The 72,089-nt window shown below is 40.1% G+C and overlaps 1 protein-coding gene and 1 long non-coding RNA gene across 2 annotated transcripts; both read right to left on the bottom strand.

The window, feature by feature from the left end:
- Positions 1-23,365: 23,365 nt before the first annotated feature.
- LOC126458054 (uncharacterized) lies at positions 23,366-29,397 on the bottom strand. Its single transcript, XR_007585567.1, has 2 exons — positions 28,979-29,397; positions 23,366-23,600 (listed from the first exon to the last, which is right to left on the bottom strand). It is a non-coding gene; the product is annotated as an uncharacterized LOC126458054 (long non-coding RNA).
- A 3,598-nt stretch (positions 29,398-32,995) lies between these two features.
- Positions 32,996-66,291, bottom strand: LOC126480856 (splicing factor 3B subunit 6). Its single transcript, XM_050104229.1, has 4 exons — positions 66,130-66,291; positions 40,570-40,688; positions 37,831-37,960; positions 32,996-33,530 (listed from the first exon to the last, which is right to left on the bottom strand). Exons 1-4 carry the CDS (start codon positions 66,163-66,165, stop codon positions 33,432-33,434), a joined length of 384 nt encoding a protein of 127 aa, XP_049960186.1. The 5' UTR covers positions 66,166-66,291; the 3' UTR covers positions 32,996-33,431.
- Between the last annotated feature and the right edge of the window lie 5,798 nt (positions 66,292-72,089).

The following is a 72,089-nucleotide window of genomic DNA, read 5'->3' as shown; positions in this document are numbered from 1 at the left end:
TGCTGCATATAGCCTTACGCAGAATAAAACAAGGAAAATATAGGTGTATCACATTTTGCGATACGTTTATCGGTTCGCTCGTAATTAAAGCGTAAATTCGAGTGTCCATAATAAAAATCCTATAGTAAGAGGAGTCGTCAGGAACCTAATCTAATCAGTTTAAACAAATAAAAATAAAATAAAAACAAATGATGTATACATAACATAATAATGTAATATACGTAGTGGTATTACTACGAAGAACAATATCCAGTAGAGACGAACTCCGATGCCGAGCCGCTGAGTCGAGCAGGTCGAGCCGCGAGCTGTATTACTGCGTGAGCCGAGACCGCAGAGACCAGAGTGACACCTGAGTCGCTTTGCTCAACGCTCTGGCTAGAGTCGAGACGGTGGGGTGAGCGTTGAGCGGGCGAGTTCCGAGGGTGGGGGGAGCGGTGAACTCACCCGCTCCGAGACAAATCGTCTGTTCTCTTGCGAGCAGGTTGTTGCAAGTAGTTCCTATGTTATCCGCTAGGTGGCTCTCTGTCCTGTTGCTCGCATCAACTGCCCAGAGGGCGATGCGAAGTCAAGCTGCGCCAGACACTGCGCGCGGCAGACGACGCACAGAGACGGCACGGCATATGTGAAACACTAAATCCAATGGGGCACTGCACAATGGAGGCAGCCAAGGTAGAAGCAGGGCAGAGGCCGGCGCTGGCTGTGTTGTGTGGCGTGCACTGTGCTGTGACCAGCAGAGGCGCCGCTGATATGCTCCGTCTCTCTCTCTCTCTCTCTCTCTCTGCCGTGGGAAACGTTTGGAGTTACCGTTCTTTTTTTCTGAATCACTGATTGTTCACTCCTTTGAAAGATTCAACTCTATGAATTAGTTCAAGAGTGCATCCCCCATCTCTAGTCTCTGGTAAGCGAAGTAGGGCAACGAAAACGAGAAAGCCAATGGTGGACAAAAGCGTTAGCTACAGTGTCGGCCATAATGTCCACGATGGGGATAGCCTCGGCCCAATGTGTGGTACGATCTATCATGGTCAGTAAGTAACGGAAATTGTTAGATATCGGTAACGGACCGACGATGTCCAAATGGACATGACGGAATCTACCTGAGGGCACAGTAAATTTGCCTAATGGGGGCTTAGTATGTTTGTGTATTTTGGCACTCTGGCAAGGTATGCATGCTCTCGCCCACAGGTTACAATCGCTTCTTACATTAGGTCAAACATATCTCTCTGTACTGAGGCGAGTAGTCGAGCAAATGCTCGGGTGAGCGAGATTGTGGATTGTGTCGAAAACGTCTTTCCTAAGAGCTTTAGGGACTATAGGACGAGGAGGACCTGTTTTAATGTCACAATACAAAGAGCAGTCATCATTAGGGAAGAGAAGTAGAGCAATTTGTAAGGAAGTATCAGAGTCAGAGAGAAGGTGCTGTATCTCTGGGTCAGATAGCTGGAGCTCATGTAAGCGGTGAGGATCAATAGCTGTCTTAGGGGGACAGACGTGACAGGTAGTCTGCTGCAACATTGTCATTACCCCTGATATATTGAAAGTTCGAAACATATTGTAATACCAAATCCATATGGCGGAACCTTCTGGGTAGTACATCTAATGCTGGTTTGCGGAGAGCCTCGACAAGGGGCTTGTGATCTGTGTAAACTGTCACAAGTCGGGCTTCAATATCTGTACGAAAGTACTTTACGGCCTCAAAAATGGCGTAAAGTTCACGATCAAATGCGCCCCCTTTCTTTGCGTTTCGGTGAGCTTTTTTGAAAAGAAACATAGGGGTGTAGTACCTGTTGGTAGGGTCTGTTGCAAAACTGCGCTAATGGTATTATCGCTAGCGTCTGTGGTTGTTGTCAGGGAGGCGTCAGGGTGAGGGTGAGACAGGGTAATAGCATTCAACCAAGGCGTACTTAAGCGAGTCGAAGGCTCACTGCATGGTCTGATCCCATTCTATGCGTCTGTCACCTGTGGTATTCTTTCCCTTTAAGGCCTCAGTGAGAGGGGCTTGAAGAGATGCCGCATGTGGAATGTGGAGTCTAAAAAAAGTTACCATTCCGAGGTATCTACGTAACTCTTTATAGGTTTGAGGGAGGGGAAGGTCAAGTATTTGTTGTACTCTATCTGAGTTGAGACGAATGCCCTCATTATTGACCAAATGTCCCAGGAAAATAACCTCTGGCTTCTCCAGTTGGGATTTGTCATGATTAATCTCAACTCCATGTCGTGTCAGTCTATCAAAAACCTGTTGGAGGTGTTGTTTGTGTTCCTCTGCAGTTGTGGAGAAAATAATAATGTCGTCTAGGTAGGCATAGCAAAAATTAAGGCCATGTAGAATGGTGTCAATGAATCTTTGCCAGGTCTGAGCGGCATTCTTCAATCCATAAGGCATAAACAAATATTCATATAGTCCAAACGGGGTGATGATAGCGGTTTTGGGGATATATTCTTGGTGCATGGGAATCTGATGGTATGCCTTTTTGCAGTCTAACACAGAGAAAAAATTGGCACCGAACATGGATTGTGAAAAATCGTGGAGGTGTGGGACAGGGTAGTTATCAAGTATTTTTCTGGCGTTCAGACGCCTAGAGTCTCCACAGTGTCGAAAGGAATTTTCCTCTTTGGGGACGACATGTATTGGGGAAGACCACGTACTGTCCGAGGGGCGGACTATACCCAAGCGTAAAAGTTCATTAATACATTCTTTGGCAGCGGTAAGTTGTTTTGCATTGAGGCGTCGGGGGTGAGAATGGGCAGGCGGTCCCTCAGTTGTGTTAAGCCTGTGACAGATGCCCGTAGTAATGGCCTTGATTTTGTGAATAGGTGTGGCCGAAATACGTGGAGGGACGCAGGAAGGAGCGACGTTATCGATGGTGCGCGGTGAGTATGAAAGGGAACTAACCTGGAACAGGTTATCATTGAACGGTAGTTAAGTGAAAGCTGCAGTGTTGTCCGCAGAGCTGCGCTGTGCGACAGCCGACGGTGTTCCATTGACTATGGTGTTGCTCCATGAAGGAATCGTTGCGCGCGCATGCATGGCGTCGCCTGTAAGGCTGGCCACAAGGTGAGACGCAGGTCCGTGAGGTGACACAAGGTGACTTTTTGCGAACCACACAACTGAATGGTCCTGCGCACGTTAGAGTGCAGTGTGATGTGACGCAGTTCCTGCGCTTGGTGACCCTGTGGACCGCAGTTTCCTGTACGCAGTTTACTGCGAGGCTCACGGTGGTTCTGGCTCTTGGTAGCTCGAAATGGAGGAAAAACTAATTGAAGCCGTACGTGTTCGCAAAGTTCTGTATGATACAAGCCATGAAGATTACTTAAAAACGAAGCTGAAAACTGAGAAGTGGGAGGAAGTGGCCAAGGAAACGGACATATGAAATGGTAAGTTGCATTGTAATTCGTCGTTCGAATATATATATATATATATATATATATATATATATATATATATATATATATATATATATATATAAAGACCTCACATGTTCTCAAATCTATGAAAACAATTAATAGTTACTTAAGACAGTTCGAGGAAGCGAGAAATATGCTTTTATACTTATATATTAAAAAATTAAGCCATTGTGTTCACATAAAGACTGTAATACCCTTGGTTACTTCATTTGGATATATGGTAACTCTAGTTCCAAGGCTTTGAAGTTTGGACACAATGTTGCACTGAACTCCTCGCATGTAAATGTTGACACAATGTTCTACTAGAATATGCACGCATATATATATATATATATATATATATAAAGGGTGTCACAAAAAGGTACAGCCAAACTTTCAGGAAACATTCCTCACACACAAGGAAAGAAAATATGTTATCTGGACATGTGTCCGGAAACGCTTACTTTCAATGTTAGAGCTCATTTTATTACTTCTCTTCTAATCACATTAATCATGGAATGGAAACACACAGCAACAGAATGTACCAGCGTGACTTCAAGCACTTTGTTACAGGAAATGTTCAAAATGTCCTCCGTTAGGGAGGATACATGCATCCACCCTCTGTCGCATGGAATCCCTGATGCGCTGATGCAGCCCTGGAGAATGGCGTATTGTGTCACAGCCGTCCACAATACGAGCATGAAAAGTCTCTACATTTGGTACCGGGGTTGCGTAGACAAGAGCTTTCAAATGCCCCATAAATGAAAGTCAAGAGGGTTGAGGTCAGCAGAGCGTGGAGGTCATGGAATTGGTCTGCCTCTAACAATCCATCGGTCACTGAATCTGTTGTTGAGAAGCGTACGAACACTTCGAGTGAAATGTGCAGGAGCTCCATCGTGCATGAACCACATGTTGTGTCGTACTTGTAAAGGCACATGTTCTAGCAGTTCAGGTAGAGTATCCCATATGAAATCATGATAACGTGCTCCATTGAGCGTAGGTGGAAGAACATGGGGCCCAATCAAGACATCGCCAACAATACCTGCCGAAACGTTGATTGCACAATTGCGTGCGGATTCTCGTCAGCCCACACATGTTGATTGTGAAAATTTACAATTTGATCACGTTGGAATGAAGCCTCATCCGTAGAGAGAACATCTGCACTGAAATGAGGGTTGACACATTGTTGGATGAACCATTTGCAGAAGTGTATCCGTGGAGGCCAATCAGCTGCTGATAGTGCCTGCACACACTGCACATCGTACGGAAACAACTGGTTCTCCCGTAGCACTCTCCATACAGTGACGTGGTCAACGTTACCTTGTACAGCAGCAACTTCTCTGACGCTGACATTAGGGTTATCGTCAACTGCACGAAGAATTGCCTCGTCCATTGCAGGTGTCCTCGTCGTTCTAGGTCTTCCCCAGTCACGAGTCATAGGCTGGAATGTTCCATGCTCCCTAAGACGCCAATCAATTGCTTCGAACATCTTCCTGTCGGGACACCTTCGTTCTGGAAATCTGTCTTGATACAAATGTACCGCGCCACGGCTATTGCCCCGTGCTAATACATACATCAGTGGGCATCTGCCAACTCTGCATTTGTAAATATTGCATTGACTGCAAAACCACGTTCATGATGAACACTAACCTGTTGATGCTACGTACTGATGTGCTTGATGCTAGTACTGTAGAGCAATGAGTCGCATGTCAACAGAAGCACTGAAGTCAACATTACCTTCCTTCAATCATTACCTTCCTTCAATTGGGCCAACTGGTGGTGAATCGTGAAAGTACAGTACATACTGACGAAACTAAAATGAGCTCTAACATGGAAATTAAGCGTTTCCGGAGACATGTCCACATAACATCTTTTCTTCATTTGTGTGTGAGGAATGTTTCCTGAAAGTTTGGCCATACCTTTTTGTAACGCCCTGTATATATTGCTGTAATATATGAATTTATACAAATTTTATAATGCGGAAACATTGTTACGAAAAATCGTGAAAAATTACATGTATATAGGTTATATATAATATAATAAAGAAATAGGTACCTAAAAGCCATCCTGCAATAGAATGCAATGTTGTGTCAAAATTTCAAAGCAATCGGTCCAGAGCTTTCGGAGGTTAGTGGCTATACACAAACCAACAGAACATTTTTTAAATGTATAGAGATATATGTTAATCATAATAGCTTACCTTAAAAACACAGCTAGTTTCTCCTTGGTTCCAATCGGCATTGTAGCGTTGCATCCCTGTCTGCCAATTTCATTCTTGATGAGATAGTATTGAAACTGCGTATTGAAACTACAATCCAACTTGTGATGATTGTCGCCGTGACTCACACTGCCGTGAGGAATTTGGCGTGAGCCCCCCTGCGCCACCTCACGTGCCTGCGCCTCATTTTGCGGCCTGCCTAACAGCTGTCGCCTCTGTGTTTTGATGAAAGGCGGACGGTGAAGCGCAGGGCGGGGGGTTGCTGGGCGGGTTGCCGTCTTCGCTGTCCGGGTCGTGGCAGGCGCTGCTGTGGCTGCGTATAAACAGCGGTGCAGTGTGCAGGTCCCGTGTAGTTTCGTGCGTGTTATTACTTTTAATCTTGACCTCCTCTCTAAACCTGCACAATTCATCAGTCAGGGCATCACAACGTTGAAGTAGCTTTGCGCTGTCTTCGGACAGTTGGTCGATTTCAAGGCGTTGCGAAACGAAGTTCACTACGGCAGCTTTGACCACCTCAGATAGAATAGAAACTGTCTCTTTGTCTTGTTGACAGGACGTATTCGGGCTGCATTCTGTCGGCGTGGATGGGGAAAATCTCACCGAAAATTTTTGTTTAAAATCCACTGAGCACAGGGCAGGTGTAATTAAGTCCAAAGAAAAGTTATGAGCAGTTAAGAAGTCCAATCCTAATACTGGCTCGTCGATTTCTACTACCGAAAATGTCCATTCATAATTATGTGTATCATCGAAGTAAATACGAAGTTGCGTTACACCATAAACCTTTAATGAGGAGTTGTTGGCTGCTCTGATTTGGTGAGGCGAATGCTTGATTGTACAAGTGACCATTAAATGTGGAGTGACGCTCACATCGGCACCAGTGTCCACTAAAAACCATTTCTGAGAAGCTATATCCTGGATATACAAACGTCCGAAAGAATAATTCGTAAGTACTAGCTTGTGATCTGTTAGGCGATTTGACGTCACAGTGCGGACCGGTGCGCCTATAGCGGCCCGCCGTGCCTGTTTGGGCGCATTGCACAGGGTGAGCGGCAATTCCTGCCTATATTACCGTAAACGGAGTGATACCAGCAGAGATCCTGTGTTCATCCAGTGTTGTTACCGGGTGAAGGACGTCATTTGAAGCTGTGGTATGGGATGGTGAAGGACGGTGTGGAATCTGGTGCTCAGCCAGTGTACCCTGTCTGTTGTTTTGGAAAGATCGGCCTCTGCCACGCGGGGGAGGCGTAATATCGAGGGGGCCACACGTAGATAACTTTCTTCTGTTGATTATCTTATATGCGGCGTCGGCCAGCAATAATTTCGCTTGTAGAGGTTCCTGGTCGTGTGATAGGAGCTGCAGTTGGATAGCTTGCGGCAGCTTTGCAACCCAGAAAGAAAGTAAAGCTTCATCTGGCATAGTTTTGCTATCGAAGACTGCTCTGATACGTCGTCACAGTTGTGAAGGAGTTGAGTCTTTGAGATGTACATCTTGCAGAATGTATAAAACAGACTCTTGTGTAGTCTTAGCTAGACGTTCGCACATCTGTTGTTTTGCCAGTGCGTAACGATTTGCGGGGGCCACCGACAGCACTAAGTCCTGTACCCACTCAGCATGGTCCTCTAGGGCATTAATAAGCACAATAAATTTAGCACTGTCTGAATCGATGTTTAGGGCGGTGAATATAGTCTCTGTCAAAATAAACCACGTATGCGGATTGTCCATCGTGAACCTTGGTAATTTAGGAATTTTCTCACTTTTGTGTTGTGGATGTAACAGATCTGATAGCACAGCGTACGGGAGTGGCGGAGTGTTTATGAAGCTGTCACTCGCGGCGGCTGGTTTAAACACGGCTGGCGCAGGAGGCGCGGCAGGCGCAGCCAGGGCTGTGGAAACAACTCTCCAACCAGTAATTGTTGTCACTGAAATTTGTACCCATCCGTTTTTGTAATGGGTGGGGAGAGAATGTGTCCAAAACCGATTTATCAGCAATATATGGGGACCTCCAAGAGATCTGTGGGCTCGAAAAGTCTGTGAGGTTCGTAGTGTAGGGGCACTGTTGCACACTACGAGGTGCATTCAAGTTCTAAGGCCTCCGAATTTTTTTCTCCGGACTGGAAAGAGATAGAAACGTGCGCATTGTTTTAAAATGAGGCAGCATTCATTGTCAATACGTCCCAGAGATGGCAGCACCGTATGGCAGATGGAATTTTACCGCCAGCGGCGAGAATGAGAACTGTTTTAAATACTTAAAATGGCGACGTTTTCCTTACTTGAACAGCGTGCAATCATTCGTTTTCTGAATTTGCGTGGTGTGAAACCAATTGAAATTCATCGACAGTTGAAGGAGACATGTGGTGATGGAGTTATGGATGTGTCGAAAGTGCGTTCATAGGTGCGACAGTTTAATGAAGGCAGAACATCGTGTGACAACAAACCGAAACAACCTCGGGCTCGCACAAGCCGGTCTGACGACATGATCGAGAAAGTGGAGAGAATTGTTTTGGGGGATCACCGAATGACTGTTGAACAGATCGCCTCCAGAGTTGGCATTTCTGTGGGTTCTGTGCACACAATCCTGCATGACGAGCTGAAAATGCGAAAAGTGTCATCCAGGTGGGTGCCACGAATGCTGACGGACGACCACATGGCTGCCCGTGTGGCATGTTGCCAAGCAATGTTGACGTGCAATGACAGCATGAATGGGACTTTCTTTTCATCGGTTGTGACAATGGATGAGACGTGGATGCCATTTTTCAATCCAGAAACAAAGCGCCAGTCAGCTCAATGGAAGCACACAGATTCACCGCCACCAAAAAAATTTCGGGTAACCGCCAGTGCTGAAAAAATGATGGTGTCCATGTTCTGGGACAGCGAGGGCGTAATTCTTACCCATTGCGTTCCAAAGGGCACTATGGTAACAGGTGCATCCTACGAAAATGTTCTGAAGAACAAATTCCTTCCTGCACTGCAACAAAAACGTCCGGGAAGGGCTGTGCCTGTGCTGCTTCACCAAGACAATGCACCCGCACATCGAGCTAACGTTACGCAACAGTTTCTTCGTGATAACAACTTTGAAGTGATGCCTCATGCTCCCTACTCACCTGACCTGGTTCCTAGTCAATTTTTCCAACAACGAGAGACACTCTCCGTGGCCGCACATTCACCAGCCGTGCTGCTATTGCCTCAGCGATTTTCCAGTGGTCAAAACCAACTCCTAAAGAAGCCTTCGCCGCTGCCCTGGAATCATGGCGTCAGCGTTGTAAAAAATGTGTACGTCTGCAGGGCGATTACGTCGAGAAGTAACGCCAGTTTCATCGATTTTGGGTGAGTAGTTAATTAGAAAAAAAGTCAGAGGCCTTAGAACTTGAATGCACCTCGTACATGTCACAGGAGGTTGTACTTACGACGCACTGTGAGTCACAAATTGAGGGACAGCACTCATGATTGGTTTGTTATAGACGAACGTAGAAAGAGATTTCATAGCATGTGACATCACTGACGATGTTGAAAGAGTCCACAACGGCATTGTTGATGATGGAGAAAACTCCACGGCGTTGTACTTATCTTCCAATTTTATCCCAGTTGTTGGCGTTGTGCATAGGAAACCGTGGAAAGGCTGTGTAGAGGCACCATTAGTATCGTGTTGTAGTCCAAAAGGAGCGGAAGGTGAGCGATGTGGAGATGTTGAGGTAAATGGCCACATTGTCGAATCGGACGTATGTTGCGCGTCGGAGGTCACCAGTATGGCGAGTGTTATACTTATAACACAGAAAACACCATTTACTTTCACTATGCAATATTTTTACTGGCACAAGATTGGCAAACACAAAGAAATACGTTTTCGACAATCACGGTAACAGTCACACCAACTAGTCAACAACCAAAGTAAGTAAAATGAAGTACTAAAAAGCAACGATATTAATATTTTCTGGCAGTTCTGCCACACTGTATTCTTCTATTATCCTAGCATAATGTTTAATTTATCACATTGGAATTTTTCAAACATAGGGTTAGTTAAAAGCAGTTGGGAGTCAGTCTGTGTGTCTACGGACAAAATGTAATAATCAGCTTAAGTAAAAGTTACAGTGTGGATTTGATCATTTAGTAATTATTGCACTACAAAGTTGTTCAGAAAGCCCTTATAAAGAATTTCTGAAAAACTCGTCACTTTACAGTAATGCGATAATGGCCATTTGACAAACTGAGGATTTAAAAGACGAGTATTGAAACTGTGTTGACTACACAGTTGGTGCATTTCAAACAGCACATTTAAAAGCTTCAATTCTCGCATTTTCTTAACTGCTTATCGTCCACATTTCATTTCCAGTGTTACTCTTCAGATAAATAATTTCATAAAATTCTTCCTAACACTTAGATTGATATTGAATGTCAACAAATCCCTCTTTTTCAGAATTTTTTTCTTGCTATTTCCAGTTTGCATTTTATACTCTCTCTACTTTGACCATCATCAATTATTTTGCTGCTCAATTCTCCCTGAACTTTAACTGCCTCCCAATTTTCTCTTTGCTTGCTCGATTTGCAGATTGAGTAACACCAGGAATAGGCTACAACCTTGTTTCACTCCTTTCTCAACTGCAGTTTCTCTTTGATGTCCTTCAATTCTTGTAACTGCTGCTGGTTTCTGTACAAGATCTAAATAACTGTTCACTTTTACCTCTGCTATCTTCAAAATTTTCCAAGAGTGTAGTCCAGTCAACATGTCAAATGCTGGTTTGCCCTTCTTCACCCTGTCTTCTTGCATAAGTCACAGGATCAATGTCATCTCCTGTGTTTCTGCATTTCCCTGGACTCAAACTGATCTTCCCCAAGGTCAGCACTGAAAAGTTTTCCCATTCTTCTGTAAATAATTTGGGTCAAGAGCTTGCTGTTTGGTGGTATTCACACCAGTCAGCACCTCCTCCTTTGTAATTAGAGTTATTACATTCTTCCTTAATTCTGAGAGTATTTCACCTATCTCATATCTCAAACAGTGATTTTGTCATGACTTGTATCTGCAAGGAACCATATAATTCCAAGGAAATATCAGCTACTCCAGGAACCTTGTTTCAACATCAGTCTTTTAGTGCTCTGTCAAACTCTTCTCATAATATCGTATCTCCCACTTTGTTTTCACTTATTTCCACTTCTCTTTCTGTAATATTCTCAAGTTTGAATCTCTTATGTATGCCCTCTGTATATTCTTTCCACATTTCATTTCTTTCTTTGCTTGGTACTGGCTTGCCATCTGAGCTCTTAATATTCGTACAGCTGTTTCTCTTTTCTCTAAAGGTCTCTTTAAGGTCCCTGTAGGCAACATCTATCTTCGTTTTATCCTTACCTGCTTACCTATTTTGCACCTTCTGACAATCTCATTTTTTAGATGTGTGTATTCCCATTCATATGCTTCATTTTTATACTTTCTTCTTTTGTCAATTAAATTAATTTATCTCAGGTGTTACGCAGAGACTTCTAATATGTCTCTGCTGCACATCTCCCTCCCCCCCCCCCCCCCCACCTTTATTTTGTCTCAAAAGGCTACTGATTCATCTTCGTTCCACATCCTTAGGTCTATGCAATGTATACAACATTTTTTACACTACATACGTACTCTGAAAGTTACTCTACAGAGTGTGGTGGAGGGTACCTGTACCACTGCCAGTCATTTCCTTTCCTGCTCTGCTTGCAAATAGAGTGAGGGGAAAAAAGGATTGTCCATATGCCTCCATATGAGCCCTAATTTTTGGTATCTTATCTTTGTGGTTCTTATGTGTAATGTATGTTGGCAGCAGTAGAATTGTCCTGCAGTCAGTTACAAATGCTGTTTCACTAAATTTTCTCAATAGTGTTCCTCAAAAAGAACATTGTCTTTCCTCAATGGATTCCCATTGGAGATCCCAAAGTACTCCAAAATAATTGCATGTTGTTCAAACCAACCAGTAACAAATCTGGCAGCCCACCTCAGAATTGCTTCAATGTCTTCTTTTAATCCAACCTGGTGGGGATCCCAAACAATATAGCAGTAACCAAGGATAGGTCACAATGGCTATTCTATGTGTGATATCCTTTACAGATGAAACACACTTTCCCAAAATTCTCCCAATAAACCAAAGTCAACCATTCACCTTCCCTACCACAATTCTCACATGCTCATTCCATTTCATATTACTTTGCAACATTATGCTCAGACATTTAAATAACATGACTGTGTCATGCAGGACACTACTAACACTGTATCTGACCATTATAGGTATGTTTTTGCTACTCATCCGAATTACTTCACATTTTTATACATTCAGAGCTAGCAGCCATTCATCACACCAACTATAAATTTTGTCTAATTCATCTTGTATCCTTCTACAGTAACTCAGCTTCAACACCTTCCCAAACCCCACAATATCATCAGCAAACAACTCCAGATTGCTGCCCACCCTGTCCACCAGACCATTTATGTGTATAAATAATAATAGGAGTCCTATCACACTTCACTGGGGCACTCCTGTGATACCCTTGTCTCTGATGAACCCTTGTAATCAAGGACAACATGTTGGGTTCTCTTACTTAAGATGTCTTTGAGCCACGCACATATCTGGGGACCTATTCCTTCCTTCATTATCAGTCCGGAGTGGGGTACCATGTCAAATGCTTTTCTGAAATCCAGAAAAACGGAATCTGCCTGTTGCCCTTCATCCGTACTTCACAGTGAATCATGTGAGGAAAGAGCAAGCTGAGCTTCACACAAGCAGTTTTCTAAACCTGTGTGGATTAGGGGACATAGGCTTATTGATCTCAAAGATGTTTATTATATTTGAACTGAGAATATGTGTAACAATTCTGCAGCAAACCAAGGTTATAGGTCTGTAATTTTGCAGGCCCATTCTTTTACCCTTCTTTCATACAGTAGTCTTATGCATTTTTTTCCAGTCACTTGAGACTTTGCACTGGGCAAGAGATTCGCGGTGAGTGCAAGCTCAGTAAGGGGCCATTGCCGTAGAGCTGCCTTTGTAAAACCAAATTGGAATTCCATCTGGACCTGGCAACTGAACTGTTTTCAACTTTTTCAGTTGTTTATCTACACCAATGATACTTATTACTATGTCATCCATAGGAGAATCTGTTCGATGGTCAAATGTAGGTATGTTTTTACGATTCTCCTTTGTGAACTATTTTTTAATCACAAACTTTAAAACTTTGGCTTTCATTTTGCTGCCTTCAACTTCCACTCCACGCTAGTCAATGAGTGACTGGATGGAAGCCTTAGACCAGCTTAGCAAGTTTACATAGGACCAAAATTTTCTTGAATTCTCAGCCAGACCTTTACCTAAGGTATGATTGTGGTAATTGAATGCTTCATGCACAGATCTTTTCACAATCACATGAATATTTACAAACATTTGCCTGTCACCATTTGCACCTTCTCTTTTGAGCCAAGAATGCAACAGCCTTTGCTTCCTCAGCATTTTCCCAAGTTCACTGTTAAAACATGGTAGGTCTTTCCTGTCATTAATCTGCTTACTACGGACATAGTTCTCTAGATTATAATTTACAGTCTGTTTAAACTTTGCCCATAATTCCTCTGTGTCCATCTTACTGGAAATAAGAAACATCAATTCATTCTCTAAGTGAGATGCTAACAACTGCTTATCTGATCTTTCTAGTAGAAACACTCTCCTAGCCTTCTTGACTGATTTATTAACTTTCGTAACCATACTTGCTATGATGACGTCATGATCACCAACCTGTATCCCTATACTGATGCTGTGGATATGGTCCAGCCTGTTTGTAGCTACAATGTCTCAGATATTTCCATTGGGTGTGGTCTGCTGAACTACCCCCCTGCCCAAACAGTTTTTGGGAAACTACGTTCAAAAGTAGATCACAAGAATGTGTCTGTCTCTACCACCTGCAATGGAATGACAAGGATTCCAAGAAGAATTTGAGTGTGAGAACTTTCCTAGAGAGCAGTAAATTTGGGAACTTTGCTATGAGTACTTCAACAATTTACTGATGAAATTTTGACAGTCAAAGTGTCTTTAATATGAACACGGTGTGGCAAGAATTCATCAGAGTACCTCAAACTACTGCCTAGCCTAAAAAAGCTCAATGTGGTGCACTCCACAAGTACTCTCCTACCCAAATGGTTGCTTTCTTTGTGTAGTGCACCCCTGACCTGTCAAGGAGAGTCTTACACTTCCCTATCTGATAATACAGGTCTGCAACCAAGACTATCACATGGTTGACAACACCTTTGGTTGAGACCTTCCACTTGGCTCCAACCAAAGGTCCCAATCCACTCTCAGAACAGTGCTGCAAATTAAGAGCTCTTCTTGCACCCTGCATTTGAGGCCAGCCACCTTCACCACTTCCACCAGCCGCCTGTATGGGCTGAGAATGGCTTCAGAATCCATGCAACATGTGTCACTTGGGCCAGAGGTAATCCAAAACTTGTAGATGACAGCACCCTGCACATTTGATAGTTTCACGCAAAGCCGCCTCCACATCTCAGATGAGGCCCCCCTGGCAGACGTATTGAGTGCACTGGCTTTCTTTCTGGCCCTGAATGATAGCTCTCTAAGGGGGTCCATAAAGCACCTAACGTTGGAACTCCCGATAATCAGCAAACCCCTGCCCATGTGTGCCTGCTCGGATCCTGCTGAAGGAGTGACTACCTGTCCACTCACAGGGTAAACAGGTAAGACCAGGCAGCCCTACATTAGCCCTTTGCCTCAAACGACATGAACACATTAACACCTGCTCTCACCCTGTTGTGAGGGCGGATCCACCATGTTGGGTACACTATCTGGCTGTTAAGAAGAAATGGAAACTGCACTACAGACTGCCTGAATTTAAACTTACAATGTAAAACATGAGATTAAAACACTTATATACTGTCTTTCCTAGAACAATAAAACATATATTGCAAAATTAGTTTATAAACTAGAGTACAAGACTATCATAAAAATATCTAAGGGGGACTTTATACAACTCATACTTTATACAATTCATGGAGGAAGGACAAGGAAGGTACTTCAGTGCAACAAACAAAACATCCAATAATGGTCTAGGACTCCGTTAAAATACTAATAAATAGAAATTTTTGGAGAGATAATGTTGTCATGTAATAACCACAATCAAGTCCAAACCTGAAAGAAGAGTTGTCACTGAAGTACAACATTTGGCATTGAAAGCATATTTCTTATTAACACAGTTGTACAGTCAGAATGGAACTGAACTCATGGATGGAGAGTGCTACTATTTACACACACATTGAGGGTTCCAGAACATACAGACATAACAAATTTTAAGAACCTTCCAGTAATAGTAAACATTAAATGAGAAATTACTACTGGCAGTTCGGTTTGAACTGGAGAGCCACAGCAAGCCAGACAGCAACACTAACTGCTATGCAACAATATATGCAGCACAGCTCACAGAATTATGTTTTGATTAGAGCCAATTAGAGCACCCTAAATCTTGCCAGTGGTCCTCAGTATGGCAGCACTGTCAGATCTTTAAATTCTAATCATGTTCTCACACCCTCTTCATAATCATGAGCATCAAAGGTAGCCCTCTTCTACTGAAGCTTCACAACTGTTGGGTGCTCTAATGAGAAGCTCTCCATCATTGACCTGCGCCTCAGAACTTCAGTAGGGTTCCATATGGAGCACATGGACTATTTTTTTCTCTACGTTTGATGAAAGATCATAATCCTTGCTTACATATGTTATGTTCCGAGAAGCAACAAAGGATATGGTAGAGTCCAATAATCTCACATTAACAGAATTGAACTCCTCATTGGAGAAAGCTGCTTTTTATACAAATAATGAATATGCCAAAATATGCAAACATAAGAAATTTCAAGAACCTTCCAGAAATGAAGACTACTATATAACAAATAATTGTTAGTGGTCAGGTTTGAAATGGTGACACGTGGCAGGCCAGCTAGCAATGTTAACTGCTACGGCACACTGCATGCATCACAGTGTTTGGCAACATCATACACCATGGCGTGAAAATAACAAGTGCAAAGTCCTGTTACATGTTGCACTACAGAAAAATTATTCCACTATACTCATGGAATAAAACAGCAGCAACACTACAGCCAAATAAATGTCAAGATTACCTTGCTGAACACTTGCACAGAATTGGTATGTATCCATCACCTAAATGTATAATTTGCAGTACAGAAAGACACTGATCTGAACTGTTATCATCTGCTAACTTTTGGAAAATTAGTGGAACATTATGCTGAGAAGTTCAAAAACAAATGGCTGTGTATCAATCCAAAAGCTATTAAAGGAAAATAAAACCTTTAATGATGCAAGATAACAACTCTACATGTAAGGGGCACTGGTGTGTGTAACTGTAGAGATGTTGTAGGCTCCCATTGTTGCTGAATTGTGTAGTCCATTCTCAAGTGCCTTGGTATCCAGCATAATATCACCCTTTTACCAGCCTCTATAGGTATAAAATGAAGTTCTAGATGGGCTGTAGTGGTTTCTTTGGTGTGTACAACCACCAGATAGCCTTTTAGTGCACCCAGAGTCTGTAGAGAGAAAATGTCCATTACATTAATACTTGTTCCATGGTTCATTGATATTAAATTTTGTAATATGTAGAACGAGCCAGTTTAGCGTATTTTCTTTACACAATATAATTTTTTTGCAGATACTACTTCATGTCTAAAAATTCATCTATTGAGTAGAAGTTGTCATTCAGAAACTCTTTTAATTTATTTTTAAATGTTGGTTGGCTATCTGTCACACTTTTAATGTAATTTGGAAAATGACCAAAGATTGATTAATTACCCCAAAATATGATGTCATATGAAAGCAGTGAATGAAAATGGGCACAGTATGCTGATTTACTGACATGTTTATCACCAAAATTTGCAATAACCCTAATAGCATAAGTAGTTGAACCTAACTGTTCCTGCAGATCATCCATGTGTTCTTCCAATTCAATTTCCTATCAATGCACACACACAGAAATCTTTAATACTTTGCTTCAGCAACAGACTTCTGTTCAGTCTATATTTATCAATGGTGATATGTTATTTACTGAACAGAACTGTATGTACTGTGTTTTCTCAAAATTTAGTGAGAGTCCATTTGTAGAGAACCACTTAATAATTTTCTGGAAGACATTATTTACAATTTCCTCAGCTAATTCTTGTTTGTTGGGTGTGATTACTATACTTGTATCATCAGCAAAAAGAACAAGATTTACATCTTCATTAATATAGAGTGGCAAGTCATTAACATATATTAAGAACAATAAGAGACCCAAGACTGAACCCTGTGGGACACCATTCTTGATGCCTACCCAGTTGGAAGACTCTGGTGATTTTTGCAGACTATCTGTACTGTTAATTTCAGCCTTCTACATTCTTCCATATAAATTTGAATTAAACCATTTGTGCACTGTCCCACTCATACCACAATACTTAAGCTTATCTAGAAGTAGTTCATGATTCACACAATCAAAAGCCGTTGACAGATCACAAAATATCCGAATGAGTGATGTTTGGTTATTCAGAGCATTTCATATTTGATTAGAGAAAGCATATATAGGATTTTCTGTTGAAAAGCCTTTCTGAAAACCAAACTGACATTTTGTTAGTACTTCATTTTTTCAAATATGTGATGCTACTCTTGAATACATTACTTTTTCAAGAGTTTTGGATAAAGCTGTCAGAAGTGTGATTGGACAATAGTTGTTAACTTAGACCTATCCCCTTTTTTATGTGGTGATTTAATAACAGCATATTTCAGTCTATTTGGAAAAATGCCCTACATATGTGGCTAAGAATCCTACTTATCTGCTGCGAACAAGCTTTTTAGCACTCTGTTGGAAATGCCGTGCAAGCTTTTACTTTCAAGTGAATTTATTATTTTCCTAATTTCAGTAGGAGAGGTGGGTTGAATTTCAGTTGCATCAGTTGCTTAGGTATTGTCTCTCCCATGTACTGCCTTGCATTTTCTAATGAATAGCTGGATCCTGTTTTCTTTACAACACTAAAAATATGATAATTAAAAATTTTTCTACTTCTGACTTTTTTTTAACAAACTTTTCAATGAGTTTGATAGAAATACAGTCTTCCTGTGCTCTCGGTTGCTCCGTTTCCCTTTTAAGAATATTCCAAATTGCTTTAATTTTATTATCAGAGGTGCTTATCTCAGACATAATGCATGTACTTCTGAACGTTTTAATAACTTTTCTTAATACAGCATCATAGTTTATATATCACTGTTTCTGGATCATTACTTGCTTTAGCTATTAGATACATATACCTTTTCAGTTTACAAGATTTTTTTATCCCTTTAGTAAGCCATGGCTTTTTAGATGGTTTCTTGCAATTATATTTCACTGTTTTCTTAGGGAAACTGTTTTCAAATATACTCACAAAGTGCCGGTATTATGAAATAGGTTAAATTTTAAATTAGCATCAGGTCCCCTGTACACCTCATCTTAGTCTAAAAGTTGCAAGCTCTCCTAAAAATTGCAATTATTAAATGATTAATTGAACACACTATTTTGGAGGACTGTTTTGCAATACAGTATGGAGCTATGTCATATATTTGACTAGCTGTGAATCATGATCAGAGAGACAATTCTTAACAGGAAAAGTTTTTATTTGATTAAATTTATTTTGGTCTGTAAAAACATTATCTATCAGTGCACTGCATTCCTGTACCACCAGAGTAGAAAAATCAATAACTGACAACAAACTGAAAGAGCCAAGTAATATGTCAGGCTCTCTCTCTCTCAGAAACTCTACACTGAAAATCCCACAAACAATAATTTGCTTCCCTCTGTCAGACAGATAGCACAACAAATAAGTCCCAGTCACAGCACAAATTTTAATCCATTTCTTCAGCTTCCATCATTATACTAGAGAAATGGCTTGAAGGTGGCCCAGCACTTAATTGTGAATTGCAGAGTAATCACGTAGATTAAGATGTAAAAAAAATAGCAAAATAGTTTTCTGTACCTACAATGACCTCTGGGCTTTGTTGCCCTGTCCTAGGAAGAAGCAGTTAGTAGAAAAATTGAGATGAAGCCCATTGTCCATAAGAAACTTATTAAATATTTAACTACAATGTTATCTAAATTACTTGGTTACATCATGCACCTTTCCATTTATTCCATATCCATTAACTGACAAAGTTCCACGATGGAGTTGGTTCAACGATTTCATGAATCGTTACAAACATGTTTGTCTATAATAATGAAGACAATCAATTTTTGACAATATAATGTACTTGTACACGTAAAAAACTACTTGCCAATTGACAGCAGGAGAAAACACACACACACACACACACACACACACACACACACACACACACACACACACACACACACAAGTTTAGAAAAAAGGGATAGTGTTCTGAAAAATCACTCAGAACCCTGGGTCAGGGGAGACTTACCAGATGGGGTGAAAAGAAAAGATTGATTGTTGAGGACTGCACCAGACAAGATTTGAAAACCTGAGAGTTTAAAGTGAAAGACAGGGTAATATGCGAGACAGAGATTACTGCTAAATCTTCATGTACAAGTTAATAAGAGTGAAAAGCTAAGTGCAACCCTTTTATTTTTTATGTATGTGCTCTCCTGCCAACTCTTGGTGAGTAGAATTTTTATCTATCCAGTTGCATTACATTTTCAAACACTAGTTATTTTCATTGTTACATTAGCCCATGCAGCCGTCGTTCCTTTTTATGTAACCCTCTTGTCAGTCTTTGTTGTTGCCCGCCTTGTTCAAACTGTCATCTGCTTTCTACCTTATGTGGTAGTCCATTCGTTTATCTATCTTTACCACCCAGATTAACCAACACTTTGTCCCTGCATCTTTTCTAGTACTGATTTCCATGCATGTAGATGGATCCATTGTTATTTACAAATTTGCATATAACAATTTTTTATGGTTCACTGCACTGCAAGGCCTTCTGCCGATCATCATCACCAATTTATTTGCAAATTTGACAGCTATTTTCTTTCCCACTCTCCACTTATCTTGTTTATACATAATTCTTTTGCTTTGTTGTGCTTTTGTTTTTCGCCAAACCAGTCTGATAGACTTTTTCTGCTCTCCCCTACATTACTTCATTTGCCAAACAAAGTAGTTTACATTTTCATTTATGAGTTTTTCTTTCTGTCTGCCCAGTTTTTAAAATTATGTCTCTTTTCACGACTTTCCCTATTGACTTTTCTTTTCCAATCATTTTTTTCATATCATATAGGCCAGTTTTCTAGTGAGAAATTCTCATTGTCTGTTATGATTTTTGTACCAATTTTTCTGATTTTTCCAAATTTTTTCCTCACTTTTCTACCATTTTTCTATCTTTTTCCACCCTCTGCTTCGTTTCTTTGCGTCTCCACCATTCCTAACACTACAAACTATCCTTACTTGCCATGATGAATCCCATCGCACATGTGAATTGGTTATTTTCGAAAACATGCTTTTGCACTATCAAAACTGAGATCCCATATTCTGTTTCTTGAAACTTGCTTGTAGCTTGAAGTTTCTTCCAAAGGTCTAACATTGAAACTCCCTGTTTCTGAATTTAATCTTACTCTACACCTGCCTCTTTTACAGATTCAAATACAGCAATCTCTTGCACGTACCCGGCTAATCTGTGACCTATATACCATAAATGCCAATTTCCACTCCACCAGACTTCTTTCCTTCTACAATAGCCTGCTGTTATCTACATTTCCTTGTATGGTATTGTCCGTCATGCCAACTTCAAGCTGCAACAACATGACAGACTTCACCTTAAAAAATTATCCCACCTTCTCCTGAATTACCTCAACAATGGTGTTTCCCTTCCTGTCCTCCTGCTGCTCCCTAAACAGCCACACCATCAACCACCATCCTCTCCTATAAAGCGAGCTTGGCCAACCTCCTCAACATCCCACAGCCTTTACCACTGCCACCCCCTCCCCCTCCCAGTCCAATAACAACTCATAATCACAAGAACCAGTCACAACAGTACAATGTTCTCAACCTCTTGTCTAAAGCATTCTCCCCTTCTGAATTACCTGTATTATCCATGGGCCCCACTTTCAGCCCTAAACCTGCATTTAATCATGCTGCTTTGGTGAAGGACCTGCTTTCCTTCACATGCAATGTCAACTGTAAATATCACTTTGCAACCCAATCCCAAAACCTTTCAAACAGCAAACCTGACATTGAACACTGCCTTGAACAATTTCAACCATGATCCCAACTTTATCCACCACCACTACTTCAAAATTATCCAATGCAAGCCTTCCCAGAATTCCTCACATCCGGCATTGCTTCACAACCCTACAACATGATCCTAACCTGTCCTCTGCAGAACTCCAGGCTCTGCATTCCCTAAAAGATGATGGCTCCATTATTATCCTTCTAGCAGACAAAGGACCTACCATTGCACTACTTGAGTGACAGGAGTATGTTAGTGATGGTGACTTGCCAGCTGTCTGACACCTCTACATACAGCATCTGCCATCAAGATCCCATCCGTGTGATTCAGACTGACCTGCAGTCCCTCCTTAAAACCTGAGGCCCCTCACAATGACTAATACCTCAATCCATAGACATTCTCACCCCACCCAAACCACTCACCCCCACCTTTTATTTCTTCCTAAGATCCACAAACCTTATTAACCTGGCCGTCCTATAGTTGGTGGCTTCAAAGCATCCACCGAACATATCTGCCTGAGTTGATCAGCACCCTGCAACCCACAGTACAAAGACTTCCCTCCTGTACTGAAGACACCAACGATTTCCTAGATCGTCTGAAACCCGCGACCATCCCACTCTTCCCATAATCTTTGCCACCAGTGATGCCACCTCCCTCTATACCAACATCCCCCATACACATGGTCTGTCTGTCTGCTGCTGAACATTTCCTCAGTCAATGTCCACCTGATTCCAAACCTATGGCGTCCTTGCTGCTCACCTTAATTAACTTTATAACTACTACTTCACTTCTGTGGAGCAGACATACAAGCAGATCAGGTGTACAGCCATGGAAACCTTGATGGCTCCTTCCTATGCCATCCTTTTCACAGGTGGCTTGGAGGGGGCTTTTCTGGGATCCATAAGCCTTCAGACCCTGGCTTGGTTTAGATACAGTGATGACATCTTTGCCATATGGACTCGAGGTGAGACTGACATGTTAAAATTCCTGGAACCTCTAAATACCTTTTCCCAGTTAAATTTCACATGGTCCTATTCCGAATCCCATCGTCATCGAAGGCCAGATACACACTTCTGTCCATGTTAAACCTACTAACAAAAAACGATACCTACATTCTGACAGTTGGCATCTTTTCCATGTCAAATGTTCCCTCCCATACAGTCTTGGCTTCTAGGCAAACATATTTGTTCAGATGCACACTCTTTCCAGCAACACACCACCATTCTCACCTCAGCCTTCACTGGATGTCATTACCCCCCTCCCCTCCCAGTATAGCTCAAAAGCACACTTTCCAGGCCATCACATCCAATCTTGGTAGTGCTATACCTCCAAAAAAATTACTTCAGAGCACAATACTTTCACTCACTATTATCTTGGTCTTGAATGTATTAATCAGCTACTTCAACAAGGCCATGACTTTCTAAAATATTGCCATGAAATGATACCCATTCTGTCTGAGATTTTGCCCAGCACAGCTAGAACAGCTTTTCGTCACCCTCCCAAACTCTGAATTATCCTTGTCAGACTTTATGCTCCTTCTGCACCCATCTCCCTACTCTATGGCTTCTACCCCTGTGACCATCCATGCTGCAAGACTTTCCATATGCACCCTCCTGCCACCACCTAGACCAGGAGAGCCACCTGTGAAATGACATGTCCTATACCAGCTGTTATGTAAACACTGTTCAGCCTTTTACATTGGCATGACTACCGAATTATTGGGCATAGGCAGGCAGAGGATGTACAAGGTCTGTTCAAAAAATTGCAGAACTTTGTCCGCAAAAACTTTCTATGCTTACTTATTGTGCATGGTCTCCTTCAAAATAGTTCCCACCACAATTAACACACTACTGCCAGCACCATTTCCACTTCCGGTAGTAGTCTTAGTATATTGAATTGCGCGAAGTGCCGTCTGCGAATATTCTTTTTTCTAATCTATCACTGCTAATCTTCATCATTTCAATAGAGGTTTTCAATTTTGGAAATACAAAAAAGCCAGTAAGGGCCAGGTCTGGAGAGTATGGACAATGAGGCAGCACAGTAATTTCGATTTTTGTGCAACTGTCATGAGCCAACGGGAATGAATGTGCAGGTGCACTATTGTGAAGCAAGAGCAAGGAATCCTCTCGCCACATTTCAGACCATTTTCTTCTCACATTTTCTCGCAGGCATCACAAACATCCTGATAGTACCATCAATTAATAGTTTGTCCCTGTGGCACAAATCCATTATGAACTAATCTTTCAAAGTCAAAGAAAACTATCAGCATGGCTTTGACAATTGGACCATTTATTTCAGAAACCAGTCAAGCACCAAGTTTGTCCATTTTGGGAAACACAAAAACTGTCTACTATCATACTACATGGTTCGTAGTGACTTCGGTATTTTTTTCTGAAAGTAGTACATATTGCAGATCATTGTATCAAAGAAAAAATATTCTGGATTATTTAACACTGCTGTCAATGGAACAAAAAAAATTTTACTCAACTGGTTTCTGCAGTAAACGAGTAGAGCAAACATAGTTTTATGGTATAATTCTCCATGTTTTTAGGATTTACAAATAAAACTCCTATATTTGGAAAAGGACAGAATTTTTAATGAACTTGAGACTACATTACTAATACACAGATGAAATAATCAACTACTTCAATCATCATGGTAGGAGCTACTCAATCCTCATAAACAAATTCCACAGCACATTCTGCCTCTGTAAAAGCCATTGTAAAATGCTGTCATAAAATGTTTCATACCCCACCAGGTAAGGTCTTAGGGCATGTAGGTCTTGCAGCTTCTGGATATTGATAGGAACCTACAACAATAATGAAAGAATTAGGGCTCACACCTAAACACAAATGGAGAATGGACAGAAAATATATTATTTCAGACTGCACTACAATATTTTAGGTAAACGTTTGAAAGAAAGAAAATAATTACACCTAACAGAAATTTTTGTGTAAGTTGCCTAATATATTATATTATTTATAAACTAACTTTTCCTGAAGGGCAGGCCAAACTGGGTAAGTCAGTAACAAGCTCTGTTTTCAGCAGTGTGAAAGTTGACTGAATGATTCCATCAATATGTGACTTTACTGCCACTTTTCCAGGTATATTGCTATTGTGACAAAATTGTTTGTGTGTGGATATCTTGAAATTCTCCTTTTGGTCTACCAGAAGTTTCGTCTGAGTCTGTAAGCTTTTTGTATTCATGATGCCACCATGTTTTGAAACTTCCGACATCTTGGAAGGAAATTTTGTGTACAGTAAAACTATTTGTTTTACTGGCTTTCTGTATAAGCTCCATGTATTGCTCTGGTGTATAAATTCGATCCCCTTTTTTCACGATATGCATTATAGCCCCAAAGTCTCTGTCACACGGTGAATATGAGTGATCACGAACACGGAAGTTGTGGGTGATACTGTCAAATCACCCTTTGTCACAGAGATTCATCATAAACCTAACAACTGTGTGGTTCTCGTTCTCTCCTGATGGACCATCACTAAAAAGAGTGAGTCTCTTTACTCTACTGGATATTTCAGTCTGTATGTAATTCAATAAAAAACTGCACACCTCATCTGAAGACTTGTTACCTACACCCTAATGATAAAGGTAGATTTGGACTTGTTGCTTTTCGAATCACCCATGTAGAGTTGCTAGTCTCCCATAGGGCACCTCCCCAGGTGGTGGATTGAGGAACGTTCACCAGATATGGTGGACACTGGGGAAATAAAATACCCAGGGTGGACCAAAACTAGCAAAACAACAATTGCTGCCTTGCAGTTGGGAGTTGGGTTTTCCAAATGCTAAGGGAAGAAAATCCTGATTAAAAGTCACCCGTCCCCTGGTAGGGGTTGGATGCAGGGTTGACAGCCCACTCTGTAAAAAACAATTGTTGCGAAACTTCTACAAAGTAAAGTCGGACGGATGAAGGAAGATGGACCTGGTATGGAAAAGGACAAAAAGGATGGAACACAAGTAAATGAAGGAGGGAAAATAAGGATGAAGAAAAATATAAAGCGTAGATCAGATCCATATATTAGTTCTTGGAATGTGAGATCCCTATATTGACCAGGAGCACTGAAAGTAATGCTGGACCAAATAATGAATCTGAAGCAAAGTATAATAGCACTACAAGAAATTAGATGGACAGGGAGTGGAGTTTTAAAAAAGAAAGAGGCAAATATATTCTATAGCTGCAGCGAAAGAAATCATGAGCTGGGGACAGGATTTGTTGTACACCATCAATTAAAGCCTTTGGTAATAGGGTTTACACCCATTAGTACAAGATTATCAACACTCAGGATAAAGGGGGAAATTCTTTAACTATTCCATAATTAATGTCCACGAACCAACAGAAGAATCCGAAGAAGAAGAGAAAGAAGTATTCTATGAATCTTTGGAAAGAGTATATGATGAGTGCCCAGGCCACAATATTAAAATAATAGCCGGAGACCTAAACGGTCAGGTGGGGAAAGAACAGATTTATAGACTGATAAGTGGCCCCCAAGCAAACATGCAACAAGTAATGAGAACGGAACAAAGCTTATACTGTTCGCAACATCTAGAAATATGGTAATAGGATCGAAACTGTTCCCACATACAGAAATACATAAGGGAACATGGAACTCACCCGATGGAAAGACAGTAAACCAGATCGACCATGTGTTGATAGATTTGAGACACAAATCAGAGCTATTGGACGTGAGAGTCTCGGGGGCCCAACCATAGATACAGATCATTTTCTGGTATGGGCACGGGTGGGGGCAAGGATATCCAACACAGTGAAAGGAGTCCGACCCAGGTCACAGAAATATAACAACTTTAGAATCAGTGGAAGTTAGAGAACAGTATCAAGCGAAGATAACTCGGATTCTGGAAAATGCTGGAGAATATAAGAATATGGAAGATCAGTGGGAAGCGATAAAAAAGACGGTGGAGACATCGGCAAGAGAGATACTTGGAATTGGGACAAGACAGGTAAGACCATTATGTTTTGATACTGAATGCAAAATAGTAACTGAAAAAAAGAACAAAGCATATAGAAGGACACTGCAATCACACTGTACGAGGAGGATAGTAGAAGAATACAAAGGAAAACGGAGGACTGAAAAGAGGACTCACCAAAGAAAAAAGAGGGAATGGATGAAAGCATGTGTCAAAGAAATGGAGCTCATGAGAAGCAAAAATGAAATAAGAAAATTCTATAGAGAGGTGAACGCGGCACAGAAGCCTTTTGGTTGTAAAACAGGCTTAAAAAAAGATGAGACAGGGAATATCATAAGTGAAGAGAAGGGAATATGCGAAAGATGGCGCAGGTAGTTTGATAGTATCCTCAACCCTAGAATAACTATACCACGGAATCCAACAGAAACGAATAGGGAAGAGGACCCAGACAACAACACTACTCCACCAAATATAGAAGAAGTGAAAACTGCCATAAAAAAACTTGAAAAACAACAAGGCGGCAGTGACAGATCGTTTCCAGCTGAACTGTTTAAGCAAGTAGGCAGAGAGCTGGAACGAAGCCTTCTGAAAATGGTCACCACAATATGGGAAGAGGAGAAAATGCCCCAACAATGGAAAGAGGGTATCATGTGTCCCATATATAAGAAAGGAGATAAGAGGGTGTGTGGCAATTACAGAGGGATACAAAATATTCTCTAATGTACTATTTGACAGAATACTCCCAATCATACAGAGGAATACGGGGCCGTACCAATGCGGATTCCTTCCCAGGAAGTCAACTATAGATCAGATAATCACCTTAAGACAAATCCTGGAAAAAACAAACGAATACGGAGTTGGCACGCATCACCTCTTTATAGATTTCAAAGCAGCTTATGATAGCATAAATAGAGAGCAGTTATATCAAGCTCTAGATGAACTGGGAATCTCGAGAAAGTTGGTAAGGCTAGTGAGAATGACAATGAGCGAAACACAAGGTAGTGTAAGAACAGGAGGAATGATGTCCAATACATTGAGTATTAAAAACAGAGTGCGACAAGGGGATGCATTGGCATGTCTTCTCTTTAATGCCACCCTGGATAAGGTGATGAGAAATGCAAACCTTCTGAATAGGTGAATGATATTCTATAAAGCAGTGCACATACTGGCCTACACGGATGACACAGATATAATAGTAAGAACCCAAAAAGCAAGGGAAGAGACATTTACAGCTCTTGAACAGGCTAGTAGGAAGATGGGGTTAATTATTAATGAACAAAAAACAAAATATATGGCAGCTGGAAAAGCACATAGAGAAATTATGCCAAATGCAATAACAATGGGCAATTATACAATTGAGAGAGTTGAACATTTCAAGTACCTGGGCTCGACAATTACGCATCTAAATGATACCTTCCATGAAATTAAGCAGAGATTAATACTAGCCAACAGAGGCTATTTTGCCCTAACAAAACTTCTATCCTCAAGGCTCCTGACTTATACCACTAAATTAGCTATCTATAAATCACTTGTATGACCAGTGCTTGCACATGCCTTTGAAGCCTGGACATTAACAACTAAAGATATTGAAACACCGGATGCATTTGAAAGAAAGGTACTTAGATGAATTATCGGCCCAATCTGTGAAAGAGGAAGATGGAGGAGGAGATACAACCATGAGTTGTATGTCATATACAAAGACCAACTCATCAGAAGGATAGTGAAATCATCCAGACTGAGGTGGGCGGGACATGTGGCTTGCATGAATGATACAGAAGTACCAAAAAGAATATTACAAGGAAAGCCAGGAGGGCACAGAGGACGTGGTCAATCAAGAGGCAGATGGGAAGATGGAGTAATCAAAGATCTTAGGAAGATGGTGTATAGAAACTGGTGAGTATTGGCAAAGGACCAAGAGAAAAGGAAGGAAAATGCAGAAGAGGCAAAGGTTCATCATGAGCTGTAGAGCCAAAGAAGAAGAAGAGAAGCTTTTCAAATCATGGATACTAAAAATCCTAACCCATAACTGACGCAAGTAAAAAATTTCCTGAACAGGAATATTCAGGAGCGGCAAGTTTTGCATATAATCAAAACACAGAGTGGTGGTTTCTTCATCATCATTTTGAGATGCTTCTTTCACACTAATATAAAACTTGTTGGCCCCCTCTTGTGTACAATGAGCCCTGCAGTTGCCATATGTTTAGTATTGTCATTCAATGATTTATCCTTCAATTTTGCATTTAGGCTTTCACATTGACTGCACACATCAACCTGTGGTCGACCAAATGAGTACCCAAAGTTTTCATGAAAATAAGAATGGGAAAAATGGTACTTGACACTATCCTTTAAGTCAGGGTTGCCATTAATGAACATCTCATTAAGTTTTGTGACATTTAAATGAGCATCCAAATACTTTTTGTGTTGCCCACCATAATGGGTCTCTAACTTCAAATTTTTAATGGTTGTAGATACGTACACAAATGTTGCCAGGAAGAGCATTGCCACTCCTGCTCTGGTCCCTCATGTCTTTAGGGGTAGTAATTTGAAGTTATAATTGGCAAATTCTCTCTAAGCTGTTATGTGATATACCATGGATTTCCGTAAACACCTTCTTGCAAACATGTTTTAGTACACCGCCAATCTGTACATTACAGTATTTACTCGAATCTAAGCCGCACTCGAATCTAAGCCGCACCTGAAAAATGAGACTCGAAATCAAGGGAAAAAATTTTTCCCGAATCTAAGCCGCACCTGAAATTTGAGACTAAATTCAAGGGGAGAGAAAAGTTTTAGGCCGCACCTCCAAATCGAAACAAAGTTCGTCTAGTTGTAATATGAGACACAATTTAGGTCGAATGAATGACGATACAGCTGCAGTAGTTTGGTTCGAGTCGTAAGCTTAGCAGTTACGGTTTACCAGGTAGCCATTGCTACGCGTCACGCGCTCCGTCCGTATTTATACGGATATCCTTCCTTTTTCACGTGCTTCGTCTGGTTTGAATTGATTGCTTATTTTTCTTTGATCTGATAAGTGCTGTTCTCTTTATTATAGGTGTTTACGTCACTTCACCAAGCTGAAAATGCATTACTGCACTGTGTCATGCATTGTTTGTCGCATTCTGATAGTGCGTGTTTACGGCCTGTCGCCGCTCGCGGCGTGGCTTGCTTTTGTGCGCGCTACCGCCGCTTGCAAATAAAAAATAGAGAGGAGTCGTCTCATTAGCGAAACATTTGTTGTTACTTACACTACTGCTTTCTTTGATAATGATCAACAAGAACCAAATAACAGACTGCGTATGATAGATGATGTTCTGAACGAAATTTTAGCGAAAATTTTTCTCCGTTCCAAAATCTTTGCAGGCGCCTCTTTAGTTCATTACATTCTGCACAGGAAAGAGACATCTTGGATTTAAAAATCTAGTCAGTTGCCGTGCTTCATTTCTGACTGTATCACTATCAGGCATAAGAATAATACGAATATAAACATGACATGATACGTATATTCTTCCCCGTTTGCTGTTGTCTCACTCTAGTTTCGTAGTTTATTAGGCAGACAGGATTTAAATGAGATAGTAGCAAACACGAAACAATACATGGCAAAATGTTTATATTCGTATTAATCTTATGGCGAAGAGAATACTACATGTGATTCACGATTCATAAAAGCTCCTATTAGCAACCATCTCTTCTCACAGGTAGGAAAAAATTCAGAACGTAGAGTTGGCCAATTGACAAACATCCCAAACAGTCTTGCCAGTCGGATTTTCGTAGTACATTGAAATGCTGCTACATTCGAAGATCAACAATACAGAATTTGTATTTACTTCGTTGAATAATGTACCAAAATGCAGTGGTCGAAACTCTGGGCGGAGGAAAAAGGCTCGTCTTCCACTTTTTTTTTAATTTATTTACTGACGCAGAGATTTTGGTGCCAGTATGTATCTTTGCGCCTACAAAGCATGCCTGTGTGGCGCTACATATATTCGACGGCAGAAGTTAGTTGTGGCGGCACCCACCAACATTTTTCAGAACTCCCGCTTGCTTTGCACTCGATTCTAAGCCGCAGGCGGTTTTTTGGATTACAAAAACCGGAAAAAAGTGCGGCTTAGATTCGAGTAAATACGGTATATCTGTAAGAGTGAGTTCTTTTAAAACTGCCTTCAGTGCCTTCAGTATGCCTACCACTTTCTTTACCCAACCTTTTGTCTGGACATCGTTTTCCCTGTCTACCCTTAACTTCATTAACCTCAATCAAAGTCTGAATATAGATATCTTGACAGTTTTTATTTTGAAGAGAAAGAAAATATCTCCATGTTTCATTAATAACATCCTGGTTAATGTTTAAATAACAATTTGCATTTCACTTACAAATGACACTGTTGGGATTCTTTTTCGTAGGTACTTTCTTGGCAGAGTAAGAAACCTAACCTTCTCCTTTCACCCTTGCATTCAGAATACAATTATATTTGTAAGAGTCATCGTTTACTACTCCCCATTTCCTTTTGTGTTGAGGTTCGTCTTCTGAACTTGTAGAAATCTCACTTTGATATAGGCTTACTGTTATCACAAACCTATGAACACTGGGAAACAGAACTGACTTATTTGAAAAGCTCAAGCTAACTAATCAGTGACGACAATGAAAACATTTAAATATCTGACTACTGTTGATTCAGAACACGAGTACCAACTCACAACAAAGTGTCCCTACAGTGTGCTGAACGGAGTCGTTTGACTGGTTTCTGATGTAGACACGAAATTAAATGTCAAGCCAGACAACAACAGTTGGAGATATTTGACTGCTTTCTGCACTGAAATGTGCAATTACCCTCAAAGACAAATATGGCACCATTAACTCATTTTTTCTGATTTTGGCACTTGGTTTCTGAAATAAACCATTTCTTATTGACCTGACCTGGCGAGCTTTTTTGGTCTTGGAGAAATTTTCCTGGCCCATTGTGGAGATGGAACCTTGGTCTCAACAGCATAACTGTAAACCCATGTCTCATCACCAAATTACGAGTCTCTTAAGGAACATCTCGTTCTCATCTGCGCGATCCAAAAGCTCTTCACAGGCTGTGAGGTGAAGGTCTTTCTGGTCTGGACTCATGAGCTGTGGGATGAACTTGGCAGCAACATGATGCATTCTACAATGTTGTGTCAGAATTTCAGGACATGATCCATCTGAAATGTTACATTCTTCAGCAATCTCTCAGCAGTCAGTCTTTGATTGGCAAGCACAATTTCCTTGACGTTCCTGACATGAGTGTCATCGCTAGATGTCAAAGGATGTCCTGAAGAAAGGTCATCTTTAACTTCTGTCTGGCCATTTTGAAACCATTTTAACTATTCATAACAACAAGTATGGCTAAAGTATTCATCACCACATGCTTCTGGCATCATTTGGCGTGTCTCATGCAACATTTAACGCAGGTGTGTTGCTCCTCTAACTCTGCCATCTCAAAATGTGCTACAAAACGTTCTACTCAGTCAGCACTGAACAATAAACTAACAGATATACAACAATGAAAATTCTGGCAGTTATATATTAAACACAAGTGTGTGCAGGGATGCCAACCGCATTTCGCTACAACACATCATCGGCATGAAGTTACGAATGTTACATAATTTTTTGAACAGACCTCATATACCAGCAACACACAGTATCCTGTCACAGAGCATGCTCTACAACACAAAAGTTGTGACCTCTGTGCCTGTTTCACCACACGTGCCATCTGGTCTCTCCCCCCTTATACCAGTTACTCTGAACTCCAAAGGGGGGAACTAGCGCTACAACATGTCCTTGGTTCTTGCCCCCCACCTGGACTCAATTTTCTTCAATCTCAGCATTCTTCACAGCAACTACTACTTTCTTCACTCCATTTTAGTTTTCTACATCTTTCACTTTCTGACCTATTTCTTATTGTGCCCCCCCCCCCCCCCCCCCCCCACCTCTTCACATACACTGCACTTAGCTTTTCACTTTTATTAAGTTATGCACAAAGTTTCAACAATAATCTCTGTCTTGCATATTACCCTGTCTTCAACCTTAAAGCTCTCAAGGTTTCCAAATCTCATCCAGTGCAGCCCCAACAATCAGTCTTTTCTTCTCATTCCTTCTGTTAAGTGCTTGCATTTTCATAAGCCTTCCCCTTCTTGCAAGCTATACAATGCAATCCTTCAACAAGTCGCTTTTGCTTCCTTTTGAAGCAACAGAACAGTTAAATCTGCTTAGTCTCCAATGAAGCAACCATATCCTTTCAAAAATAATGCAACTGCTTTTGTATATACTGAAGAGTTAAAATCCACAGTTCCTCTGTCAGCACATCAAAAAAATCCTGTAATAACATCTTGCCATGTGCTAGGCCTTAAGAATTAGTCCCTTGCAACTTTGTCACACAAATATGAATCACGATGAATCATATTACTCAGACACTGATTTGAATGAGTCCATTCTTGAAACTGACTTTCATGACAGCCAGCTTGTAAACAATTGCTTGGCCATTTTAATGAAAGGATAAATGCTTAGTGCTGTGGGGTGCCATGTATACTGTGTGGAATGTGGCCCAAAATGAATGTGATGATTGAGATACTGACTGTTGTGTGTGTGTGATTGTTGTAAATAAGTGAAGTTTTTTTCAAAGTATTAAAATTTCCACGCAGTACAATGTATTTTACAAACCTCTATCCAATCAGAACTGGTCACTGATCCTTAAAATGCTCACCATTTAACATAACTCAGGGACTATACACAGCTTATTAAATCCAAGCTATAAACTCTTCCTATATGCGGGCTCTCATTGTGCATGAGCATACACAGGCTCCCATTTCACAAATCTATATTTAAAGCTTTGGTAACTATGTTAACACTAATAATACAAAAGCAGTAAATCCACTGAATAAATGGTGGGAAATATCATAACTACACTGTCTTGCACCACCTTACTTCGTGAACTATCCTGTCTGGTCCTATTTCATTATTTGTCCAAGTATTCAGCTCTCACATCAATAATACATTCCCATAATGTTCCATAGTGCCGGCATAGCAGTTCACTGTAATGGACCATTATCAACGAAAGTGTCAGTAACAAACTACAGTGCAGCTGTGACAAAAGGATTATGTACTGAAATAAATCACAAACCACCAATGGAACAAGGAATAATTTATGAAGTGAAGTCATGTAGCTTCAAATCTGCCAAATTACATTGAAAAATCATACTAAGTACCACTTAAGGTAGGAATAAATACTTCAAACTCAGGAACATGATTTTAAATATTATATTTTACAAATAGCAGCAAGATTACATGAAAGTTACAGATTTTACACTTAAAGAAGTACATTTAATAATTGTCTCATTGTATTCCAAAAGTGTATATCAAAGTAATTTACTCATACACAAAAGTGTTCTTATTCTGCCATCAAATGACTACTGAAAATGAATTCAACTTGGTTAGCAGTCATTAATATTATGTCATATTTATCATCATTAAGGTAGTAATTTATCTCTCTCTCTCTCTCTCTCTCTCTCTCTCTCTCTCTCTCTCTCTCTCCCCCCCCCCCTCTCCCTCTCCCTGATATGTACAAATATAAGTATATATAATTATCTACATAGCTCTTCAGTTATGTATCCCCACAATGGGTCTACAGAGTCTTTTCCACAAATGTTTCAGTGCATGTTTCACTGACTTCTGAAGTAGGATTACTTCTTCTCTTCTGTATTAATTCCATACTTCATTTTCATCTTATCCAACTCTTCTTTCTTCTTATCAATATCCAGGCGCTTGAATGCTTTGTTGGACTGAAATTTACAAAATAACATTATAACCGGTATTTTTTATATCCATCACTATGATACCAGATCTTATAACCAAGTGTTTCAAAATTATATTCTACTTTAACAAGTATAATCTTACAGTAGGAAACACAGCAACAGACAAAATACTGACTGTTGCGACCAATGATTCGTATGACTGGAAATAGTTTTTGTTTCTATCTGTCACTGCAAAGCACGGCTATGTTTTCAAGTGAAAAAACAATCACATTAAACAAGACTTGAATGGTTTAGTACGAACACAGAAGTATAAACAATGGGGTATAACGATAATTGTTCAATTTGTGAGAGAAAATAAATACAGTGGAACCCCTATTTTATGTTTTCATGCTGTCGAGACTTTAAAAAAAAAAAAAAAAACGCAAAACTGAGGAAAATTCAGAATTGAGGAAAACGTGAAAACACCCAAAATATAAGCAGAAACATATGTAAGTGGCAAGTGGCATATATGATTAAAAATTGTAATTCTCTCCAATACAGCGTATAATATCTGTATAAGTGAAGGAAATTAAATGTACAATACAATGTTTATACAATAATTTGTCTTAATGAATTTCATCTGTTCTTAACAAAATCAGAAATGTATAACAGCAAGTAAAAACTCAGCAAAAATTGAAATTTTTATCAAGGTACAAGATAAGAGAGCTACTTTCCGATATGCTGTGATCAAAAAATTATATGTCGAAACATGCATTTTTGAGAGATTTTTCCTTTGTGCATGGAGGAAGAAAGCAAAAATTGATCAACATGGTGAACTAAAATGAAAACTATTCAGTATGGTGGAAAGTGTCAGAATCTAACATGTGGGTGTGTGCATTTCTGTTCTGTAGCCAATGACAGTGCAACATACACTGGTTATGCGAACACAGTGGCCTCTGGTGTATTGCCTGCGTTCAGTTTGTCTTCATGCCTTCCACCAATGTTAATGATCTTGTGTGTGTGTGTGTGTGTGTGTGTGTGTGTGTGTAAAGTATGTATGGAGTAGTGTATGTAGCTGTTGCAACTGTATCATGTCAGATTTGAACATGAAAGTATTTAAATTGTGCTTTTGCAAAACCCTTGTTCTATTTCCATGTGACATCTCTGCCATAGCACATGATCTCCACGAAAAGTATATTTCCAGCACTTCACAAAATGCTTTCACTCTTACTTGCACTCCCATCATTGAAGGACCACGCCCCCTCTCCACACATCCAGCTCATAAACTCATTTCATGTGGGTTAGTGTGGTGTGGTGGCTCTTGGGTGATTTAACGGTTGCCAGCCAATAAGAGATCACTAGCCATAAATGGCCAATGTTTTCTTGATTCTGACCAAGCATACTCTTCACAATTCAATATTTGAATTTAAAAGGTTGACGATCAATACTGTTCCTGAATACAGTACATCAGAAATACGTGCAAAAAGACGAGACTGAGTTCTAAGTGGCAAAAGGAAAGGCGGCGGCTGGGCCCCTTCATCACTTATTGGCTCGGTCCGTAACACTTCACATCCTGTTTTTCCATTGCTGCTGAAAACTAGTAGTAGTTGTGTCATAATTGTGCAGTGAAGCTAAACATTACAAGTTGTGTTGGCCAAGCCGATTGTGGGTATGTCAGGATTCTCTCTCTCACGTATCACCTCTCCACAATGGCCTATAACATTTTCAGCACAGTGTGAACCATCTGTCTTTTGTTCCACTTGTAACTCATTCACTCACGTCAAATGTCAATAGAAAGAAAACGGGATGAAGTCAAGCAAGATGTCAAGTAAGAACATAAAATCAAGGTAAACCTTATTAGGAAGAAATGTAAGATTGGGGAATTTTTTGCACTGATCTTGTGGGTTCTTCTCAGGGGGTATGAATTTATGGCATACAATCACGAAAAATGTAAAATGGTATTTCCATTGTAGTGTAATTATAGATGTTGTAGAGATCTTCATTGCAACATTAAACAAGTCATCAGCCCAAAGATGGAATTATTAAAATACTGGTCTCTCATCAGAAAAATCTCACTGTATCACTAATATCAGTACCTATGGCCTACAGTGAAAACATGTCATGACACCAATAGGCATCCTTCAAATTCATAAAAGTCTAGTGACAAGAAAATCGTAATACAGAGGAGGAGGTAAAGAATGAACCAAGTGTGACCTAATGTGGAAATAAGGTATATGAAGCAAGTAAAATGAAAATATCAGCATGTTACTAATGGGCGTTTAGAAGATAAATGTTATAATTTGTATTGTGTTACATTTAAGACAAACAAAGCAGAATAAATGGCATGAAATAATCAGCCCTTTCTCAAAAAATTAAATACAATATTTTATCATTACAAAAACTAAAAGAAATTTATGACATGTCAAGAAACAGTATTTCAAAATCACTCTATACGAATTTCCTGCAGCTTATGACTGTAGTTCCCATGATCCAACATTCAAAAACTTTTTGGTATGGAGAAGTGTTTGGCAAATTCGAATTGTATGCAAGAAGTTAAAACCTAAATTCAGCACAATTTCACACATTTTATAGAAGCTGTGAAGGCTGCAAACAATTTCCAATGAAATGCTGATATTCAATGTGGTTACTAACAATCGCAACAAAGAGAAAGGTAAAGCAGTCATCAAACTGAAAGTTAGTTTGATCACCATAGTGCTTTACTAGGAATGGTCTATTGAATTTGGTATAGTGTTGCATTTCTCCAATCTTTGAATTGAGTTACCCAGCTAATCATATGGGGCTATGCAGTTTAGCATGGACTCCGAAACACATTGCAACTCAGCATTTTTTTATGTTAACAAACATTGTCAAAGGTGAAAGAAATGATAAAGAGGCAGATAAAAACCCTAGGACTAACTCGGTATCAAATCCATAGTCAGGCACACAACCACTGAACCTTAACAAAGTTACCAAGTATAAAAAATTATCTGCCCTGAATTTTTACTATTCTTCTCCTCCTCATTTTGCAAATTGGTTGCTTATCCTCTTGAAAACTCAGCCCTGTTGGTCTTCTATTTATCTCAGATTTTTTCATGCACATCAGCTGAATATGTTTCCATGGCTACAACTGTGGATTATGTTTTTTAGTCATCCTTTTTCCCCACCAAACCCTTTCTTTGTAACACTGCTAACTGTATCCCAGTCTTGTAGATTTGGCAAATTTAATTCCTTAAGGTCTTTCTCTGTTTGTTGTACCAGTTGGTTCTTGTAATGGTATATCTCAAGAATTAATGAATCTGGTGCGTTAGCTTGCTTGTGTCCACTCCTTCAATGGATTTCATGAACTGTATTCTTTATGTACACACTATAACTAAGATTTTATGGATCTGCCTTCAGATTTATTTACTGAGTTTTGAGTTACTTGTCGCACTCTTTATCTTTGTCCCAATATTTTTAAATTAATTTTATATTCTACTGATCTGATCTCTTGTATTGGATAGTTACATGTGCTGATGTGTAGCACGTGCCAAGTTCATCATTACTGTAGCCTTGTTACAAATATTTTTTGCCACCTGAAATGTATTTTCTGAGGATTTCAATATTTTCTTACTGTCCATTTTTATGTCACAACCAGAGCTGGTTTGAAATCTGTTATAAAAGTTTGTTTCATGTCAAACTCTTAGTTCAATTTTCCTGGTTAGTTTTTGAAAATTTTTAAATTGCTTCTTTTTTTGCTTCAACAATGTCTTCAATAATCAGAGCCATAATCCTCAAATATCAGACAATCCACTTTCACACATTTGAGCCTAAGTTCTAGTTGGTGACTTAGTTCTCCTGCACTCATCCATTACTCACATTTTATTCAAGAGCTCAATTGGATTGTAATGGTGATAGGCAAACACTTCATAGTTCCCTTATGTCTATTTTAAATTCTTTGCTCAACTGTTCCACAAATTTTAGATTGACAGGCAGTCATGTCTTATCCACTTTCTGGTCAAAGAATGTGACTTTTCCTTAGTTCACTGTGTTTCAACTATATTACACTGAATTTCACAGGTTAAGACTTTGTACCATATACGATCACCTTTTCTAAAGCTACCCTGGTATTTTCCAAGCTGAGGATCTAGTTTTGGTTCAATTCAGGTTAGGAGAGCTTTGGACATTCTTCTATTGTTACATCTATACTATTTTTGCCCTACACTGAACTTAAAATTGAACCATTTTCATTCTTTGTCTGGGAAAAACTAATTTTAAATCATGACATAAGAGAGAGGCAATTTGAAAATAACAGCTTTTCCACAAAATGAAAAGTTAACTGTTTGGTTATAGTAGCTAAATAAAACTTTACCTGATAATACAATACAACAAGGTATCTGTTACAGACATTGAATCCTGATAAGTGGTCACATGCATTTTTTGCATCAAAAATATCTTCATAAACCACAAATGCTGTTCCTCTCGTTTCAGGTGTGTTTCCCCTGTAGCAAAGTGAGAAAAATTACAAACATATTACATATTCTCTTATGGTTGGCAAAAATTAAATCACAGCGCTTTTACAGAATGAATCTCTTAAGAGTCAGCTGAGGCAGTCAGATAAAATCCATAATCAACATCATCATCACCACCATTAGCATCAACAGATGGCATGAATTCAACTGTAATTTATGACACAATACTTTACTGATACTTTAAGATGGTTGCCCAGAAAGTAATGCACCTAATTTTTTTTCTTCAACAATACTTTATTGAACATAATGAGAATTACACACACAAGAGAACGGTGTTTTATCTACACATCCTGTTTTTCCACATATCTCCATCCTGTTCTATGGCCTTTCTCCAGCACAAAACAAGGGCATGTATGGCCTGTCTGTAGCAATCCTTGTCCTGGTGGCGGAGCCAGTGCTTCACTGTGTGAATCACCTCCTCAGTGTCCTCAAAGTGTCTTTCACGAATGGCATCCTTTAAGGGCCTAAACAAATGGAAGTCCAATGGGGATAGGTCAGGGCTGTAGGGTGGATGGGGTAACACTGTTCAACTCTGTTTTGAGATGTGTTCAGCAGTCTACAGACTTGTGCATCTTCACTTCCTTTGGTGATTGACAGATGCAGCACCAACTGCCGTGTCACAATGTGTCTGTTCTAGTGACTGGCATCAGCAGCTCACTGCAACATGTCAGCTGAGACAGCCATGGATGGTCTCCACGATCGCTGCAAATTGTGGACTTCCACCAAACCGCCTTCTGATGACCTCACCCTCCGTGCCCAGCAATTAACTACTTCTGTTGACTCAGCAGATGCTCTATAAACTTTGCACAAGCATTTGTGAATATTCCCCACAGTTTCTTTCTCTGTAGTGAGAAATTCAATGGCGGCACATTGCTTGTAATGTACATCACCTACAGACGCCATTTTGAAACTTTCCTGCAGCTAAAATATCTGTTGGAAGTGACAGAAACTTGGCATGCGCACTCGCTCAGGAGACTTCAGATATTACATATGTGAAGTTTTGCATTCGTAGCATTGTTTTCAGCTCTATATATATATATATAAAAACAAAGATGAGGTGAGTTACCGAACGAAAGCGCTGGCAGGTCGATAGACACACAAACAAACACAAACATACACACAGAATTCAAGCTTTCGCAACAAACTGTTGCCTCATCAGGAAAGAGGGAAGGAGAGGGAAAGACGAAAGGTGTCTGTATGTGTGGATGGATATGTGTGTGTGTGCGCGCGAGTGTATACCTGTCCTTTTTTCCCCCTAAGGTAAGTCTTTCCGCTCCCGGGATTGGAATGGCTCCTTACTCTCTCCCTTAAAACCCACTTCCTTTCGTCTTTCCCTCTCCTTCCCTCTTTCCTGATGAGGCAACAGTTTGTTGCGAAAGCTTGAATTCTGTGTGTATGTTTGTGTTTGTTTGTGTGTCTATCGACCTGCCAGCGCTTTCGTTCGGTAAGTCACCTCATCTTTGTTTTTATATATAAATTTTCCCACGTGGAATGTTTCCCTCTATTATATTGATACCATTATATATATATATATATATATATATATATATATATATATATATATATATATATATATATATATATATATATATATATATATTGCATTACTTTCTGGACAACACTCATAAATATATTAAAAAAATGTAGCTATATAAGTTAATGGAAAAACAACAGAAGTTCCTATCAAAAGGCAGCATAAAATACGAACACATAAGTAAGTAGAATATATAACATACTGCTCTTCAGTCCTTGAAAGACATGCACCAAGCAGCTGAAATTACCTCATGGGCCTCCCAGCCAAATCATATCATATTACTTTTTTCCATCAGTAACAAACAAAATATGTGTCCAGAGCATCCTCTGTGACTTCTGCGTCTGTCTCACAAGGTTTGCAATTTTGTTTCTCTTACCAATACTAGTGCACCAAAACTTCACACATTAACTCACTCTACAACATGTGCATAGTTCTTGGCAATTCAACTTAAGTTTATGCATCCTGTTGCTGTCTCCCTTTCCTTTTACAGCTCTCTATTCTGCAACTCACAAGTTCCTGTCACTGCCAGTTTCTTCTCCATAACTGTTTCATGTTTTGCTGTTCTCTATAACTGCTCAGTTCCATATAATTCAACCTTCTATTCTGTTTTTCTAGGCTACTTTTAAAAAAACAGCTGCTTCAGCTTACACTTTGAACTTCATGTTTTCAAATCTCTCTCTCCCTCTCTCTCATATTTTACTGCACATTTGCCTTTTCTGTGCTCTCTAGTAACCCACAAATCTGAGACATTTCCCAACATGATTAGTCTCATTTCATCTAATCCCTTCACCCACTTTGCCTAAGATAAGCACCTCTGGTCCCCAAAAACTAACCTTTATTTAGTGCTTATTTATATAATACCATCATTTTTAGCATGTGATACACAAAAATATTTCCCATACCCTATTTTAATTAAATTTTTTGTGAAAATACAGAAGAAACAACAGATAACACTATTTCCCATTCAAGTGGCCACATTACTTCACTGCTACTGTTACTATTATTTTTGCTTGCATCTACTTTCTCTAATGTATAGATTACTTACACACGTATTTGCCTTATTGCTCCATACTTGCCAAATATATCATACATCTCTTCAGCTGTAATTTTGTAAGGCAAATTTCTTATGTATAGGATTCTATTTACTTCTGGTGGAAGGCGAACCTGTTGGAAAAACATTAATGACAGAGAATTAGTTATTTGTATTATCAATACCTCTTTTTCACAACAGCCATTATAATGTAAACTGTGTTACAGGTAAGTTACTTACAAATTTTGATTATACAGTATGTGGCTGTTTGTTTGCTATTTACCTAATCAGACTTTTAACTGAGTAATATTTAACCATAATGCTAGGCATCTGTTTACTAATGACTGCACTGTCATTCACTCATTAACCAAGAAGCATCGATGAATCAGTCATATACGATTTAAATACTTTGATTCAAAAAATCCTTGTCTTCAAAGTAAATTCTGTAATATTAAAAAGAAAACACTTTCCAATGATTTACAAAATTTGTGGGGCATTAGGAACTCTTTCTTTCTCAATATTATAATCATTTTTTTACCAAGCACTGATGGAAAATTCAATTAATTTGACATATTATTTAATTTAGGAAACAAAAGGCACCCTGAATCTAAAAGGGTGCATGAAGATTTTAACACTATTCCACCTACATGTGATTTCGAAGTCTCAATCACTGTGCCGTGTCATTCTGCTTCCTATAAAAGATGGCACTCACATGGTGCTAAATCCATACTATATGAAGGGTGATTATCACATTCATTAGGAATCTCTGAAAAAGTTAAGCTGTGCAGCGGAAATCAACTGGACACTGTCAGCCCATGCAACAACATTCCTCTAAATTTGTTTTGAACAAATCTGTGTAGCCTTCATGTTACACAATACAACATGGCAAATCACCTAAAGCTTACACCGCAGATATTGAGGAAATTGAAAGCGCTACTGATGTTCGGTTTTCACAGCATGGACCGCAAGTTAAGGGCTCCCTTGTTAGCCAATAAACAGATTGTAATAACAATTAGAAAATATATTTTTTGTGTGCAAACACACACTTTTTTAAATGGAACAATGTCTACTGACATTAACAAACTACAAGTAGGGTAAAGTAGAATGTCAGTGGTGTTTGTTGCAGGATTCTAGTTCAAATCGTTTACGAGATGATATATTATGGAAAGTTTCCACTGATACTTGTTTGTGACATTCAACTCACGTAGTTGCTACATATAATATTGTTATGTTTGCTTAGAGTGTGCTTATGTGTTCCTTGACTGCACTGTGATTTGCTAGTCAGTTAGTGCGGGACAGTCCAAGCATTAGGTGAGCATTTTCTTTGGCAGCATTTATAATTCAGGCCTGTCTCATCTACTTTATGGACTTGGTAAGGTAACAGGTCATGTTCTTTGACAGTGTCTTGAAACTTCAAAGAAAACTCATTAGCCACCTCAGCATCAGCAGATAGTTTTTCATCAGAAATTCAAATGAACTGAACACCATGATGGGTTTTCCAGTGAGGAATCTTCACTAGTTGCAAACTCACTTCCGGCTTCTATTTTTTTGTGCAAAGCTATTGCCTTTTCTTTGATACGGAGCCCAGATCGGGGTTCCTTTCCTTCTTTCTTGGTGGAACCACATCCACAATGTGTTGTCAAGCAGTGCAAGTTTACAGTTTTTCAATGTTTTGTGACTCTTTAACAGCATTTCCATCATCTATTGTCACTGTACATGATTCAACATTTTTTCAATTTTTTCTCCAACTTTCAATGTTGAAACGTCTACACTAAGTTCCCTGGTAGTTTTTCGGAGTGCTTCCCCTTCCTCCAATCTTTGTTGCACTGCTATCCCCTTCCTCCAGTCTTTGTTGCAGTGCTAACTTTTCATTTAATGAGAAAGTGTGTTTACATTTCAGCCCTGACATGTTGAAAAAATACACAACTGTACAGTACACACATTGTAAAACAAATGCATACATCTACTGTAACAAACACAGAAAATATATATCAGAGATGCCGGATCGCAGATAGGCACAAAAACAAAATAATCACTTCTATTGAGAGGAATTCATTTCAGTAGGTGATAATGATGTTTGGTTTGTGGGGCACTCAACTGTGGGGTTATCAGTGCCCATACAAAATCCCAACGTTTGCTCAGTCCAGTCTCGCCACTTTCATGAATAATGATGAAATGATGAGGACAACACAAACACCCAGTCATCTCGAGGCAGGTGAAAATCCCTGACCCCACCAGGAATCGAACCCGGGACCCGTGCTCGGGAAGCGAGAATGCGGCCGCGAAACCACGAGCTGCAGACCATTTCAGTAGGGGTGAACTGCAGAGATAAAATTGGCAACGTGGGAAAGAGAACCAGGTTGCAGTGTGCATGTATAACACATTAAGCACATGTGACCGGGGGACAAGAAAAGTGCAGGGGTCTCAATTTAATACGCTTAATCACCCATAAAACATTAAAAGGCACACGTTAGAATACGACAAGTACCAAGCACAACTAACAAATTGGAACAGTGTACTTGTCATACTCCAACATGCGCAGTTCAACATTCTGTTGGGAAATTAGGCATTTTATTTCATGACACCGGCACATTTGTGCCACTTTGTCACCTAAGGAAGTACAACATGATCAAATATTACCTGCCTTCCGATTGAGTGTGATAAGCATACATGCCATCAGTCACTTTTTCTCTGTGACAAGTGATGAGTATGCAGCACAGAAGAAGGAGCTTGGCTAAAAGATTATCTAAAGCCACAGCAGTCACAAGGACAGAAAAGTATCATGCATTTATTCTTATGAGTAAAGCCAAAGATAAAGCAAAAATTGTTTCTGATTTTACGCATGTTGACGTTTATAAAATTAAAGCGGGTGTAGATGCTGCAGCTTTTGAACAGATTACAGGACTAGCTGCTCGTGCCTATGTCAACAAATGGTGGATGGCTTCTGTGCTATCAAGAGCCGAAAAAAGAGAATTAAACTTTCTATTTATACATCCTTGTGACCAGCTCTTTCTTTTACTTAACCAAGAAACAGTTGCATTGTTAGCCGCACACGCAGGAGACTTGCTTTGTTGGTGCTGGACATTTTAGTGATTTTTGACTGTTTAAACTCATGCTGCAGTGTTCTTCAACATGCCAATGTAGACACTGGCACAGACACAGCTAAGAGAAAAAGCCTTGCGATTTGTATATTTACTTATTTATAAAAACTGACTTTGGAATTTTTTTTGTGAGACTGTGTGTACAAGATTAGTGTGACAATTTGAAATTCTAGATTCGCATATTTTACTGTTTGCGTCACTTTTGCATAACCTTGCACTGACTGTATTGTCTGTACTGTGATACACTGTGAAATTTTGAACTTTCGCATGTACCCAACGAACTCTTACTGTTATTGTCAATTGCAGGCGTAAACTAATTTGTGTTCTTTTAAAATTTTAGAGAATAGTAGGCCTATACTCATTCAAAATAATCATTCTCTAATTTTTGAGAATTTTATGGAGCTTACAAAATTGTAATTTTGTAAGTTAATGGTACGAATGTTTTAGATACAGAGCTTATTTCATATCAAATCAGCGATTTTCCTTCACAGTTACAGCCTAAGAAGAGATCAACCCTGAATTTCACTGTATATCAATGCAAATAAATGTGCATTTTTGAGAATTTTCAGAAGCTACCATTGTCCTGTGCATAATCTAATTTGTAGTAAATCTGCATTTGTGATTTAGTTACAGTAGCAGATATTCTAACATATTGTGTTACATCTAGTTTTTCCTTAAAGAGGAGTAGCCCTATATATTATCTACATTTATCATAAATGAACTTTGTTTTTTAGTCTGCTAACAACTATAATCAACCTCAAAAAGTTTTAGGAAACTAGTAATTTCTACCTCAGGTTTTTCTATTGCTTTGGTAGAAATCTCATTTTGTGTATTTGCTTCAATTCTTATAGGGTATTAGCAACTCTTTTAGCTCAACAAATTAAAAGATAATCTGCAGGCTTAATTTAAAGTTATATGTTCACTGTCATATAATACATTGCACCAGATAAAATGCAGCCCACTGTGAATGCCGTTCTTGACTGGCAGGTGCTACGAGTTGTCATCTTGGAAGAGCTTGAGTCATGTACCTGTGGTAAGGGTACCAAAGGTACGTCAAGTACTATACTCTGCTGGGGATCCTGTCTCCTCTGCATAGGGTGGAAGGGAACATGGGAGGACTCAGGGTGTTGTATCGATACCCCTAACAACAAGTTTGAGGTGCTGTCTTTCAGTGAAAGTGGAATTGAGCCAGTGGGATTTGCTTCACCTGTTCGGGGAAACCTGTTTTGTCCAGTATCAAGAGGACACAGACACAAAAGGGTAGAGAGTGTATTAATTGTTGGCAGTTCAAATAGACAGCAAATGACTCTATCCATCTACATCTACATCTACATTGATACTCCGCAAGCCACCCAACGGTGTGTGGCGGAGGGCACTTTACGTGCCACTGTCATTACCTCCCTTTCCTGTTCCAGTCGCGTATGGTTCGCGGGAAGAACGACTGTCTGAAAGCCTCCGTGCGCGCTCTAATCTCTCTAATTTTACATTCGTGATCTCCTCGGGAGGTATAAGTAGGGGGAAGCAATATATTCGATACCTCATCCAGAAACGCACCCTCTCGAAACCTGGCGAGCAAGCTACACCGCGATGCAGAGCGCCTCTCTTGCAGAGTCTGCCACTTGAGTTTATTAAACATCTCCGTAATGTCATCACGGTTACCAAATAACCCTGTGACGAAACGCGCAGCTCTTCTTTGGATCTTCTCTATCTCCTCCGTCAGACCGATCTGGTACGGATCCCACACTGATGAGCAATACTCAAGTATAGGTCGAACGAGTGTTTTGTAAGCCACCTCCTTTGTTGATGGACTACATTTTCTAAGCACTCTCCCAATGAATCTCAACCTGGTACCCGCCTTACCAACAATTAATTTTATATGATCATTCCACTTCAAATCGTTCCGCACGCATACTCCCAGATATTTTACAGAAGTAACTGCTACCAGTGTTTGTTCCGCTATCATATAATCATACAATAAAGGATCCTTCTTTCTATGTATTCGCAATACATTACATTTGTCTATGTTAAGGGTCAGTTGCCACTCCCTGCACCAAGTGCCTATCCGCTGCAGATCTTCCTGCATTTCGCTACAATTTTCTATTGCTGCAACTTCTCTGTATACAACAGCATCATCCGCGAAAAGCCGCATGGAACTTCCGACACTATCTACTAAGTCATTTATATATATTGTGAAAAGCAATGGTCCCATAACACTCCCCTGTGGCACGCCAGAGGTTACTTTAACGTCTGTAGACGTCTCTCCATTGATAACAACATGCTGTGTTCTGTTTGCTAAAAACTCTTCAATCCAGCCACACAGCTGGTCTGATATTCCGTAGGCTCTTACTTTGTTTATCAGGCGACAGTGCGGAACTGTATCGAACGCCTTCCGGAAGTCAAGAAAAATAGCATCTACCTGGGAGCCTGTATCTAATATTTTCTGGGTCTCATGAACAAATAAGGCGAGTTGGGTCTCACACGATCGCTGTTTCCGGAATCCATGTTGATTCCTACATAGTAGATTCTGGGTTTCCAGAAATGACAATATTACGCGAGCAAAAAACATGTTCTAAAATTCTACAAGAGATCGACGTAAGAGATATAGGTCTATAGTTTTGCGCATCTGCTCGACGACCCTTCTTGAAGACTGGGACTATCTGTGCTCTTTTCCAATCATTTGGAACTCTCCGTTCCTCTAGAGACTTGCGGTACACGGCTGTTAGAAGGGGGGCAAGTTCTTTCGCGTACTCTGTGTAGAATCGAATTGGTATCCTGTCAGGTCCAGTGGACTTTCCTCTATTGAGTGATTCCAGTTGCTTTTCTATTCCTTGGACACTTATTTCGATGTCAGCCATTTTTTCGTTTGTGCGAGGATTTAGAGAAGGAACTGCAGTGCGGTCTTCCTCTGTGAAACAGCTTTGGAAAAAGGTGTTTAGTATTTCAGCTTTACGCGTGTCATCCTCTGTTTCAATGCCATCATCATCCCGTAGTGTCTGGATATGCTGTTTCGAGCCACTTACTGATTTAACGTAAGACCAGAACTTCCTAGGATTTTCTGTCAAGTCAGTACATAGAATTTTACTTTCGAATTCAATGAACGCTTCACGCATAGCCCTCCTTACGCTAACTTTGACATCGTTTAGCTTCTGTTTGTCTGAGAGGTTTTGGCTGCGTTTAAACTTGGAGTGGAGCTCTCTTTGCTTTCGCAGTAGTTTCCTAACATTGTTGTTGTACCACGGTGGGTTTTTCCCGTCCCTCACAGTTTTACTCGGCACGTACCTGTCTAAAACGCATTTTACGATTGCCTTGAACTTTTTCTATAAACACTCAACATTGTCAGTGTCGGAACAGAAATTTTCGTTTTGATCTGTTAGGTAGTCTGAAATCTGCCTTCTATTACTCTTGCTAAACAGATAAACCTTCCTCCCTTTTTTTATATTCCTATTAACTTCCATATTCAGGGATGCTGCAACGGCCTTATGATCACTGATTCCCTGTTCTGTACATACAGAGTCGAAAAGTTCGGGTCTGTTTGTTATCAGTAGGTCCAAGATGTTATCTCCACGAGTCGGTTCTCTGTTTAATTGCTCGAGGTAATTTTCGGATAGTGCACTCAGTATAATGTCACTCGATGCTCTGTCCCTACCACCCGTCCTAAACATCTGAGTGTCCCAGTCTATATCTGGTAAATTGAAATCTCCACCTAAGACTATAACATGCTGGGAAAATTTATGTGAAATGTATTCCAAATTTTCTCTCAGTTGTTCCGCCACTAATGCTGCTGAGTCGGGAGGTCGGTAAAAGGAGCCAATTATTAACCTAGTTCGGTTGTTTAGTGTAACCTCCACCCATAATAATTCACAGGAACTATCCACTTCTACTTCACTGCAGGATAAACTACTACTAACAGCGACGAACACTCCACCACCGGTTGCATGCAATCTATCCTTTCTAAACACCGTCTGTACCTTTGTAAAAATTTCGGCAGAATTTATCTCTGGCTTAAGCCAGCTTTCTGTACCTAGGGAAATGCCAGCAAGGAACAGGAAAAGACACCAGGTACACTCAGTGTATGTGCCTGGGGGGCTCATTCAACATGAAGAGGCAATTCCAGCAGCCACCGAGACAATACGGTGCAAACAACTGCAAATTGTGGCAGAGGCCGGAACAAATGATGCCTGTCATCTAGACCCTGTGGTCACATTTGGGTTATCCCAGCAATTGGCAGAGAAGGTTGAGATGACCCACCTTGCGCATGGAGCTTCAACAAAGCTCACAATTTGAAGCATTGTCCCCAGAACTAATCCTGGCCTCTTGGTTCTAAGTCGAGTGGGAGGACAGACTTTGACGTTCTGTGATAAGCTAGGCTGCGACTTCCTGGACTTGCGCCATAGGTCCCTCTAAATGGGCCAGGTGTGCACTACACATCCGAGATTGCTACAATGTGTGTGGGGTGCATACAAGGAATTTTACAGTTAGGTGATTCTCCATCCAATTCAGATAACATAGCTGTAGGAAGCCCAGAAGTATCAGTGTAAGATCGAAAGAAATGCCTCCCAAGCATGAGAGCATTAAAATTGTAATGGTAAACTGCCAAAGCATTCACAATGAAGTGCACATAATATTACACGCAGGAAGCTAGTAGAGTACTGAAATTGATAGCAATGAGATTTTTGGGGAAAATTTAAGTGTATATCGAAGGATGGGCAAATGGGAAATGGAAGTGGTATATTTATTGCAATAGGCAATAAATTCAATTCCACTGTGACATAAATTGAAGCTGCATGTGAGACTGTTTGCGCAAGTCTCATATCAGGGGTGGGCATAAAATGGTAACTGGATCCTCCTATCGCCCACCAGGCTCATCTCTGGATGTAACCCAAAATGTTAGACAAAACCTTAGTTCACATGTGCATAAGTTCCCCAGTCATACTGTAATCATCAGTGGAGACTTTAATCATCAAACAACCAATTGAAAAAGTTACAGTTTTGCTAGTTGTGGGAGTCATAAGATATCCTGTGAAACATTACTAAATACCTTCTCTGAAAACTACCTAGAACAGACAGTTATTGGATGTAATGGCAACAAATAGACCTGATCTCTTTGAGGATGTCCACATCAAAATTGGTGTCAACGACCATAACGTGACTGTGGCAGCAATGATTACCAAAGAACAAAGGACAACTGAAACTAGCAGAAATATAAATATTCAGTGAACTAGATAAAAGTTCAGTAGCGTCATATCTCAATGAAGAACTTGAAACTTTCAGAACAGGGCAGGAGTATGTAGAGGAGTATGTACAGGAGTATGCACTGGATAGATACATACTCAGTAGAACAGTTCACAATGGGAAGGACTCTCCATGGTATACAGTCACTGTAAAGAAACTTCTACGGAAACAGAGGCTAATACATGAAAGGTACACAACAACGGTTAGGGCTACAGATAGAAAGCTGCTGAATAAAGCACGTTGGCTTTCAAGAGATCAATGTGTGAAGCCTTCAATGACTACCATAGCAGAATATCGTTGTATGATCTTTCACAAAAGCCACAGAAATTCTGGTCACATGTAAAGGCTGTTAGTGGCACCAAAGTTAGTGTCAAGACTTTAGCAAAGCAAAAGCTGAAGTGCTTAACTCAGTTTTCAAATGTTTCTTTACAGAGGAAAACCCATGAAAATTGCCCCAATTGAATCCTTCTACCACTGCAAAGATGAGGGAAACCAGTAGTAGAGCCAGTGGTATTGAAAAACAACTGAAATCGTTAAAACTGAACAAAGCTCCAGGGCCCGATGGAAACCGTATAAGATTTTATACAGAATTTATGGCTGAGTTAGTCCCTCTTCTAACTACACTCTATTGAAGAGCCCTCAAAAAAAAATGTGTTCAGTTCTTGTGAAAAATCACAGATCAAATATGTCTACAAGAACAGTGGTAGAAGTATGCACAAAACTACTGTCCAATATCCTTGACATCAATTTGTTGTACAATTTTAGAATATATTCTGACCTCAAACATAATGAATTATCTCCAACAAAATGACCTCCTCCATGCCAACCAGCACGGATTTCGAAAAAGTCAATCATGTGAAACCCAGCTCCCACTTTTCTCACATAACACACTGAAATCTTTGGATCAAGATAATCAGGTAGATGCAGTATTTCTTGTTTTCCAAAAAGCATTCGACTTAGTACCACACCTACGCTTATTGTCAGAAGTTTGATCATATGGGGTATCAAGTGAAAATTGTGACTGGATTGAGGACTTTTTGGTAGAGAGGATACAGTATGTTATCTTGGGTGGAGAGTCATTGACAGATGTAGAAGTAACTTCAGGTGTGCCCCATGGAAGTGTGTTGGGACCCTTTCTGTTCATGATGAACCCTTGCAGGTAATACCAATAGTAACCACTAACTTTTTTGCAGATATATTTTGGTTAAATGTCAGCATCAGTCTTAAAGATTGAAATCCTGTATTTTAAAGATTGATTTCGGTCACTGTGTGACTGTCTTCAGTGCATACTATTCGAACCTTCTAGGCCCATATCACAATAACACAACATTTTCTATAAAGGTGTAACATGCACTGTGATAATTACTTCTACCAGGTATCTTCACTTTTACTTCATACAACAGTTTTGAAATTACAGAAGAATGTATCTTGTGACCTTCATTGCTGCCAATTCAACATACAGACGACGCAGATGTAGATGACGCAGCTATCTATAATGAAGTACTTTCTGACAGAAGATGCATAAATATTCAGTCAGATCTTGATAAGTTTCGAAGTGGTGCAACGACTGGCAACTTGCGTTAATTGTTCAAAAATGTAAAACTGTGCACTTCACCAAAGGAAAAAAAACACAGTATCTTATGACAATATCAGTGAGACACTCTTGGAATTGGTAAAATCATGCAAACACCTGGGCATAACACTCTGTAGGGATATGAAATGGAATGATCATATAGGCTTCGTCGAGGGTAAAGCAGGTGGTGTACTTCGATTTATTGGTAGCATATTGGGAAAATGCAATCAGTCTACAAAGGACATTGGTTATAAATCACTCATGCAAACTATTCTAGAATATTGCTCAAGTGTGTGAAGCCCATATCAAATAGGACTAACAGGGGATATTTAACGTATGCAGAGAAGGACAGCATGAGTAGTCACAGGTTCGTCTGACCCATGTGACAGTGTTACAGTGATGCTGAAGAAACTGAACTGACAGATTCTTGAAGATGGGCATGAACTAACCCAAGAAAGTCTACTAACAAAGTTTCAAGAACCAGCTATAAATGATGACCCTCGGAATATAGCACAACCCTCTACGTACTGTTCACACAGGGACCAATAGGACAAGATTAGAATAACTACAGTATGCACAGAGGCATTCTATACATGAATAGAACAGGAAGAAACCATAATAACTGGTAAAACGGGAAATTCCCTCTGTTATGCACTTTGCGGTGGTTTGCAAAGTACAGATGTAGGTGTAAAAGACCAGATAAATTTAATGCAGTAAAGAACTCCATACTTTATAAATTCAATACTGCAACTGCCACTAAAAGAATACATATACTATCAGATGAAGAGCTGTGAAAAGCCTCAGATTCTAATTGGAAATGAATGTAATTTTTTTTTGTTTGTTTTAGGGCACAAAAATAACTAGGGTCATAGGCGCCCATGTCAGGACCATAGAACACGAAGACAAAAATTGACTTAAAAAATGACTACACATTAAGCCCAATTGACACAAGGAAAGACAACTAAAAACAGGAACTAGGAGAAAGGCCCATAAAATACACCATAGCGAAACATAGGTCCTGAACTAAAGATTAAATTTCCTTTGCTATATTGCTATGACAGATAAAAATTAAAAGGCGGTCAACAGCCCAAGCATCGTTAGAAAATGGCCATTAACTCAGACAGAAAACATAAAAGAGAATGTAAGTGGTTAAAGAATGGGCATTCCCTCAGCAAATGGTGAACCGTCGAAGGTTATGGACAACGAGCACAAAGTGGTGGGAGGTCATCACTTAACAAATGGCGATGGCTAAAAAGACCAACCTAGGTAAAATGCTCTCTTTATGGTGAGAGGGCTGAGAGAAGGTCGTCCAAGCTTCTGGGAGAAGCTTGATTCCCCAGAGCTTGTTCCCATGAAGGAAGGACAAGTGGTGATGCCAAAGTAACACCGCCTACAGACAAATGGCAACACAGAGATCATTGGAAGGAATGGAAGTAGTAGCTGGCCGAGGTACGAGGACTGCAGCCTTGGCAGCAGCATCAGCAGCCTTGTTTCCTGTCACACCGACATGACCAGGAACCCACATAAACATCACAGTGGCTACATCAAGAGTGAGCAAGTGACAGCCTTCCTGGACACGTTGCTCTAAGGGATAGACGGTGTACAACACACAAGAGGCTCTGAAAGGCAATGAGAGAGTCAGAGCAGATGAAAAGCCTGTGTCGTCACATGTACTGCATGGCCTGCTGTGAATACTGAGCAGTGTTTCGGAAGCAGATACCAAAAATCATTGGTGCCAATGATGAAGGCACACCTGACACCACGATCAGTCTCAGAGTTATCAGTGTACCCAAAGGTACTATCAAAAAGTTCCATGTGAAGGTTGTGAAACTTAAGGTGATAGAGCGAGACAGGAGTAGTGTCCTTAGAAAGTGAATGAAGATCAAGTGAACACACACTGCAACACGAAGCCAAGGTGGTGAAGGATTCACACCCATCGGCAAACTGGCAGGTAGCATGAAGTTAAGCTGCCAAAGCAAGAGCCAAAAGCAAACTCCAAGATGTAACGGAGAATAGAAATGTGCCCCATACTGGGGATCAGAGGAAACATCGAAGAAGAATGGGTGGCCAGGCATGGCAGATGAATGGAATGCGTATCTGCTGAGGAGAAAGCCACGGAAATATGATAGCAGTAGTTCAAACTACTGCATACAGACTCTTAACCAAGATAGTGTAAAAGGCGCCAGTGGCCAAATGGATGTCACAATGGTGAATAGTACTGAGATGGAGTAAGAAGGATGTAGAGGCATAAACGAAAAACCCATGTAGTCTAGTTTCAAATGGACAAGGGACCTATACAAACAGATGAGGGTGGTCTGATCCGCTCCCCAGGAAGTACCGCTGAGGACACGGAGGACATTCAGGGACCGCATACAGCAGGCAGCCAGCTAAGACATGTGGGAGGACCAAGAATGTTTCTTATCGAGCATGAGTCCCAGGAAATTCATTGTTTCACTTAACAGAAAATCAACAGACCCTAGATGTAAAGATGGTGGAAGAAACCAATTGCTCCACCAGAAATTGATAGAAACAATTCTGTCAGTGGAAAAATGAAAGCCATTGTCAATGCTCTTTGAGTAAAGGCGACAGATACTGCTGGAGATGCTGCTCAACAAGACAAGTTCGTGGTGAACTACAATAGATCGGAAAATCGTCAACAAAAAGGGAGCCGGAGATGACCGGCGGCAGACAGGCCATTATAGGGGTAATGGTGATAGCAAAGAGGACAACACACAGGACAGAACCCTGAGGCACACCATTATCCTGGATAAAGGTGTCCGACAAGGCAGAACCTACACATACCTTGAAAATTCAGTCTTTTAAATAATTCCTGAAGGGAATGGGACATACGGCCATGGCAGCCCCAAGTGTAGAGTGTATGAAGGATATCAGTCTTCAAGCAGGAGTCATAGGCTTTCTCCAAATCGAAAAATGTGGCCAAAGTTCCACAGAAATCCATTCATGACATAAGTTGACAAAGTGAGGAGATGGTCAACTGCAGGACGGCATGCTCAAAATCCATACCATACAGTGGTTAGTAAATTGTAAGACTCGAGCCACCATACCAGCCGGGCATGAATCATACTTTCCATCACCTTGCAAACACAGCTAGTGAGAGAAATGGGGTGGTGACTAAAATGAAGGTGTTTGTACTTACCAGAATTAGGTATGGGTATGAAAGTGGCTTCATGCCAGTGTCTGGGAAACATGCTTTCTGCCCAGATGCAATTGTACATATGAAGGAGAAAGTGCTTGTCCACAAGAAATAGGTTCTGCAACATCTGAATGTGAACATCATCCAGCCCTGAGGCAGAGAATCGGGATGAAGTGAGAGCGTGATCTAGCTCCCTCAGAATAAACGTGACATTGTAGCACTCACAATTCTGAGAAGAGAAGGGTATTGCTCGAGCCTCCTCCACTCGTTTCCGATGGAGAAAGGCAAGATAATAGTGGGTGGAGCTCAAAATCTCTGCAAAACAGTGGCCCAAGGTGTTGGAGACAGCAACAGAGTCCACTATGACACCATCTGTTACTGTCAAGCCAGAAACTGGGGAATGGATCTTGGTACCAGAGAACTGTCAGAGGTTAGCCCACTTGACGGACGAGGGAGTGAAACTGTTAACAGAACTAGTGAAGGAAATGCAGTTAGTGATCTGCTAACCCTAAGAATGAATGCAGCTTGCCACTGTAGGATTACGGATAAAAACATGGAGAACTCATCACCGTGTGCAAATTGCATCGCGGCACGCGTCAGGCCACCAAGGGAGCAGGACACAGCACAGTGAAGAGAAAGTGTGAGGACTGGAATGTTCTGCAGCAATTAGGATAATGTTTGTACGATATTCTGCCTGGTCATCACAACTGGGGAAATGTTGTTCATCGAAGGTCACCAAGGAGGAGTGAAGCCTCCAGTCAGCTTTAGAGAGCTGTCATTTGGGTGTGCATGTAGGTGGATAGGAGTCAGCAAATGGATAGCACACAGGAAATGGTCACTCGAGTACTTAAGAGAATGGGCCACTCGAGATGACTGGCAAGCAGGGCAGTGCAGAAGGAGAGGTCCAAAGGGAATAGGTGTGCTTGGAGTCTGAAAGGAAAGTGAGTGCTCCCGTGTTAAGGCAGATGCGGTTAAATCAATTGAGGTCAGCCAAGAGGACACCTCATGGACAGGTTCTGGGAGAACCACAAAGAGGATGGTGCGCATTAGTCACTGAATAGCAAAACGGGGCGAGGGAGCTGCCCAATAAGCTGGAGGTAGTCTGCCCTGGTGACACTGAATTATGGAGGGATGTAAACAGTACAAAGGGAAAAGGTCAGGTGAGGAAGCAAAACGCAGCTGCAAGAGCTTGAAGCTTGGTAGTCAGGGAGATGGGTTGACTATGATCATCATCCTGGATAAGCAGCACAACTCCCCCATGAGATGGAATGCTGTTCTCAGAGGGAGTGGGCAGAAGGTCAAAGCAGATAGGGAGGAAATGCAAGAGCTCAAAGCAGTCTTGAGGATGCAATTTTGTTTCCTGGAGCCAAATAACAAGTGGTTGCTGCTACGCCAAGAGTGGCTGTAAGTCATCTTTGTTGGATTGAAGGCCATGAACATTCCATTGGAGGAGAGTCATGTTGAGGAAAGGGGAGCAGTGAAAAAATGAAAGTGTGCCACCTCAGCGGCTGCCAAGTGCCAGCCTTCAAAAACTCACTGCTGCAGGGTACAGAGGCTGGAGGATCCTGCTCCATGCAATCTAAAGAGGTGTTGGAATTCTCCTTCCGTCGTTCTATGGAGTCCAGGGCAGAAAAACGGCTAGTGGTGCGCACTGGCGACATGGTGGTCAGCCGGGAAAAGGTATCACATGGTGACACCATTGAAGAGGATCTCCAAGTTGGTGTAGGAGAAGACCGTTCGCCTTTTCTTGATTACTTGGAGCCTTCCCATTTGGCAGAGGCAGATTCAGATCTTTGTTGGCTGTAGGGACGTACGAAGTCTTTGTGGGAGTACACCTTTTCTCCTTTCCAGCCTGCCAGTTGTGTAGCAGGTGACTTTGCCCCTTGAGGCGAAAGTTTGGTGACTTGTTGCAAAGCTAGAAGAGGAGATGGGGATGTTACCACGACACTGGGTGATTTTATAACCACAGTGCTGTGTCTGAGGTTGCATGTCTGCGTGGCCATGTCATTTGTGGAGTGGGATGTAGCATGCACAGTACTGTAAGTGCCAGATGATAGACCACAGGGTTTCCGACTAGCTGACAACTTGCGAACAACTGGGTAAGGCACTTTTTCCTTCACCTGTATCTCTTGGACGCCTCACTCATCAAGATACACGGAACAATCTCGAGAGGAGGTGCCTCGGTCGCCACTGCAATTGATACAGGAGGGAGGAGGAGGCAGACAATTGCCCTCCTGAGCATGTCTACCACAGGATGCATTTGGTGGCTTTGATTGGGGGGGGGGGGGGGGGGGTTGACAGGATGTTTCAGTGTGGCTGTAACGACCTGCTTTGATCTCTAATGGAAGTACCATTCTATCAAAAGTGAGAAAAAGAGTGTGTGTGGGTACTAAGGATGCATCTACCTTTCTCATCACCTGATGGACTGCAATGGCACCCTGACCAGAGAGGTACGTATGGATTTCTGCCTCGCTCAGACCATAAAGTATCCTAGTGTAAATAACACCATAAGAAGAATTCAACATTTGATGGGCCTCAACATGAACAGGATAGCATTGGAGGAGCGAAGCTGCTAGTAGTTCTGTTTGAGAATCAGAAGTAGTCTCCAAAAGCAACGTACCATCGTATTAACGGCAGCAGGATTTCACAGGGCCAGCAACTGCATCAACACCTTTCTGAATAATAAATGGATTTACTGTAGCAAAGGACTGACTGCCTTGTATGTGAAAGCACAAGCAACCATGTTCAACTGGAAGGCTCTCGGAATCGTTAGCCTCATTCCGCTTATGTTTAGTAGACATTGACTCTGCTGGTGATTGGTTCATTGCGAGAAAATCCCCCATGATTGCCAGCACCTCCGATGGCATGCTCCTTCCAACTGGGGACCCCCTCCCCCGATCAGTAGGTGGCGCACACACCCCAGTTCAGACTTCCAAACACCTGTCAGAGGAACCAATCGACAATTTGGGAAGGTAGTAGCTCAGGCAATCACCCCTCCTTGGGTCTAGCCTGTACCAGGGGGTAGATGCGAGCCCTAACTGTCGACTCAGAGCTGGGAGTTACATATTACTCAGATACCTGTTCCATGTCAGATTCGTGGGTCAGCGTTCAAAAGCACACAGGGAGGAAGACGAAAAGAGAAACCTCAAATGCTGAAGCAGAGGAAGGACCGGAGAATGGGAACAAATAAAGAAAAAAAAGGAACAAGAAAGAGTGGAGAGACTTTTCTGATAGAGGCTACTGAAAATGCAGAACAAATTTCCAAAAACACCCCACACACATTGACCAAGGGAGAGGAAAAAGAATAGCAAGAAGACAGACATGTAGCACGGAAGGGAAAAAACATTGCAAAGGCTGGGGGCCCCTGGTAGCCAAGCACAAACCTGCCAAACACCAGTGAGCCCCGGGGACGGGGCAGTGAGGGGAGGGTGGGGGCAGAGGTGTTGTTACATCAATAATCTGACACTACTGCTTGAGAGAATAAGGTTATGTCATTTGAAAGAAAAATGTAATACATAATCTTAGAGTCTAATAAGATTGCTGGTGGGTCACCATAATATCTTTCTTGTCAAAGATGAGTAAAAAAAAATTCGCTTCTCAAGGCACTCAATTAGCACACAGTTAAATAACAACAGCTACACAATCATTTAATTAATAATACTGATATTAATGTATTTGTAAAATTAAGGTATAATTAAGTCAATTAGTGAAATGTCTTTTGGGCATGTATTATTATTGTGTATGTTAAAATATTTTCACTGTTAATGTGGGAAAGCCAAATGTGAAATTAAATATAAGTGAATAATTCTAATACTGTATTAAACTGACTGTCACTAAACAAAAGATAATGATTTGCTGCCTTACGAGGTTTTTGACTTACCACATCTTAGGGGGGTCATTCCATGTCAAGTCACCCAGGCCTTGACACCAACCATGTCAGATTTTGATGAAACTTGGTACAATTACTTCTTTTATCATCCTGAAAGCACTTGTAAATTTTTTTTGCTCTATCTCTTATAGTTTTTTTTATAAATTTTTAAAGTTTTTAGATTTGGCGTTGTTTCAGCAGTCGGAACGTGTCCTCACAACTAAAAAAATTTGTATATTAAAGAATACTCAAGATATCAGTATGAAATTTTGGAATAAGTTTGTGTATTATATCTAAATGTTAAAAAACAAATCACCATAAATATATATTAAAATCTTCCAAATGGAAAAAAATTTACAAGTGTGTTTTTTTTATAGAAAGCTCAAATTTGTTTTAAAATACTCTTAATTGTATAGGCTATTAGACAAAAGAAAAATTATGTTGGCTTTTTAACCTGTTTTATAGTTATCTAATTTTTAAAATAATATTAATTGTATTTTAAAAATAAAAAGTACCAAGTGACTTAGACACTGAAAATAAGTTTTTGTCTTCTTGGAGTAACAATGTACGCTTGGATTTTGTTATGTTACTCCTGTGTTTTGAAGTAAAAAATTATTACAGTGTGAAATAGTGGTGGATAGTATTTTATTAAGTTTATTCGAACTTTCAGTAAGTACTGTTACTTAGTTTACAGAGATTCTTTTCCAATATCCTATAAAAGTAACCAGAACAGTAATCAGACCAAAAGTGAAATCAGTATGTCAGATATTCAAACCTGTAGCGTAGGGTTTTTTAAAAAATCTGACTGTTTCCAAACAACCTACACACCTTCAAAAAAGTTACAACCGGTATCTGAATTGAGTGAGGAAGAAAAAGATTTGATCCACTTACGATCTGGAATTAATCTGTGCGAATTTAAGAATATATGTTCACACCACAGCTACTACTTTTTAAATGTTTTTGAAAAGTATCAAACAACATGTGTAGACCCACTAAAAAAACACAAAAAGCCCATCAAAAAATTGTTGAGAAGTGTAGGCTTGGATCTTTCTAAACAATTACTGACAAAAAATATTAGCATAAAACCTGGACAAAAGCTTTGCTCAACATGCCGTAACTTTTGTGAGGAAAAATTAAGAGTTGAAGTCAATGAAAGTGAAACAGATGATGAAGTCATGGTTGAATTAGAATAATTGGAATCCAGAAATGAATCCCTCGTACAAACAAACATTGCTCTTGATAATTTAGGTTTAACACTGATAAAGCTTCATGGCTTGTCAGAACAAAGTAAAGGGTCTTATTTTAAAAGGAAGGTTAGCAGTATTGAAAAGATTGCAAAAAAAGGTGGTTTCAAAAGCATTAAAATATGATGCACCAAGTACTGATGATGAAAAGAAGATACAAGTGTGGTTGAGAAAGCAAAGGATTTTGATGTAATGGTTTCTCTTATGAAAGAGAAGATTTCATCTGTTGGGAGGTCTAGAAAAAATCCAGATTCTGACCTTGGCTACAGATTCCTGGAGTCAAAATAAAGTGATGAAAGAATTCAATGTAAGTGAGTACATGGTGCGACAAGCTAGAAAGCTAAAATCTGAAAAGGGTATTTTGGAAACTCCTGGTCCAAAAAAGGTAAAACTCTTTCTGAAAATACATTAAGACTTGTAACAGATTTTTATGAAAAGGATGAAAGTTCCAGAGTGCTACCTGGAACAAAAGACAAAGTAAGTGTTCAAAAAAATGTGTACATGCAAAAAAGACTCATTTTGCGTAACTTGAGAGAACTCTATTATTCTTTCAAATGGGAGAATCCTGAGGTAGAAGTAGGATTTTCAAAATTTTGTTTCTTGAGACCTAAATGGTGTATCCTTGCTGGTGCTGCAGGCACACACACTGTATGTGTATGCAGTATCCACCAGAATGTTAAACTATTACTGGATGCTGTGAAAATTGAAGAATCTTATAAAGACCTAATTAAGATGCTTGTGTGCAACGCGGAAAACCAAAACTGCATGCTACATCATTGCGACAGCTGTCCTGCAAATACTGCACTAACTGAGTACTTAAATGAAAAACTAAGTGAAGATTATGATTTAGAAGAAGAAATTGTAATCAGTCAGTGGGTTAACACAGACAGGGCAGAAATGATCGAAGAGTCTATCAGTGTTGAAGACTACATTTCTTTATTGGTTAGGTCATTGGAAAAGCTCACCCCGCACTCGTTTATAGCAAAATCCCAATCAGCAGCCTTTAAAAGATTGAAAGAAGACCCACCACCCAAAACAGCAATTATTGTGATGGATTTCACTGAAAATTATTCCTTTGTTATACAAAATGAGATCCAAAGTTACCATTGGAATAGAGGTGGTTGTACTCTACACCCAGTTGGAGTTTTTCTAAGAAATGAGGAAAACAATGTTTTTGTTTCCAACCACTGTTTTATTAGTGATGACCAAGAACATGACACTGGTTTTGTTAACTTTGTACAAAAAGAAATTACAAAGTGGCTGTCATTACATCATACTGACATTGACTCAGTTCACTACTTTACAGATGGTTGTGCTGGGCAGTACAAAAATAGAAACAGTTTTAAAAATTTGACTGAACACTTGAGAGACTTTAATTTGAAGGCCCAACACTCTTTTTTTGCAACAAGCCATGGGAAGTCAATTTGTGATGGCCTAGGAGGAACTATTAAAAGAATTTTAAGGAAAGCCAGTCTACAGCTTTCAGATGAAGAACAAATAATGACAGCAATCGATGTGTACAAGTTTTGTGAAAAAAATATTGAAAACATTCATTTTCACTTTACTGACAAAAAAGAAGCTGATTTGCTACGGTTAAAACTAGAAAAACGTTTTTCAGCAACCCGAACCATTCATGGAACAAGAAGTTTTCATAACTTCAAACCACTTCCAACAAACAACCTTGAAATTAGAAGGACTACAGATAGTGTAAAACCCTCCTTAGTCTTTTCTTTCCATTCTTCTTGTGATTGGGTTTGTGTTGAACCATCCATAAATAGCTATGTGGCTGCAAATTATGATGGTAACTGGTACCTTGGACTGGTAAAAACAATATTCAATGATGAAGAAGATGCAGAAATTCTATTTCTACATCCTTCAGGACCAGCTGCATCATTTTACTGGCCTGAAAGAGAAGATTCTTGCATAGTGCCTTTGGGGCACATAGTTTGTGTAGTAGACGCACCTCCATCAAGCGGCACTGGAAGAATGTATTACTTCAAAAAAGACTGTATCAAAAGAACTGAAAGCTCTTGGATGAAGTGGAAAAACAGTTTGAATCAGCATTAATGTTTATTAAAAAGACAAAATTACTCAAAAAATTCAATGTTTCAAGCAATCAGTTGGGTCGTAAGTACACTATCTTTGTACATAATTCTAATGTAATCTACTATAATTAACAAACATGTTAAAAAGCCATCATTATTTTTGTTTTATCAAGTAGCCTATATGTTTAAGAGAGTAAATTAAAACAAATTTGAGCATTCTATCAGGTCCGAGACCCTAGATATTGCAATTCTTATAAAACAAAAGAGTTTTTAAGATAAGCAATTTTAAAGTTTTGAATACAAATTAAATTTACCATTTCCAAAGGTTCGGAAAACGCAAAACATAAAAACTTTAAAAATTTATATAAAAAAAACTATAAGAGATACAGCAAAAAAAATTTGCAGGATGGTATTAGAACCATTTGAGCCAAATTTCATGAAAATCTAAGGAGGTGGGTGTAAAATTTATTTTTTATTGGGTGATTTGATATGGAATGACCCAGTAGCAAGTCCAATGCCATACAGACTATGCACTAGGTGCTGCACTTACCAGTAAAATAAAATATATTTTAATAAGTTCCCATTGGAACACCATCATGAAATTTGGCACACACATTAACAAACACACTAATGCACATTTTTAAACAAAAAATTAATTCCATTTTTGAAATATTAAAAATAATTTAATCTGGAAAAATTCAGCTTGTTATGAATACTACAAATTAGCAAATACATCTAAAGCTTATAAGAAACTGTAATAAAATGGTACAAATTTTAGGGATGCAAGTCAAATAGATTTTGAGATATGGTGATTTTGTAAAGTTTAAATATTTTGGAGGTTTTAAAAATCAACAGCTCAAATAAGAAAGATAAAAAAAAGTTAATTTGGGATTTTTCCTGCAAATTACAACTACTATAAATGTACAAAAAGTTATCCAACTCTGAGACACCAAGAACCAGACCCCTGGTTGATTTCACATGGACTGACCCTTTCAAGAATGAAATGATTTGATATTTTAACAATTATAATAATTTGTCTGGGGTAACCATTTCAAAAATTGAGATAAATTTAAATAGGAATATGTTGAACTGTATAAAACCACCTGACTCATTATAAACTTTGCAACAGTCTACATTTATTAAACTGCTTGGTTCTATTATGAAACTTCCTGGAAGATCACAATCGTGTGCCGCATCGAGACTCGAACTCGGGACCTCTGCTTTTCTGTGGGCAACATTCATTTTCACTTTACTGACAAAAAAGAAGCTGATTTGCTACAGTTAAAACTAGAAAAACTTTTTTCAGCAACCCGAACCATTCATGGAACAAGAAACACGACTCACAACCCGCCCTCACAGCCTTACTTCCGCCAGTATCTTGTCTCCTACCTTCCGAATTTCACAGAAGCTTTTCTGCGAAACTTGCAGAACTAGCACTCCTGTTGCTACAGCCTGGAGGATGTTTCCAGAATGAAGTTTTCAATCTGCTGCAGAGTAAAACTTTATTTTGCTTGGTTCTGTGTGGTTTTTTTTTCCATTGATGTAACACAATGACACTCTCTCTGCTTGTCATTCTGAGAGAAAATGTGTCTCCTGAATATTGTGCACTGCTTTGTGTACTGGCTTTGTTCCACAAGACATATTATTGCTGTAAAGGAAGTCTGTTGTCAGAATTTTATCATATTTTGCCTCACCAATCCCGACAGCACCCACCTTTTAACTGCCAGTGATTCCACACAGGGTTTTTAATCAAAGGCAGGATAGTCCTTTTTGTTTCAAATTTCACACTGGTTAACCTAACCTATAGCACTTCCAACATTTCATAAACCAAATGGTTACCAGTTTTATTTTTGAAATAAAACTGTTTGCCAATACATACCTTCAAGAGGCAAAATATTTAGTGCCACTGTTACACATGAAAGTAACTGACACTATCCTGACCTAATAAAGAGCTTCATTGCCCCTCATTCTCAGAACAAGTGGGTCCCTCTCGTCATAGGGTGTGAGTATCCTGCTCTTATTATTTAACCTTCCACAACCTAACCCTTTCTCCTCCCCAAGGAAAGAACTAATAGTGCTGAGAACTACGAAGCAAATCTATCTCACTATTTTACAGCATCTACTAAGAAATTTTTCTTTTAAGGTGAAAATGCCATTTAGCCTATAGTTAATAATGTACAACATGACAAAGGATTGTATTGTTTCTTCAAACATTACACGTACCAGACTTTCTAAGATTGCAGTGTGCTCAGTTCTTACTGATGTCTTTCAGGGAGTCTAACCTATTCAAACAATTTAGTTCTTTCATTGAAAAATACGTGTAAATTATCCTTTTAGTGGTTTTCAAGCCATCTGTATAAACAGATGCAGCATAGCATCATTCAGTTAGGCAGAAACCAAGAGTTCTCCAATATCTGCATTGGTACCCCTGTCAACTATGTTGTGATGTCAAGGTGGCAGATGGGGCAAGAAGACGTTATTTGCAAGCAATTTTAAGTTTCTTCAGAAGCCAAATGTTTATAAACGAGTGCTATATCAAACTCCAGTATCACTGGACAAAACTCAGTATTAGATTCTGAAACTCTCGTCTAAAGGCACGGTTCATAAATTGGAATTCACTGCAGGCAATGTCCTTACGTCATAAACCGAATGCCATCTCACTGCAATCGCAAAGAGCATGCGCAGGGACAAATGCAAAAAGATGTATACCAGCATATATGAAAGAGAACCAAGCAACAGAATGTTATACAACAAAGCTAAAGCTGGCATCTGATTATATGAAGGGGATGAAAGTGTCAGAATTAAGAAAGGAGACTGAACAAGGTGGCGCGCACACTGGACTCGCATTCAGGAAGAAATGGTTCGAAACTGCGATTGGCGATCCTGATTTATCTTTTTCATGATTTCCCTATATCGCTTCAGGCAAATGCCAAGATGGTTCCCTCCCTTTTCCTCCCGACTGATGACCCTCGCTGTTAAGTCCCCTCCCCCAAATCAACCAGCCAACCTAAGAAAGGAGTTACACAAGGGAACTCCATTTCACCAAAACTATTTTCTGCAGCTTTGGAAGAGATTTTCAATCAGTGAAATGGGATGTGGTAGGAATTCACATACATGGATCTTATACGAACCATCTTCAATTTGCAGATGACCTTTTTTTTCAGATCCAGAAGACATTCAGCAAAGGATGGAAGAACTGAAGAAAGCAAATATGGCATCAGGCCTTAATATCAACTACAGGATGACAAAAATATTAAACAAACTGTATGCCAATATCAGAATAGCAACAGTTAATCATATAGTTATCGAAAAAGTTGACAAATCTGTATACTGCACTTAAGGCAGTTGAAAGCGCGCGCACACGCACGTACACATGCAAGCACGCACACACACAAACATGTGAATAAAAATGGTTTGAAGTTTATTTGGGAAATTCTGCGTAGTATTCAAAAGCACAGGTAAATTTTGAATGTAAGGAAGCCTACAACCAGTGTATACTGACAGTATCAACTTATAAACTGAAGCAAATGTGCTCAAACACTTCAAAAATTAAGGGCTGCCCACTGAGCAATGGAAATAATATAAGCAGGTTGAGCATAACATGAAGGGACAAAAACCACACAGAAAATGATAGGAGACAATACATAAATTGAGTGTGTGACAGTGACTATTTAAACAAAACTGAAATGGAAGTGAGCTGCCAATACAGCAATATTACAGGATGCGATAAGGACTAAGGAGCTTCTGTGTTGGTGTCTTTTTGATAAGGAAAAATTTTAGAGGACAACTAAATGGAAAACAGACTGACATGCAGGGGAAAAAAGCGAGACAAATTTGTTGCAACATGTTGAAGACCTTAATGTATGAAGAACTCTGGAAGATCCCTATATTTATCTGGCAGTGATAACTTAAGGCTAATAACAATAATGTAACAAAATTATGATATCAGAAGCCAATTAAAAGCACATGTAGCTGTTAATACATGTATATGTGCACCACACTGCACTAAAAAGCAGTTCGAAGTTCTAGCACCAATCCCCCTAAAGAAAAAGACTAGCTTTATTATTTGGGTGGCAAAATAACTGATGATGGCCGCAGTACAGAGGATATAAAATACAGATTGGCAACGGCAAGAAAACCATTTCTGAAGAAGAGAAATTTGTAAACATCAAACATGTTAATTGCTTCCCCACATTTATGTGTGAAATGTTACATACAAGACTACCTTACATTTTTCAATATGGTGCAGTTATAAACATTGCACTTCACCACTGGTCAATTTGTTACCACAAACACATTTTCTGCTTTCGCATTATTGGCTTTGCCAACTCACAACAAAACTGTCACTTTCCAGCCTAACCTAATCTCGGGCTGTGCTACAGACCAGTCTGTCACCTCATCCAAGATTCAAGGGGAGGGGGTTAGTCCAATGCATTACTTTAGACCATTTCTGTGTTTCATGCTGGAGGTGTGGCAAAAGCAAACAATACTAGTCATCTGAGACAAGCTTAGCATCTGATATACTTTTGATAGTCACTTTGTCAACTATGTAAATGGACGTATAAGCATATGGCAGTACTTTGATTGTGAGATGAAATATGACGTGCAAATTCAGAGTGACAGGGTCAAAAAGAAACAGAAATAACGCTGACCATCAAGTCAGTTTTCTAATTGTTTAAGGTCTAAAACAAATGATACCTGGAATAATAACTTTGTTAATTATGCAAACAGATTTTATAAATAAATGTACAAGCGATCTTCAAAGTTTGACATTTCTGTAACAAAGTAACAGCACAGCCCTGTAATAGGCTTCGTTTATACTTTGTGTGTTACTGCCTTCTGCGTTAAAAGCGTCTACCATCTTATCACTGATGATTAGCACTTGTCGGCAGAAGAAAAATAAACCATCTAAAAATGATCTATGCTTCCAACGCCACTGAGTGGTGCAACTTCGTTATTTACTCAGCTAGGTCTTCATCATGCTGATCAGTTCCATGTAGGGGCCATCAGCTCGAAAAAACATTAAACGGTGAGAGTAATTTGCAAAATCACTTGCAATCGATAGTTTATCAAAAGTCAATGAGAAAAAGACTTATTCATCATTAAGATTCAATATGTGGCGAGCGAAGTCACAAGTGAGCTCAGCAGCAACAAAGTTCTCGCAAGGCTGAAAACGACGAACTCAATAATATGCCCACTACAACAGAACTGCGGTCATGTATAATATAACAATCGCTAATGTGTTAACAAAATATCATAATGTAACACTCACTTTAAGCACGAAAACAGCACACTCAATCTGAGGCACGCATGGAAAAACATTAATTGATACAAGTTCTCAAGGCACTTGCTACTCACATTTGCCCTCCGCTGCATCAATGCTAACGTCGCCATTTTTTAAACTCAATACGTTCTTAAAATGATTTGTCAGATACAATTACGCCAATCACTGCAACAACAACATACAACAACTTTCCTAATCCTGGCAACGATAACAACAACCTAAGGTCTTTGACAATAGCGAAATCAAAGTTAATGGCTTTACAGATTTTCCCACGGAAATTCGCGTTGCTCCTAGCTTCCCGTAATTACAAGCGTGGAGTAAAACTAAACATTTATCCTTTAAATATGAACACGACTAAGCACATCGACATAACGATTTATTTTTCCGAAGGGTTTTTATTCTTTCTTTCAATCAAGGAAACAGAGTGTTTCTATAGTAATTCGCGGGGTTTCCACAGACATCAATTTTTTAATGCCCGTCCGCATACAACGATCTGTCTGCGCCAATGTCTGTGCACATCACATCTGTGCATATAGACGGTTGCATGTGGACAGGAAATTTGCGCAGATACGAGATGTACGCAAATCTGGAAGTTGGAATTGGAGGTTTGAGCGGAATTTCTCAAATCTGTGGATTCAAATCACATCTGCATAGAGACATTGGAGAGTCTGGACAGGAGACAGTTGCAAATCTATCGCTAAAACACGTATGAGTTAGCTGTTTGTTAACTCAGGTGTCTCTCTTCTATGTCTGCAGAGTGAATTTTAAAGAGGCAGATACACATTAGTGTTCTAGATAGTTCATTGCCGAATTTGTCGAAAATTATAGGAGTCATACATGTACGTGGAAAATTAAAAGTAGGGAATACAGCGATAGGGATAAGAAGGCAGCTGTTTATAATTCTTTAACAGAGAAATTACGAGCAGTTGACCCTATGGTAAACAGGGAACAGTATAAAATTAAAAAGAATACATTCGTTGCGGACTGTTTACCGCAAGCAGCTAAGCAAAGTAACGAAATCTGTTTGATCTGGTGCCTGGGGACTGCTAGCATACTTTCACTCAGTGCTGTCCTATGGCATAATCTAATGTGAACTGTGACAGTATAGAAAAAAAGAAGGCCCTATATTTGATCTCAATAAGAGTGTAGTCAGGACATTGCGTTAAGCTGACAATGGAACATCTTGAAACAGTGCCTTAAGGAACACAGTTATTATTACACTTTTTTACTTCCTAACATAATTTGTGGTTCATAACAAGAGTGATTTGGATGTAAACTGTAGAATTTGCTATCACAAGTACTACAGGTAAAACTTTCCAGATATATTATGAATCCTTGTCTAGAGTTCTGAATGAGATTTTATCCTCAATCTCAGTCGTCGAGTTCGCCCCACAGCTCGTGAAGTAAAATTATGTGTAAAAACGATCTTTGCTTAAGTGGCCACTATGTAGAACATTGTGATTTCGCTTTCTGTTTTTGACATTTTTTTGCTTGTTGTTTTTCACAACACAAGTTGTGAACACAGACCGTAATAGAATATCTGCCATTTCTGAATAACTGAAATAAACTTTGAGCTCACTATACGAGAGTGTGGTCGCTTGCTACTAAAATTTCTTTTCTGCCCCAAGAGATGGCAGGCGATCTGTGGGTTGGAACTTGGGTCATGTGAACATACCACATTTGCAGCGATCTATTGCATGCACAGATTTTCGCTCATACATCTGCGCAGACCGATCGTTGCGTATGGACAGGCCTTTACACATGCATCCCCCACCACTACCCATACATGCACATTAGTGCAGGTTATGGCATTAAAGCTATGGCAAGAGTTAAATACAAGGAAGACTAAATCCAGGAATATTTTTTATGGAGCCATAAATAAGGGGCTATAAACACATTTACAAAAGAAATTCTCTAACACTGGAAGATGAAAATGCTGTCTGCTATGTCAAACTAACCAACAGCTGGCATGTAAATATCATCTGTAGAAAAGCCACTCCTCCAAGATTTTAGAATCTTATTGTATTCGTTGATCTAGGGATCTTGAATAATGGCCAGTTCACACTGGCTGTCATGGCACCATCATGTCAAGGTGTATTCACACTGTCTGTCATGTCAAGTCAATTGCAGTCATTTACCCCCTAGGGGGCTCACAACTCTTTTTGTGGATACATGCTTTTCTACCATGGCCTGCCAGCCTTTGCAGCACTATTTCTCTTTGTGTGCTGGAAGCCTGTACTTCCACTATCCCTTTCCCCTTCCTCCTTCCCATCAGATGATCTTTGTGGTGCAGACACTGCTTGGACCTGCTGTATGGTTTAGGATCCAAGTTTTCCATTCCACTTCAGGTGCTTCTACACTTTTTCATTAACAAATACACCATTCTCAATGTTTAGTTTGACCTGCCATCATTTTTCCAAAATTTTCAGAAGTGCAAATTCTGCAGGGAAGGTCGCCCATTGTGGTGCCTGTTTCACTTTTGTGCCTTTCCAGTTAGTCGGTATGCCCAAAACCCAGCATGGTAGCCATCCCGTTGCAATAGAGATATCAACTATCTGCTTGGTGGTAGCCCCCTGACCACGCAGGGGTCGCAATGTTGGTGACTGAGCTGAAACCACCCAATGTACGCCAAGGAGCATGTGCCCATCATGACTGGAGCACAGGGGCTCAAAGCAACAGATTACTGGCCAGGTGGCCATTGCTGAGGCTGGGTGGCATCCATAGGGAGGGCCCCCGTTCGGAGAAGATGGCACCATGGATGACGAGTTGCTCATGAGCAGATGAAGCTTTCTCCTGCTGGTGGTCATATGGCCCTAGCAGTCTCATCAGAAGGAAAGAACTCGTTCAATGCAGATAGATATGACCGCAAAATGTTTCCTTCATTGGCTACACTGGTGGAGGAATGTGAGGCTAAACAACAAGCAGAGAAGTACTCCCTTGTTTCTACAAGGACAGATGGGGATTCTGTTTTGGCCACAAAGTCTTCATTCTTTGTAGAGACTATTGAGGACAACTTTCAGGCATTATTTTCCATTGTGACCCCCTCTTGCAGTCGGATGTTGAGCAAAGCACCAACTTCGAGCAACAAGAAGTACACTTTGTCCGTCATATCCATAGGGGGCCAAATAACAATAGGGTTGCTCCTGCAGCCTTCATCTTGGCCTTTGAGGCTGATTGATTGCCTGAAATGGTCAGGATGATGGCGTAGCAATGTGACATGAAACTGTAGGTTCCACCCCCTATGCTGTGCTTCAAATGTATGAAATTCTGACTCATATGTTCACATTGTGAAGGCAGCCCAATCTGTAGGAATTGTGTATGATCATTACACACAAACATTACTTGCACTCCTCACTCTGTCCATATCAGCTATGGAAAGCACCATTCTCCCTACTCAACAGCCAGTGTTGCCTTTCAGGGAGAAAAAAAATGCAGCAATATAAGACTCTGTACAAACTGAGGCCAAGTAGAAGTATGAGTGTCTACATCCTGTGTGCATGACAATATCACACACTACAGCTATGAAAATGTCGCCTTCTCTGCTGATGGTACTCTCCTCCATTGGTCATCCTTCAACAAGTCCTCAGAGCTGCCCGATTATGCCTGACCCCTTGAGGGTTTGGGGATCTCCTCCTGCAGCTTCCCCCCTTCCCCACACCCACTTTGGGAACAATGGCTCGTCCCCAACTCTGTTTCACTCTCATTGGAAACGCTTCACTCTCTTCCAGCTTCTCACACCAGGAAGGGGTCCCTAGGGCTATTACCATCCAAGGATTCTGTCAGTCTGCAACTGGATACCAGCCATTGATGGAAGGAGTCACAGTCCTCTGGTTGTAGGGCTTCATATTCTTCTTCAGTCCCTGCAACTAATTCAGCGAATCCCTCCCAGTCACCCAAATCCCTTAGGAAAAGAAAGACAAAAAGAAGTCCTCTAAGATGAAGGAAATTCCAGTGGCCCCCTCGCCACCAGAACCATACTTTCTGCCTCTGTGGCTGTAGCAGCAGTCCCAGTGCCCCTGAGGCTACAGATCGCTCCACACAACATTTCTCAGATCCTATGTATGTTGATAACACCACCTCTCAACTGGTGGCACCTGGTGACCCTAGGACATTACCTGCCTCCTTGCTCCTTTCATTCCCTCACAGTTCACTGACAGCACGAGTCTCCAGTGGAATTGTAATGGTTTTTTCCACCATCTGGCTGAGCTGTGACATCTCTTCAGTTCATGTCCTGCTTTCTGAATTGCCCCCCAGAAACTTGATTTCCAGCAATGCAGACCCCTGCCGTTCGTGGCTACTAGGTTTATTTTAAGAATCATGCCGATTATGATACAGTGTTGGATGGAGCTTCCACATATGTTCTCGATTCTGTATACAATAAACTTGCATCTCTTAATACGACTTTGGAGGCTGTGACTACCCAAGTCAGAGAATTTCAAGATTTTACCATGTGTTATGTTTTTCTCCCTCCTGATGGTAGAATGTCTCAGAATATATAGTCTGAATTAATATCTCAGCTCCCTCGCCTTTCCAAATCTTGGGTGACTTCAGTGTCCGTAACTCTCTGTGGGGTGGAATAACGACCACTGGTCGTGATAAGGACATCAAAAACTTATGGTAGATCTCGATCTCTCTCTCTTTAAAATGACCTGTGTGTTAGCGACCACTCCATAATCTTCCAGTCACTCCCTCTGTGTCACTCCTATGGGCACCCACCCAGATGCTGACTGGTATATTTTCACCTCCACTATCATTCTGAGCACCTCACTACATGAAAGCATTGACGTGGCAGTTCAGGGTGCAACAGTACCCATTCTATCAGCAGGTGACTTAGAGATCTGGTATTCCTTCGGATCCTCCAATTGGAAGACAGTACCTTGGTGGACCCAGAAAATTGACTAGCCCATTAGAGATCACAGGCCGGCTCTCTAGTGCCATCGACTGAGCACCTCATTACCTTTTGGGGGGGGGGGGGACATCAAAAATTTAAAGAAATTAGATTTTTCAAAAATATACCTATTTTGTAGCTCACATCTCCCTGAATAGTTTGATGTTTAAAACGTATATACTTTAGACATTATAAGGCACATTATTTGATCTTAAGTGTACCAATATGCAGCGCCATACCCCCTTTGGACAGCATTCTTGTGTCATATGTAAGTGTACTTCGCTCTGTAGAATTCGAATGTTTATATTTGCGCCAGAGATTGTCATATTTGAAACAAAGGACTATTGATATCGATGCTTTCTCTGCTGATATCGACATGCAATGTTTTGATCTCTCATTTTGTTTGTTCTTTGTTTAAAATGCCTGCAGTATGGTGTTGTGAATTTCGAATTTTTTTCATTTGGCTGTGTTGTTTTGTGGTCGTTTGTGGCATGTGATTGCACAAGATGTCTAGAATTCGTTGCTTCAACCGTAAACAACGTCACCAGGGCAACAGATACCCAGCAAAGGTTGCAACAATAAATGTTACACCAGTAGCTCAAGAATGCAACCTCTCAGAGCCGGTAAAAAAACCATTGCCGAGTGCTTTTAGAAGGAAACTTGTTTTTGGTGCCAATGAAAATGGAGGCTGTGAATCTGAAGTTTTTTTTTTTTGAGCTTTCTCTCATTACAGAGGCGTATCTCCAACATAATAATAGTTTACTCGCGGAAATTACTGTACAAAGAATAAACGTTCTTAAACTATTCTTTCAAAATATTCCTCCAGGTGTTTCCATCTTGTGTGTCCTATTCCTCTGCGCGCATTCTCCTCATTGTGTGCTGTACATTTTGGAGCCAGGTGATCAGAGTTCATCCTCTTCTTCTCCTCCCCTCCGGTTTCCACTCCAGTATCAATTTTGGTATTCTGGCTTGCTCCATTCGTCATACATGCCCATATCACTGTAATTTCTTCCTATCCATTACATCATATCTGAAGGTTCATGTAATATTATTGTCGATGTTAACATACTGTCACCATTAATATTGGACAATGTTATGTGCAAGCATTGCTTTGATATGCAGTGTGTTTCTGTGGTTGAAGATGAG

Source organism: Schistocerca serialis, chromosome 1, assembly GCF_023864345.2.
Source record: "Schistocerca serialis cubense isolate TAMUIC-IGC-003099 chromosome 1, iqSchSeri2.2, whole genome shotgun sequence".
NCBI lineage: Eukaryota > Metazoa > Arthropoda > Insecta > Orthoptera > Acrididae > Schistocerca > Schistocerca serialis.
This window is presented reverse-complemented; position numbering and strand designations above follow the sequence as displayed.

Bases quoted from the DNA above. Each gene is read 5' to 3' on its own strand.
- LOC126480856 (XM_050104229.1), bottom strand. From the start codon at position 66,165: ATGGCGACGTTAGCATTGATGCAGCGGAGGGCAAAT. The intron at 40,689-66,129 runs GTGAGTAGCAAG...TTTTTCCAACAG, and splicing joins TGATGCAGCGGAGGGCAAAT to GTTCGCCTTCCACCAGAAGT. The intron at 33,531-37,830 runs GTAAAGTTTTAT...TGTAAATTTCAG, and splicing joins TTGTTGTATTGTATTATCAG to TCCAACAAAGCATTCAAGCG.